The sequence below is a fragment of the Carya illinoinensis genome, chromosome 15 (genome assembly GCF_018687715.1).
Source record: "Carya illinoinensis cultivar Pawnee chromosome 15, C.illinoinensisPawnee_v1, whole genome shotgun sequence".
Lineage (NCBI taxonomy): Eukaryota > Viridiplantae > Streptophyta > Magnoliopsida > Fagales > Juglandaceae > Carya > Carya illinoinensis.
This window is the reverse complement of record NC_056766.1, coordinates 1,064,437-1,136,525: the sequence shown is the minus strand read 5'-3', so window position 1 is coordinate 1,136,525 and position 72,089 is coordinate 1,064,437. Positions and strand designations below refer to the sequence as shown.

At 37.5% G+C, this 72,089-nt stretch overlaps 3 protein-coding genes across 11 annotated transcripts; 1 reads left to right on the top strand and 2 right to left on the bottom strand.

Moving 5' to 3' along the window:
- Positions 1-28,084: 28,084 nt before the first annotated feature.
- On the bottom strand, positions 28,085-32,505 carry LOC122297671 (putative laccase-9). Of its 3 annotated transcripts, none has more exons than XM_043107811.1 (7): positions 32,336-32,505; positions 30,871-31,022; positions 30,148-30,392; positions 29,869-29,994; positions 29,147-29,735; positions 28,509-28,861; positions 28,085-28,350 (listed from the first exon to the last, which is right to left on the bottom strand). In XM_043107811.1, exons 2-7 carry the CDS (start codon positions 30,978-30,980, stop codon positions 28,214-28,216), a joined length of 1,560 nt encoding a protein of 519 aa, XP_042963745.1. In that variant the 5' UTR covers positions 30,981-31,022; positions 32,336-32,505; the 3' UTR covers positions 28,085-28,213. The 3 variants fall into 3 exon arrangements, with proteins under 3 accessions (XP_042963745.1, XP_042963743.1, XP_042963744.1); XM_043107809.1 differs by lacking the exon at positions 32,336-32,505 and adding an exon at positions 31,322-31,519; XM_043107810.1 differs by lacking the exon at positions 32,336-32,505 and adding an exon at positions 31,168-31,188.
- Positions 32,506-35,763: 3,258 nt separating this feature from the next.
- On the bottom strand, positions 35,764-39,264 carry LOC122297548 (putative laccase-9). The gene is made up of 7 exons (XM_043107655.1): positions 39,080-39,264; positions 38,667-38,818; positions 38,004-38,245; positions 37,680-37,805; positions 37,003-37,585; positions 36,518-36,876; positions 35,764-36,121 (listed from the first exon to the last, which is right to left on the bottom strand). Exons 1-7 carry the CDS (start codon positions 39,179-39,181, stop codon positions 35,985-35,987), a joined length of 1,701 nt encoding a protein of 566 aa, XP_042963589.1. The 5' UTR covers positions 39,182-39,264; the 3' UTR covers positions 35,764-35,984.
- A 3,205-nt stretch (positions 39,265-42,469) lies between these two features.
- On the top strand, positions 42,470-66,412 carry LOC122296236 (exocyst complex component SEC6-like). 7 transcript variants are annotated; one of them, XM_043105780.1, is made up of 26 exons: positions 42,470-42,548; positions 42,665-42,803; positions 45,694-45,732; positions 45,881-45,969; positions 46,096-46,186; positions 46,532-46,621; positions 46,707-46,786; positions 48,668-48,760; positions 49,967-49,993; positions 51,060-51,167; positions 51,355-51,493; positions 51,582-51,626; positions 53,660-53,715; positions 55,457-55,565; positions 56,221-56,361; positions 56,474-56,653; positions 57,818-57,901; positions 58,033-58,119; positions 61,388-61,432; positions 62,698-62,776; positions 63,067-63,136; positions 64,290-64,377; positions 64,509-64,598; positions 64,750-64,866; positions 65,103-65,165; positions 65,574-65,849. In XM_043105780.1, the coding sequence occupies exons 2-26, from the start codon at positions 42,675-42,677 to the stop codon at positions 65,703-65,705; spliced, it is 2,271 nt and encodes a 756-aa protein (XP_042961714.1). In that variant the 5' UTR covers positions 42,470-42,548; positions 42,665-42,674; the 3' UTR covers positions 65,706-65,849. The 7 variants fall into 7 exon arrangements, 5 of the variants coding, with proteins under 5 accessions (XP_042961714.1, XP_042961712.1, XP_042961715.1 ...); XR_006238433.1 differs by adding an exon at positions 66,173-66,412 and having other exon boundaries at positions 42,507-42,803; positions 65,574-65,756; XR_006238432.1 differs by adding an exon at positions 66,173-66,412 and having other exon boundaries at positions 42,507-42,803; positions 65,574-65,766.
- Positions 66,413-72,089: the final 5,677 nt, after the last annotated feature.

The window sequence follows — 72,089 nt, the reverse complement described above, 5'->3', positions numbered from 1 at the left end:
CATTGGAAGACCCGTCAATGATATTGATAAGGTTCACTGGTTCCTCCGAGGATTGGATTCAGAGTTCACCAGTTTCTCCACCGCCCAAATGGCCCAAACATCCCTATCTTCCTTCACCAATTTGGTCTCCAAGGCTGAAAGCTTTGAGCTCTCCCAGAAGTCTCTTGAATCTTCTGGTTCACCACCTGTCGCCTTCACAGCCACCATTCGCGACCCACCTTGAACTTCAAGGAACTCAAATCGGCATCAACAGAGCCGAAATCACTCTTCCAACCACGACAATGGTTGTTCTAACTATGGCCAGGGACGCCGTCCACCACGCTGCCAAATCTGTCGGCAGGAAGGGCATTATGCCAACAAGTGCAACCAAAGGTATGCATGGGGAGGAGATGTTGTCGGCATCATATCCCATCTTGCTAAGGCTTTTAACGTTTCTTGTTCTCTTAATGGGCCAGTGTCTAGTAATTGGTACCTAGACACAGGGGCTTCAGCTCACATGACACTAGACCTCTTCCACTTGGATCAAGCAAGTGATTATACAGGTGAGGAATATGTAATTGTAGGGAATGGTGCTTCCCAACCCATTACCCACACTGGTACCATCTCTCCTACTCCAACACTTGATTTATTGGATGTATTAATTGTTCCTCGCCTAACCAAAAATCTCATGTCAATTAGTAAATTAACATTTGATTGTCCTCTCTCTGTTACATTTACCAATAACATTTTCTCTATCCAGAATCGTCAAACGGGAAGGGTGGTGACAACCGGTAATTAAGATGGCGGCTTATATGTGCTGAAGCGTGGAAATTTCACTTTTATTATTCTTAAAAATAAATCTCTTCATGCCTCATGTGACTTATGGCATGCTTGTCTTGGCCATGTGAACCATTATGTTATTTCATTTTTAAATAAAATTGGTCATCTCTATCTTACCTCATTATTGCCTTCTCCCACATTATGTGACACATGTCAAATTGTAAAAAATCGATGCTTGCCTTATTCTCGTAATGAATCTTGCTCATCTGATGTGTTGGATCTTATTTATTGCGATATTTGGGATCCTTCCCCAGTCAAGTCAAATTTGGGATTTATCTATTATGTGCTATGCATTGATGATTATTTCCGTTTCACTTGGCTTTATCCTTTGAAATTAAAATTTGACTTTTACGATATGTTTGTTCACTTTAAAAAACTTGTGGAAAATCAACATTCTACCTTCGTCAAAATTTTTCAAAATGATGATGGTTCTGAGTTTACAATAAATCGCTTCAAAGCGCACCTTAGTACCTTACGTATTCACCATCAACTCTCTTGCCCTTATACAGTTGCTCAAAATGGCCGCGTAGAAAGAAAATACTGACATGTGACCGAAACAGGCCTGACACTCCTTTTCCATTCTTACCTCTCTCTTCGTTGCCTCTAGCACTATAGCCTACATCATCAACCGTTTGCCCACGCTACTTCTTGGAGGTATGTCTCCCTTTGAGCTTCTCTATGATTCCTCACCGAATTATGAGAATTTTAATCCTTTTGATTGTCATGTCTATCCTTGTTTGCATGATTATATGTCTTACAAATTTTCTCCTCGCAGCATCCTTAGCATTTTTCTAGGATACAGTTGTTTCCATAAAGGCTTTCGCTATCATGATTCCACTACCTCGAGGCTTTATATCACCCGCCATGCCCAATTTGATGAAAACCACTTTCCCTCTAGAGCTAGCTCTCACACTCAACCCCCTTCATCTCCACTTTTCAAATTTTCTCGAACCAAGTATACCCCATACCGACCCACCTCCAGTATCCCTTTTGCACCATTCTCTGCATATTATGAAATCCCAATCTAACCCATGTGTTATTTGTACTGACCCAGTGGACGAGTCTTTGCAAGTTACTGACTCTCTTGCAATTCCCTCCTCATCGTCTTAGGAGCCTCCCCCACCTCCTGTTGACCCTAATGTTGCTCCGCTTCTCACTGATCCCACTCTTGCTCCAACTCCTCAGTTGGGTTCTCATCCCATGCTCACACAAGCTAAAGTTAGGATTTTCAAGGCTCGTCATCCTGCAAATCTCAGTGTTTAGTGATCCTCTAGACTTCTCTCTGCTCTTCTTGCCTCCATTGAGCCTAAAGGATTTTAGTCTGCTACTAAGAATTATGTATGGCTTGCTACCATGGATGAAGAAGTTCAAGCTTTGCAACGTAACCACACCTGGGTTTTGGTCCCTAGACCTGCCAACACCAATATTATTGGTTCCGAATGGGTGTTTTGTGATCCTTTGAACTTCTCTCTGCTCTTCTTGCCTCCACTGAGCCTAAAGGATTTAAGTCTGCTACTAAGAATCATGTATGGCTTGCTGCCATGGATGAAGAAGTTCAAGCTTTGCAATGTAACCACACCTGGGTTTTGGTCCCTAGACTTGCCAACACCAATATTATTGATCCTCGGTATCTAAATCATGTCTATCAATTGAAGAAAGCTCTCTATGGTCTCAAACAAGCTTCTCGTGCCTGGTTTTAGCACTTCAGTTGTTTTCTTCTCACCCTTGGGTTTTCTTGCAGCCGTGCAAACACCTCTCTCTTTGTCTTTTATCAGCAGTCTGATACTATCTATCTACTTTTGTATGATGATGATACTATCTATCTACTTTTATCAGCAGTCTGATACAGCTTGGCTTGCAAGCTCAATTCTGAGTTTGCCACCAAGGATTTGGGCTCTCTCAACTACTTTCTCGGTCTAGAAGCTACTTTCACTACTGATGGTCTCTTTATCAGTCAACTGAAATATGCTTGGGATATTTTGACTCGAGCACAGTTACTTGACAATAAGTCTATTCACACTCCTATGGTTGTCTCTCAGCATCTGACGATGGTCCTGCTTTCTCTGACCCCACTCTATACCGATCTCTAGTTGGTGCACTTCAGTACTTAACCATCACTCACCTTGACATTACTCATGTCGTTAACTCTATTAGTCAGTTTCTGCATGCTCCTATTACAGATCACTTTCTTGCTGTCAAGCACATCTTACGTTATGTCAAGGGCACACTTCTCTTTGGTCTTATTTTTCACCCTTCTGCTGCTTCTAGTGCCCTAGTTGCTTACTCGACGTTAATTGTGCTGGTTGTCCCAATACTTGTCGTTCCACCTCTATCTATTCTATTTATCTTGGTGATAATCTGATTTTTTGGAGTGCTAAGAAGCAACCTACTGTTTCTCATTCCAGTTGTAAATCTAAGTATCGCGCCCTTGCAACTACTGTAGCTGAACTCATTTGGCTCACCCATCTACTTCATGATCTCAAGGTTCCCATTTCACAGAAGCCTATTTTCTTATATGAATAAAAAAGTGCAATCTTCTTAAGCTCCAATCCCATTTCCCAAAAACGGGTCGAGTATATTGAATTAGATTATCGTTTTTTTCGGGAACTTGTTGTTGTTGGCAAACATCACACTTAATATGTGTCTTCTCATCTACAAGTTGCTGACCTCTTCACCAAAAGAGTTTCTTGAATTCTCTTTGAATTCTTTCGTACCAAGCTTCGTGTATGTTCAAATCTGACGCTCAGCTTGCAGGGAGTGTCAAGGATACATTACCTTAATACTCTGCTTGACATATTGACCTTAATCTTAGGTAATTCATTTGTACAGCTTAATTCTTTCTTTCCATATTTATTGTAATTAGTCTTTATCACATTGATTTGTAATTATTCTTATACAGTTGTAATTGACAATATATACAAGAAAAGAAATAGGAGGTGCGGCGTGAAAAAAAGAAAGAAAGAAGAAAAGAAATGAAAGCCCTAAGGGCTAAAGACAAAACGCACCGTTCAATGCTCTAAGTGGCTAGGCTGAAATGCAATGAGCGGCTGGGATTCACAAAACCCAAACGAGCTGGGCCCAAAACGGGGAAAGAAACCCGCTAAATCAAGCCCAAACTAAAAATTAAAGGTCTAATAAAATTTTTTTTAAAAAAAGGTATAATAAAATAGATAAAAAAAATTAATAAAAACACTACAACTAAATATTAGTAAATTAAAATAATTAAAGCTCAACGATAAAATAAATTAAAGCGAAGAGTAATTTAAATGAAAAACAATAATTAATATCAAGAAAGTAAATTAAAATAAATTTCACAACTTAAAAATTATAAAATAATCTAATGATTAACACTTTAAATTTAAAGCAAGAGAACTATTATTTATAATAATCTAAATAATCATTCAATAAAAATACACGTAAAAAGGGTATATCACAATTTATTTAATCATTTTTTAAACATCCTCAACCATTAATAAAAAATTAAAAAAAATAAAAATTCACTAATAATTAATTCTTTAACCATTAATAAAATAAAAAATATAAAAATATATGAATATATATTTATTTAGTAGACATTTTTTATAGTTATACTATCATTTTCCATAAAGTAATACTTTTTTGCACATACGATAAGAAGAATTAATATTTAATTGACTATTACTCCCCGGCTAGAACAATAAGTCTCCACTCCTTTTCTCTCTAGGAAAAGGAGGTGGTGTGTGGGGTCCACTCAAGATTCTAACAGAATCGGGTAGTGGGAAGGAGGGTGCGCAGTAGAGCGGGGTGGTTTGGTATGCAAATAACGGTTGCTGAGGGAGGGAAAAGGTTTTTGTAGGGACAAACCAGAGTGGTCTACGGTGGTTCTGGGAGGAAAAATGAACAAGATAAAGGAGAGATGGGGTAGACTAAGGCTTACAGAAGAAGAAGCAAGTGACATTGTGATAGGAGAAGAAGTATCTGAGGATTTGCAGAGAAAAGCTGAGTGCAGTGTGGTTGGTAAAATCTGGCTGGATAGAAGAGTGAGTGCAGCGGTTGTGGAGAACACAATGGGAAAGGTATGGCGTATCAGTCGAAGAGCAAAATTTCAAGAAGTAGGAGCTAACATCTTTGCTATCCAGTTTGCTAATGAAGCTGATAAGATGAGGGTAATGGATGGTAGACCATGGCTGTTTGACAGCTACATGTTGTAATATTGCCATTTAATGGATTCATTCCACCTCAAAGAATGGATTTCTCGAAAGAAAGAATGTGGATCCAAATGCTAGAGATGCCGTTAGCATGCATGAATGAAGAGAAAGGCAAGAGGATTGGCAATACCATTGGTGAAGTTATTGAGGTTGAGACACAGGTTGATGGAGGTGGCTGGGGTAGTGTATTGAGTGTATTATTGCTAATGGACTTGACAAAACCGTTAGCAAGAGGAAGAACTATTTCAGTTAAGGGCATCAAGTATTGGATCCCTTTAAGGTATGAAAAACTCCCTCATCTGTGTTTTGTGTGTGGTTGTATTGTTCATAAGAATGGGAACTGTGGGGAAAAAACAGGAGTAGAGGGGGTTCAGTTTGGGGCCTGGTTGAGAGCTGGTGTAAGGGGAGAAGGCTCAAAGATCAGGAGTAAGACAAAGCAGGAATTTAGTCAGCATATGGAGACAAATGGGATAGAATCAGACAATATAAATTCTAAAGAGAGGGAGGAAAGGGGAGAGTCTGGTGATAATTTCCAGTTAGAAGCAGAGAAGTCCAATGAAATAGAAACTATAGAAGGACAAAAGGAGCAAGATGAGGGATTAACTGAGGTTATAGTTGAAGAGGCTGAAGAGATAGCTCGAGCAGAACATAGAAAAGAGGAGGGGGAAGTACAAGTTATTGCAGTTGAGGAAAATATGCAAGGGATCGGAATGGGAAGTGGAAAAGAAAAGCTAGGGGAATGGCAGAAGGAGCAGAAGCTGGTGAGTTTGTTGGTATATAGGAAAGAAAAAGAAAATGTAAAAAAGAGAAGGGGGGTAGAAAGAAAAAACAGAGAAAGAATGAAGTAGAGATGGAAGGGGAGAAGATGGAAGAACTAAAAAAGAAAGAGGTGGTGGCTGTTAAGCAGTCCCACCTCCCTCAATGAAAACACTCAGCTGGAACTGCCAAGGGCTTGGGAACCCTTGGACAGTTCAAGATCTCTACCATATGGTGGAGGAGAAGAGACCCAATGTAGTTTTCTTAATGGAAACTAAGTTGACAAATAGAAAAGCTGAATTTGTTAAAAGAAGATTGAAATGTGATGGGTTCTTTGTAGTGGAACCTTTGGGAAGGAAGGGAGTCTTGATCATGCTGTGGGATAGTTCTATAATTGCTGAGGTGGCCAATTATTCACAAAGACATATAAGTCTTTGGATCTTAAATGAGAAAAAGCATGAAAAATGGTTACTAACAGGTTATTATGGAGAACCTAATGGGGGTAAGAGAGGTGTATCTTGGAGGTTTTTCTCCTCACTCAAACCAGATGAGAACATAAGCTGGGGAATAATTGGAGATTTTAATGAAATAGTAACACGTGATGAAAAAATGGGTGGTAGACCAAGAAAGGAGAGTCAAATGGCAAACTTCAGAAATGTGTTAGGGGAATGTGGATTGTTTGATTTGGGTTGGAGGGGGGATAAGTTTACATGGAGTAATAGACATGAAGATGACACCTTTACCAAAGAAAGATTAGACAGATCACTGGTCAATGCAAAATGGAAAGGTTGTTTCAAGGAAAGCTGGGTTGAGGTGTTGGCTGCTAGATGCTCAGACCACAGACCTCTGCTATGGTTTATTAACCAAGATAGTAAGGTGGGGGGTAGAAAGAGAAGGATGTTTAGATATGAAGCTAGTTGGGCATTAGAGGAGGAATGTACTGAGTTTCTGAAGCAAGTATGGAAAGATAGAGGGAATCACAACCTGCAGTCATTCTTAGAGAGAAGTAAGATATCATTAATAAGGTGGAGTAAAAATAAAGGGGTTAATTCAGAGAAGGTACTAGAAGAAAAGACAAAAGAACTGGAAAGGCTGCAAGTAGAGGAATGTAGAGAGAATATTCAAGCAATCAAGAATTTGCAGAGGGAGGTAGAAAAGCTGCTAGAACAAAAGGATTTGAAATGGAGACAACGAGCTAAGCAAAACTGGTACCAGCTAGGGGATAAAAACACCAAATTCTTCCATTGTTGTGCCTCCCAAAGAAAAAGCAAGAACAGAATCTTAAAAGTTAGTGATGAAGATGGTAGAAGCTGGTCTAGCCAAGAAGAGATAGAGGTGGCTTTCAATGATTATTTTGGGAAGCTGCCTAACTTAGAAGAGGTAGAGGAGTGCATTGCTCAGATGGATACTAAAGTCACAAACCAAATGAATGAAAGCTTGACCAAGGCATTTACTAGAGTGGAGATTGAAGAAGCCATTCATCAAATGGCACCATTCAAGTCCCCGGGACCTGATGGCTTTGGAGCTTGCTTCTTTCAAAAGCATTGGTCTATTGTTGGAGATGAAGTTAGTACAACAGTTCTTTCATGGCTGAATGGTAACTCTTTTGCCCCTTCCATTAATCATACTTTCATAGCACTCATTCCTAAAGTTATGCCCTGTAAAAGTCAGTGAATATAGACCCATCAGTCTTTGTAATGTAATATATAAGGTCATGTCAGAAGTGTTAGCTAATAGGATGAAAAAGTTCCTGAATGCTATTATTTCCCAAAACCAAAGTGCTTTCATTCCTGGGAGGCTGATAACTGACAACTTAATGATAGCATATGAGCTTTTGCATTGTATGAAAGCTAGGAAAAAAGGAAGAGTTGGAACCATGGTCATCAAGCTAGACATATCAAAAGCATATGATCGAGTAGAGTGGGGTTTTCTGGAAGCTGTCATGAAGAAATTGGGATTTGGTGCTAAATGGATCAACCTTATAATGGGCTGTGTGAGATCAGTATCATACTCAGTACTGGTCAATGGGCAGCCTGGTCCCATCTTTCATCCCTCAAGAGGATTGAGACAAGGAGATCCCTTATCTCCTTATCTATTCCTGCTGTGTGCTGAAGGACTCTCAACTATGTTCAATTTCTCAAATTTGAGAGGGGATATAAGAGGGGTGGGTGTGGGCAGGGGAGGATTTAGAATCAACCATCTGTTATTTACAGATGATTGTGTTCTATTTGGCAGAGCAACAGTGAAGGAGTGGTTCAGGATTCAAGAGCTCCTACAGGTGTATGAAAGGGCCTCTGGTCAGGTGTTGAATAAGGAAAAATCTGTCATTTTCTTCAGCTCAAACACTAAGTTGACGGTGCAGTCCCAAATAAAAGATGCTGGTGGATCAGTAATGGTGGGGTCGTATGAAAAATACCTGGGGCTTCCTGCTATAGTTGGGAGATCAAAATATCTTACTTTCAGAGGCATTAAGGAAAGGGTGTGGAGAAAAATTTCAAATTGGAAAAATGCCTTCCTCTCAGCTGCAGGGAAGGAAATCCTCATCAAAGCAGTCCTTCAAGCTGTACCTACATACACCATGAGTGTCTTTTTGTTCCCAAAAAGACTATGTTATGAGCTGAATGGTTTGCTGGCCAAGTTCTGGTGGGGCAATCAGAAAACTGATAAAGGCTTGCATTAGGCTAGATGGGACAGATTGGGGCAACCAAAAGATAAAGGGGGATTGGGATTCAGAAATGTGGAAGGATTCAATTTGGCATTGCTAGCCAAACAAGGATGGAGAATCCTTACTAACTCTACAAGTCTAGTGGCCCAGATTTTCAAGCAAAAATATTTCAGCAAGTCCTCTTTTTTGGAAGCTAAAGTGGGAAGAAGACCCTCATTCATCTGGAAAAGTATTTGTAAGGCTTCTGAACTAATAAGGGAAGGTATGAGGTGGAGAGTTGGAAATGGGAAGAGCATAAAGATATGGGAAGATGAATGGCTTAATGTTTCCACTAGTTTCAGTGTACAGTCTCCAGTATCAAAGTTACAAAGAGAGGCAAAGGTGGAAGAGTTGATCGTGGAAGGGGAAAGAATTTGGAATGAGGCCCTAATTTGAGAGATCTTTGTGGAAACTGAAGTGGAGCAAATTCTCAGCCTTCCTTTGAGTAAGATGGGTGGAGAAGATAAGATGGTGTGGGGCCCTTCACAGAAATGAATTTTCTCTGTTAGGAGTGCTTATTTTCTTGAAATGGAAAGAAGAAGAAGGAATAGAGGGAGTCTTCAACAGAAGCCAATGCAGACCAGAGATGGGGCAAAATTTGGCAACTGAATGTGCCAGAGAAAGTTAAGCTTTTCTTATGGAAAGCAGGGAACAACTATATAGCCACAAGAAGCAACCTGGTTTTTAAAAAAGTCATGGAAAGTGATCTATGTCCAGTTTGCAAAGTGCACAAGGAGTCAGTCATGCATGCCTTGTGGTAGTGTGTGGCATCCTCTGATGTGTGGACCGAATCAAATGTTAGAGTACAGAAATGGAGTATAATGGAAGAGAGCCTAATGGACTTGCTTGAGAAGATGGCATAAAACCTAACAACTGAGGAAATGGAAGAAGTAGCAGTGGTAATGAGGAGTATCTGGCTAAAAAGGAACCAGCTCGTATTTGAAAACAGATTTATGCCACCTAAGCAACTTATCAATATAGCAAGAGAGCAGCTCAGAGAATTTCAGATGGCCCAAGTTGTGGTAGAACACACAAATCCTAATAGAGTTCTTATGAGACAAGATGGATGGGTAAAACCTACTGCAGGGAGTGTGAAAGTCAACTTGGATGCAGCTCTTGATAAAAAAAAAGAAGGAAAAGTTGGGTTTGGGATTGTTATAAGGGATGAAATGGGAGAGGTCCTCACTGCATGTTGTGATCAGAGATTTCATGTCCAAATTCCAGCTATGGCTGAATGTTTAGCTCTTTGGAAAGCCTTGGAATTGTGTAGAGATCTTGGTTTCTGCCGAGTCTGGTTTGAAGGTGATGCTCAGACAATAGTCAAAGCTGTCAATGAGGAGCTGCCAGATTTCCCATTATATGGTAGCATTGTGTTGGATGTGAAGAAGTTGTCAGTGCAATAGGTGGGATGGAAGATTCAGTACATACACAGAAGTTCAAATGGAGCTGCACATAGTTTAGCTAAGGAGGCTTTAAAGCTAGACACAGAGGTTATATGGATGGAAGAAACACCAGTTTGTATAGTTGAATGCATAGAGAACGAAAAAAGTTGTAACTCTGATATGGTTACTTGATCAATACAAATACTTTTTACTTCAAAAAAAAAATATTTAATTGACTATTCTTCGCAAGCACTGCAAGTCAACATGCAGGTAGGATGGACTATGTATACATACATATATATTATCTATCTATTATAATAAGTGGCTATCCTGTATTAATTATAATAAACAGTAAATTTCTTATCCTTCCGTGTGTTATCCGTGTATATTATGTGTTTATTTTTTTATGTTTCTATTCTATTCTTTTGTATCCGTTAAGTGATGATTTATTTGTCTTTTTAGGTGTTGCGTCAGAGTACTATCACGTGGTTTGGGATTCAGCAATGGGAATGGGGTTTTTTAAGTTCTCTAGGAAAATAAATAGATGAAGAAGAAGAATTATACGACCAATAACAACAAAAACAGTAATAAAAATAAAAAGGAATTAGATCTACTCAGATCTGTAAGGATGAACACTGCGATTTTTTATTCACCTACACAGGAGAAAAAACATGAATATTCCCATCTATGAAAAGAAAAAAGAAAGTGGTAGGAAAACACAACAAAAAGAGCGAAAAAGAATACAAAAATACGGATCAACTGAAAAAAAAATAATAATAACAATCTACAAGAAATTAATAAGATTTATTGCTTACTGTACATGCAAATAATGGTATTAAAAGAGTTATACGCCCAACAGCAAAAAATATAAAATTATTATAAATGCATTCTGATCTACTGAAATCTGAATTAACAATTATAAACTAAAAAATATAGATTTACCCATGTGCATCGACAAATCTAAGGTAAAACTTCTCAGATATAAACTTAAACATCACTACAAAAAAAGATAGAATTCCCGGCGTTACCGGCAACTATCCAAAAAAAGGTCGCTAATTAATTCGTGGCATTTTTTTTCCGGCATAACCTTTCGCCGTTACTGGAGGGTCGCTATTTCCCCTGTTCTGGCGTTTATGCAAACCCCAGTATTTATAAATCTCATTAGCGGCGTTTGTATACAATTTAGCGGCATTTATTGAAACGCCACCACAGTACCTACATTAAAAGCATTTCTCGAAACACCGCCATTTTATCGTTGTCATCCCCTGGCATATACTAGCAGCATTACCTTAAATGTCGCTACTACTACCTTGCCGATGCATCATATAAATTGGCGGCGGCACATTCAATTTGTAAACAGCATTTATATGACCGTCACTACTTTTTAAAATAGCGGCATTACGATAAATGCCGCTACTAGTAAGGATTTAAAAAAAAAAATTACAAAAAAATCTATCGAAATTTGTAAGGATTTAAAAAAAAATTACAAAAAAATCTGTAAAACATGTGGATCTGAAGAAGGAAATTTGTGTAAAATTCGAGATTTCCCATGAGGCACAGCGGTGTTTTTAATAGCTAAAACCGAAAACAATTCCACAAAATGAAACTTTTTTTTGCCAAAACAAAAGGTAAAAGTTGTAGATTTGAACAATAGACAAAAAATAAATAAATTTACCCAAATACACCGACAGATCTAAAGTAAAACTTCTCAAATCTAAACTAAAATGTCTAAATTTGTTGAAGTTTGTAAAGAAAAGAAAAAAAAACTTTTACCCATACACACCGACACCCAATGGATGTCGTTATTATCGTTTTTGATTGACAAAAACACCCATGGAGGTGAAACAGGGAGCTTTTATGTGTGTGTGTGTGTGAGAGAGAGAGAGAGAGAGAGAGAGAGAGAGAGAGAGAAGGGAAAAAGAGATAAAAAAAAAGCATGGAGAAATTAGGTGAAACGAAATGCCGAGATCTTGTTGGTGTTGATGCGGTTAAGAGGAGGAGTAAATCGTTGTGTATGGCGTGATGGTGTCAATGTGAGACAAGGAGAAGAAAAGAAAGAATGGAGAAATCAAGAAAGAGATGAGAAGAAGCCTCAAGAATGTGTTTCTTAGGAGAGATAGGGAGAGAGGGAGAGAGCGAAAGAGGTGAGAATAATGAGTGTTTGCACAGAGAGAGAGAGAGAGGGCTGAGCGTTTTTGTGCTGAAAATGGTACCGTTTTCATTTTTGGGCTAGTGGGCAGGCTGGACTTCATGGTTGATTTCAGGCCTAGATGAACCTAGATGAATTAGGCCGAGTATTTTTTTGGTTTCAAATGAGGAAAAAAAAAAAAAAAAAAACACATTGTTTTGTATTTGTTGACCTAGCTACTCGCATATAGTTTTTTTAAATTTTTTCACTTAGTATATGAATTGTACATAAAATTGTATTAAGAATTTAAAATATAAAAAAAAATTACATTGTTGTAAAGTTTTATTTGTTTTAATTTATACTCTAATAATTATTCCAAATTTAATAATAATGTTTACAAAAATTTTGAATTTGCTAATGTCCTATGAGAAAATGAAAAAGAAGATACATGGGTTGGGGCTGGCCGCACGATAGGGAAAAAAAAAATCACAATTGAGCTGGGTTGGAATATAGAAGAAATTTTTTAAAAATATATTTAAAAAAAAAATTGATGGATTATTTGTTTACACGTTTCCATTATTATAGGATCGCCTGCCATATTTAGAGATTATAACATCCCAAATTTCAACCAAGAAATGGATGATATTGTTGGGCGTGCAAATTAACGAATATGAGCAATTTTTTTGCCAGAACAAACTCATTGTGGTGTCTTTGTGAATCCCATTCCAGATACCATAAGCTAAATATTTAAAATATCTATTTTAAAACTTCCCCTTCCTCTTTTAAAACTTATCGCTTTTGTAATATATACTTTAAAAACATCTATGTAGTTTTGACTTGGTTGATGGAAATGATTGTATTATAAGTATAAATGTTCTCTAGATCGTCTATACAATGTGTTATAAACTTGGAGGAAATGTTAAAAATATAGATGAAACTCTCCTTTTTTATAGCTAAAAATTTGCGACATAACTAAATGATCAACTAGGTACACATTCGTAGTTGTGGACATCATATGCGATGCAAAAGAACACCCCATCCATAAGGCAAATTAAAACCTAGAAATCCTAGGACCAAACCTAGATTCTTCATTCTAATGTTCTGTGTCTGAGCCTTGCTAGGTACAAGCAATTTGGCGCACCAAATCGAGTACCAACAAATTTTTTTATTGAAAAAAATAAAAATAAAATAAAATTGAGAGAAGAAAATGTCTTCTATTTCATAAAAATCATTTCTACCTTCAATTCACACTGTTTCATTAAATGAATGCCTTACATGTCAGCATTGGTGCGCAACTTGATACGCAAACTCGCTTGCAAGAACAATTTTCCAATCTTCAAAGACAGTAAAACCTCTCTCTCTCTCTCTCTCTCTCTCTCTCTCTCTCTCTCTCTCTCTCTCTCTCAATGTTGATTTGCTGTTAGTTTGTTCTGTGAGCATCAGCAAGAGTTCTAACTGCTATTTATAGATACATGATCGGCACTATATACATTTAAAATAATCTATAATGAATAAATTATTTACAAAACAAATACGAAGCACATGGGATAAATATAACTGTGATACTCCGTTTTTATGTGTATTTTTATTGTAAGAGTATTTTAATTTAATTAAAATATTAATTATTTTGTTTTAAATTTATCGAATTTTAATTAGATTTATTTTGTTGTGAAATTTATTTTGAGATGTTTTCTTAATATTAATTATTATTTGTGTTTGAATTGCTCTTTAACTTAACTTAGTCTATTTTTGGATTTTAAATTTTGTTGTTAGGTTTTACTAGTTATTTATTTATTTTAATTAGATACTGTGTTTAAATTATTATACTCAATTTATTACTTTTAAAATTGCTTTCGTTTGATCAGTTTCTTAACTCAAGTTGTGAGGGTTGAACTTCACTTCTTTCCTTCCCCTTTTCTTTTTTCTCTTCTTTTTTCTTTTCTTTGCCTTCTTTATTTTTCTTTCCTTCCCTTGCTTCTCTCCCCGCTCGACCCGTTTCCCCCTCCCTTTCCATTCATTTTCTTCCTCTCACCCAGCACAGCCATGAGCCACACCACCCCTCCTATTTTCTTCCCCTCCGGCCGATGAACACCCCAACCAATTTTCAGACCACCTAGCGCCACCGTTAGCTTCCGTGAACTCGTCCAAGCCGCACGGTTTTTCCTTCATTCCACCGCCGTTGTTCCACCTCCACCATCTCTTCACCACTTCTTCACCAACCCCTTACCAACCTAACCCACCCATTTTCAACTTCGATCCATCGCCGAAGCAACCACTACAAGCTCAACTTCATTTTGGTCATTTTTCACTTTCACCGCCGTTTTCGCCGCCATCCACGGCCAACCACCACTTCTACTAGTTTCACAAATACCTCTAAGTCATTCCTTATCAATCACAAGTCTTGGTTCATCCCCATTCAAAAGTAAGTATTTTATAACTCACGGCCACAATATATTTTACACTGTTACGTTACTTTTCAGCCACATTTTGCAGCCCATTGATCCCTCAAACTTCATCTAAGATTTAAATATATTTTTACTTTAACAATAAATTGTAATTGGTTGGTTATGCTAGACTGAGTCCGATGAGTTAGGGTCGGATGGATTGGAGGATAGAGTTATTTTTATGTTGGTTGATGTTGAGATTTGTTGGATATGTTTATGTCTTGTCATTTGCATTGCATAGTGCATACATGTTCATGTTTTAAAAAGGAAAATTGGGTTTTTGTGTAATTACATGCATGTTCATGTGTTGGAACTGGAAAACTGGGTTTTCAAGCAAGAAATGATTTTTGGGTATATTTGAATTATTTGATTGACTTCTTAGAGTCTCGCATGTGATTCCCGTCTACAGTACTCTGATAGTTGGTTATTGGGCCATTTTATGGAAAAATGGCGAGGCCTGGATATGTGGGCCATTTTCTAGGAAAAATGGCGAGTGTTTTAATGGATTAAGTTTTTGGACCAAAATGAGATTTTGCTATGCATTGGAAAAATGATTATTTTCGAGAAATGATGATTTTCAGGACATATGCATATGGTATTATATTCATGCATTTGGTTATTACATGAATATATTTTTATCTTGAGGTTTGTTTGGTTTGTTACTTACTTATGGTACCGTCTTTGGTACCGTGGATTTTGATGTAGAGGATGAGGAGGCTGAGCCCAAGGAGGCAGTTTCACCTAAGGAGTGATCGGGGATCACTCTTGGATTGTGGTTTATTTTCATATTTTTGATTGGTATTATATTTTTATTAGTTATTTGTAATATTTTTAGTACGCTTATTTTTAGGCGAGTTTGTATTTAAACAAAATTCTGGTACTTAGTTAAAAGAGTTTTTATTACTGCTACGTTATTTTTATATACACATGTTGCATGTATACACACTTGAAACTTGACGATGGGATGTATGACCCGTGTTGTTATCATTCTGACGCCTCAATTTCTACGTGTCCGTACGTGAGAGTTGAGGCTTCACAATTACCACATTCATGCATGTTCCTTATTGTGTGGATAGCTAAGTAATGATGATCATCAGAAAGTGTGACACCCTCAACTCCCACGTAAGGACACATGGAAATCGAGGCATCGGGATGATGACAATACGGGTCACGCATCCCATCGCTAAGTGTCAAGTGTGTGCACGTGCAACATATGTACAATAAAACCATGTAGCGGATAATAAAAGTCTTGCAACTAAGTACCAGAATTTTTTTTTAAATACAAACTTGCTTAAATTACACATAATAAAATATTACAAGTCTCAACATTATTTCAAACCCAAATTATATAACATAAAAACCAGCAGAGATAATTTTCAACATAAAACAACTTCAAGTCAATACTCTGGCGGAGCCGCCTCCTAAGGTTCAGCCTCCTCCTTCTTAACCTCTGCATCAAAATCTACGGTACCAAAATGGTGCTGCAGGTAAGTAGTAATCCAAATACCACAAGATAAAAATATATTACACTCAACAATATGCATGAAAAGATGCCGAATGCACATATCCCAAAATCTACATTTTTGCACGCATGCCAAAAGTCTCATTTGACCCAAAATATTTCTTTTAACTTTACCTCGCCATTTTCCTAGAAAATGGCCTAAAATCCAAGTCTCAAAACCATTTCCATTTTCATTAACTGAATACACAATGACCTCCCCTAAGGGTCATCCGCATGCCCTGGCTCCTTTTGTCACACCATGGGTAACGAACGTGCATGTGACTTCGTAACGAGCGATGTCCAGTTCTACTCCCCGCACGTATGTAGTTAAGTATCCTCTAACCCCCACTAGCAGAGGGGCCACGAAGTTGGTACGAGAGTGTTACCATCCCGCCCACTTCCGTTGTAGCCCAGCGACAACCCAAGGGACGTCACTCAGTATATTATACTCCCGAGTGACCAGATGAGATCCACCGAGATGATACCTCATCTCAGCTTGGGGTCGTGATACACACGCAACCAAAACTCTATTTACACATGAAAATCCAATTTTTATAGTTTAACACATGTACATGTATGCACCATGCAATGCAAATGAGAAGACACATCAAGATACAAATTAACCAACCAAACTCAACATCAACAACAAACAAACAACTCCTTCCTCAAATCCAACCGACTCCTCGAATTCAGTCCGGAATAACTAACCAGTCACAAATTTATTATAAAAGTAATAATATATTTAACTGTAAAATGAAATTTGAAAAATACTTACAGCGCTATATAATAATTTCTTAAGGATCAACGAGGTAAAAATGGCGAAGAAAAAGCAACGTAACAGTGTAAAAATACTGTGGTCGTGGGTTGTAAAATACCCACTTTTGAATGGGGACGAACCAAGGCTTGAAATTGATAGGGAATGACTTAGAGGTATTTATGAAGCTAGTGGAAGTGAGGGATAGCCGTAGGTGGCGACAAAAACTGCGATAGAAGGCCAAAAATCCTAAAACGGAAAGTGAGGTTGTGGGGGCTGCTCTGGTGATGGATCGGAGCCTGAAATTGGTGGTTTAGGACGGCAAAAGGTCGGTGATGAAGCTGTGAAGAGATAGTAGAATGGCCCAAAATCCGTACGGCTTGAAGGAGTTTGTGGGGGCAAACGGCGGCTAGGATGGAGGTGAAATTTGGTGGGGATGATCACCGGTCGGAAGGGAAGAAATCTGAGTGGGCAATGTAGGTCACGTAGCCCGCGAACGGCGGCTGAAGAAAACGGCGAGAAATGGAGGAGAGAGAGACGCGCGCACGAGGAGAGAGAAACCAGAGGAAAAAAGTAAGGAAAAAGGAAAGAAAAAACAAAAAATAAAGAGAAAGGAAAAGGAAAAGATGGGGAAAAGAAATGAGGTCCAGTCCTCACCTCTTGAGTCTAGAAATTGATCGGACGAAAACAACTTTAAAAGCTATAAAACAAAGAAAATAATTTAAACACAACATCTATCTAAAATATAATAAATAACTAGTAAATACTAACAACAAAATTTTAAATCCAAAAACAAACTAAAATAAATTAAATAGCAATTTAAACTCAAAACAATAATTAATATTAAGAAAGCTCTATAAAATAAATTTCACAACTAAATAAATTCAATTAAAATATAATAATTTAAAATAAAAGAACTAATATTTTAATTAAATTAAAATACTCATTCAATAAAAATACACGTAAAAAATTGGATATCACAGAAAGCACGTTAATTAATTTATTTGTAGCTAGTATGCACGCTTGCTTTAAAAGACTGGCCAGGCTTGTCCAACAATTTCAATTTAGGAATAGTCGTATTCTACACATGATCGATCGTCTAGTACTTCAATCTCACCCAGAATGGGGTAATGATGTTATATATGCATTTATCATGTATAAATATATCAAAATTCTTTCACTACAACAAGTTTTTATTTTTGGGATGAAATGTTTTTAAGACGGAATGAAAATCATCCCAAAATATGGTTTTTAGGGACGAAATTCAAATTTTGTTCCAAAAATTTGATGGATGTCATTCTCCTTTTGATCGAAACATTTTGTGTTCAAACAGAATATATTGGGATGAAAAGTATATTTAGAGTAGCAGTTCAAACATCATATTTAGATATTTGAACACAAAGGAGTTACCGTTCAAACATAAAAATTAAATGGTTCAAACGAGAATTCTAGCAAGTTAGATGAATAAAGGTTTGGCAACAGTAGAAAATACGTTCGAAGGCTTCTAGCTGTTTGTTTGAATAGTTGTAGAATTTTTACAAATTTTAATTGCAAAAAAATACCTTATTAATTAGTTAATGGTAAATATTTAGTTTATAGAATAGATATAGCATTTAAATAATATAAATACATAAAGGAACTCAATGACTAATTTAGAAAATCAAAAGACGATTCATATTTAAATTAACTATATAAAACACAAATAGAGAGTGTACATACAAAATACCAAAAAAATGCAAATAAAAGATATACACTACTGACCCAAATCTAATAGCACCGCCTCAACTCCACCAAGGCATGTCTCCATATCTGTCAACTGAGACATGATCTTCAAATCAGTCTCTGTGAGGGTGATCCAAACTTTCATATGCACTGCATCAATCAGCTCTATTGTCTATGCGTAAATCTCTTAACGACCGAGATCTGCAATCTCCTCAGGACTAGCAATACATGATATGCCCTGTGTAGATACCTCACCCGTTACGCCATGACCCCTTGAGTGTGCACCTCATTGAATATCGACCGCCTCTGTAGTGGGTGCAAGAATACGAGATCTTGAGTGTCCCGTGCTATGAGATAAGGTCGAGGAGTTGATCGATCCAATCAGCTCCTAAACATGCTCATACACATCTAGCTAGACCCTAGTCACTAAAACAAATCGTGCAAGCAAGACTCCAAATTGCAATATATCTGTCATAATATAAGTGGCCTCTAATCGAATTCTAGCGAAGATATATCTCGCTAGGTCGATAGGCACCCCACGAGCGACTCATATCATAAACTGTGCTCGATTTTTTACTAGCGAGGCCATCAAACTCATCATAACTAAGAGCATCTGGACCTACAACCAACTAACGAACTGTATGACTAGCGAGTCCATCAAACTCATTTACTACATCAGTATCCTCTTCTTAAAAGTCTCCCCATCGCCTGCATATGTAGACTCCTTAGCATCACTCTAAGATATGTAGTCAGTAGTCAAGGGATATAAAGACAATTGACAACTGCATCCAATTAGAATCTAACTGATACACCTTGAACAGAGAAGGTGTATGTGTCATCATCTTGGTCGGCACCACCAAGTTCTCTATAGAACTCAGATACAATATCGATATGGGCAATGATCATGTCCCTCCCCTTCATCCTTCCAATCGATGATAGGTGTCCAACCACAATCAAGAAAGACAGATGCCAAAGAACGACCCTCCCATAGAAGATCTCTAAAGTCATCGACCTTTACCTGAAGTTCCAACAAAATAGTCCTCTCCTGGACTTATTTGCTAGACAGTTGCCCTGACTTGCTTTGCTTTCTTCCCCGAGAAGTCATTGGAATGACACTGAAATTTAAGAAATAAAATTAAGAACAACGATTATAAAATATAATAAATGAAACTTATATATTACATTGTCTATTTTCCTCTATGGTAAAAATCAAAATATGATGTGCACCATTCAAATGTGTCATTACACATTCAAATGAATATTGCTATATGTTCGAAATAAAAATTTACTGTTTGAACGATATACACATTTTGGTTCGAATGGTAAAGTAAACAGATTGAACGCATCATTTACATGCGTTCAAATGGTTCATGGAGGTTCGAACAATAACTGGGTCGAGCTTAGCAATGGTTGAGTCGAAGGAATCGGTGGATTCCTTTTGTTCTTCCACTAATCACAACAATGCATGGCCGGGATAAGCATAAAGGCATCTGGCCTTTTTTTTCTAGCCACCTGCGGTGGCCAAATAGTGTTTTGAAAAAGAAATTCAAAACTTGTTTTCAACCCCATTTATATTGAAATACTAACCTATTTACATGTAAAATAACATCAAATCGAAGGCTATATGACAAACGTTCAACTCGTTTGTATATTTAAGTCATATGAGATTATTCATTTGCATATGAGAGATATTAAGGTTGAAATTGTTGATGTAACAGCTGGAAAAAATGTGAACTCATCTAAAGTATCCACAGATGAGGAGGGCGAATGGTTCATTGAAACTGATACGGATGATTGATATGTTTTGTGTTCACATGACATTTTTATGACAAATATTTTTATGTGATACATGTATCAGTATTTTGAAATTATGCCACCCAAGAGGAATGAGGTTCACATTCCATCTCCATCGATACCTAGCTCTCCGAGTGAGTCAATACTGGAGATTAACTCTCCAGACCAAGGTAAGAATTTTGTATAATATTGTTTCAATTAAAATAAATTACATATAAGCATATTAAATTCTAACTATCATTTCTTTCATGTGTACAGTTGACAATCATACTGGAGGTGAAGGAAAACCAGCGACCTGGCTTGCTTCTCATGTAGGTGCTCTTACATAAACTTACGCATATTTGACTACAAGTTCATGGCTTAAAGCTCCCCAAGATGCCCAAGAGCTTATAAAGAAGCATTGTTTGGTAATTTTTTAATTCATTTATCCAATTATTTATTGTCTAAGCAAAATATAGAAAATGTTATTAATTTGTTCGTTAGTCTTATTTTTTCAAAGATGATTTCGATCTAAATTTTGGTCAGAGGGAGGAGCGCAAGACTGTTGATGAACTTATATGTAATGTATTCCGGAAATATAATTAAAGTCAAATGTCATGAGTATTACAATAAGTTTGAGAACAAGGACAACGCACGCTAAAATCCTTTTCAGAATGTCCAACCTTCAAATTGGGAGAAATTTTGTAATATGTTTGAGTATGCATTTAAGGTAAATAAATAACTTGTTTTGCATGTCATGTTTTATAATTTCTCTTGCTAATATTTACAACTTCTATGCAGGAGCGAAATTCTATAAACAAAACAAATAAATTGAACTTGAAGATTCATCACCATGCAAGCACAAGATCTTTCCATCATTTCTCTAAGAAATTTGTATGATGCCCCTACTCCCACGTACAGACACAAGAATCGTGACGTCAAGATGACGACAACATGGGTCACGCATCCCAATGATAAGTGCTAAGTATGTATACATGCATAAATGGAACAATAAAAATGCAGCAAATAAATAAAGAAGTCATCTAAATACCAGAATTTAAATACAAAACTACCAAAATAAAAGTATTATAGAAAATTATACAGTTCTCCAACAAAAATAAAGTAAAAATTGATATTTACATAGTCAAAATGTGATACACCGTCTTTACGTGTATTTTAACTAAGTAAATTATTTTATTTATTATAATTATGGGCATTCTTGTTTCAAGTTTTATATTAATTTAGTTGTATTATTTTATTATTTCTAATTGTAGAATTTAATTTAAAGTGTTTTATTATTAATTACTTTTTATTATTTAAATTACTCTTTGTTTTAAATTATTTATTATTTTATTGTTGGATGTTATTATCATAGTTTATTTAGTTATTGTGTTTAAGTTATTTTTTTTAAATTACCGTTTTGAAATCCTTTTTTATTTGATCAGTTTTGAGACTCTGAATTGAAAACACTAGATCTCATTTTCTTTCACTTCCTTTTGCTTTTCTCCTTTTTTTTCTTTCTCCTTTTCCCTTTTTCTTTTTCTTCTTTCTTTTTCTTCTTTTCTTTCCTCTTCCTTTTTTCTCCTGCCTCATAGCCCGCACGAGCCACTCCCCCTCCCCCTGTTTCTCTCAGTGGGCCTCTTCTCCTAACTCGTTGCCACCCACTACCATCTGGCATCACCACCCACCTCAACCGCTCCCTCTTACACCGACAACCTAGCCCCACCAATCTCAGCCCCCATGCAGTCCCCGTTCTCCCTCATGCGAGCCCCACCCGAATGGGTCATTTAGTTCATTACCTCCAAAACACGGCCCCAGCGCCATCGCCAATAGCCACCCATACCTCGTCGGACAACCCTCGACCGCCTCCACGAAACCCAGCCACATTCAGGCCCCCAACACACAGCTCCCTATCATCCAGAAATGGGTTTCGCACGCACGAGTTTAACAACCCAGTGCCACCGTGTGCCACCTCAACACCACCCCCAACGACTTTCCCATCTACCAATGACCTTCCTTAGCCAATCTCATACCCCACCATGACCCATAGCCACAACACTCTCTCTCAGTCTCCAACGACTTTTCTCCACCTTTCATGGCCGATCTCCACCATGCGCCGCTTCCCAAGGCCACCAATCACCACCATCAACTCCACTGACCTTCTTAAGCCCCTCCAAGACCAACCCAAGCCTCCCGTCGCTCCCTTTCAAAATTCTCATTTTGAGACCCACGGCTGTTGCTTGGAAACCACCACCTCCAGCAGCTCCGTCACTTTTGACGTGACTTTTGATATTTCAGAATTTGCTTTAAATTGCTGTAAGTATTAGCTTTGAGATTTAAATATATTTTGCATTAACAAATATTCTGTAAAATTGGTTGGTTGTGCCGAACTGAGTTTGAGGAGTCGGAAGTCGATTGGATTGGAGAACGGAGTTGCTTGTGTGATTGGTTGAGGTTGGGATTTGTTGATTGTTGGATATTTGTATCTTGTCATACATGGCATAAGTGCAAGCATGTTCATGTTTATAAAATGAAAACTGAGTTTTCACATAATTGCATACATGTTCATGTGTTGGAAATGGAAACTAGATTTTCATGTGTAAAATAGATTTTTGGGTGCATGTGTATCACGACCCCAAGCCAAGATGAGGCATTATCTTGGTAGAGCTTATCTAGTCACTCGAGAGCGGAATATACTGAGTAACATTCCTTGAGTTGTCGCTAAGCGATAACAGGCTCGAACGATATGATAACACTGTCGTGCCAACTTCGTGGCCCATCTGCTAGTGGGGCCTATAGGATGCCTGGTCATTATACGCGCTGGGCGCGAAGCTGTGTATCGCTCGTTATGAAGGCACATGCATGGTTGTTACCTACGATGTGGCAATGAGAGCCAGAATGTGTAGATGATTCCTAGGGAAAATCATGGTGCATGCGGTAAAATGGATAATGGGCCATTTTCTGAAAAAATGGTAGATGTTTTAATAAATTAGATTTTTTGGCCAAATGGAATTTTGGCATGCATGGAAAATTATTCATTTTTGGGCAAGGATGACTTTTGGGTCTCATGCATCTGTCATCATGTGCATGCATATTGTTGTTACATGAATGTATTTTTATCTTGTGGATTGTTTGGATTATTATTTACCACGATATCGTAGATTTTGATGCAGATGATGATGAGGCTGAGCCTAGGGATACGGCTCCGCTGGAGGAATAATTTGGTGTCACATGCTTATATTGGGAATTATTTCCCCGCTTTTGGATTATGTATTTTGATTATGCAATGTGGTTGCTGGAAATTATAATATTTTTGATATGCTTGTGTTTAAGCGAACTTGTATTTAAAAAATTTTGGTACTTAATTGACTAACTTAATTGATTCGCTGTGTCTTTTATCTTACATATGTTGCATATGCACACACTTAGTACTTGTCGTTGGAATGCGTAACCATGATTTGTCATAATCCTGACACCTCAATTTCCACATGTCCTTACGCGGAAGTTGTGGGCCTCACACAAAATGTGATACACGACCCGACCCGTGATCCAAAGTGACCACATGCCACTCCTCCAGTAGAGCCAATCCTTCAGGCTCAACATCTTCCTTAGCATCAAAATCTACGGTACCATAAAACGGTACCATAGGGTATCAAATACCTTGAGATTATGAGTCTCAATAAGTAACCAACAACAACAACCAAAGAGATAAAAATACATTCATACAACCAACAAACATACGTGCATATGACGAAACATGCATGTGACCCAAAACCATTCCCCAAAAAGAACCACTCGCCACTTTTCTAGAAAATGGCCCAATCATAAGATCCACCATTTTTCCAGAAAATGGTGCTTATATCCATTTAATCATATATCACTATTTTCCCAGAAAATATCCCATTAACCAATTAGCACTGTAGGTGGAAATCGTAGGCAGGACTCTACCACCATCCTTACTTATCACCATCCCAACCGTGTGCACCATATGCGAGAATCACAGGTAGGACTACCACCATCCCTGCTTACCACCATCCATACCCGTGCACCATAGGAGGAAATCACAAGCGGTACTCTACCACTATCCCTACTTACCACCATTCCTACAATTTTTTTCCACACAAGGGGTACCTATAAGAGCACTGTAGGTGAAAATCGTAGGCGAGACTCTACCACCATCCTTACAGTCTCTGTTTCCTCTCTCTCAATCATTTCCAATCATTCATTACAAACATACCGAAAATCATCTCTCACATAAAAACTCAATTTTCATTTACAACACATGAATATGCATGCTATAATGCAATAAAATATCATGACTCCAAAACACAACATAATACACGCAAGTATCATTTATCTCAATAAACGAACCATCCTCAAATCCAACCCAACCCCCATACTCCTCGAACTCAAAGTCTGGCACAACCAACCAACAACAGAAAATTTATTACTACAAAAATATATTTTAATCTCAAGGAGTTCTTTGAAAAGTTACTTACAGTGATGAAATATAATTTTCAAATGATCAAGAAAGTGCAAGAGATGGTGGCACAACAACGTAACAGTGTATTTTGGACTATGGCCATTGGTCTCAAAATGCCAAATTTTGAACGGGGACAAATGAAGACTTGGACTAGCTATGCAAGGGCTTAGATATATTAGTAAAGCTAATGGTTGTGATGATTGGCCGTGGGTGGCAATTGGAGGCCAAAAAGCTCAAATTGAAAATGGAGTTAGAGTGGCTTCAACGGTGGTGGATCAGAGCTGAGGAATGGTGGTTTAGGTAGCTGGGAGGTTTCCAATGAGGTAGTGAGAAGATGACGGCCCAAGGTGGCACCATGGCGATGTTAGAAGACAAAAACCGCCTGGCTTAAAGCCTTGCATGAGGGCTAACGGTGACCTTGGAAGGGCTAAGAACGGAGGGGAAAAGTCGCCAGCCAGTGGAGAAGAGGATGAGAGGGGCAGTAGAGGCCACGAATGGCGCACGTCGGCATGCTGGACAAACGAAGAAACTGATGGAGAAGAGGGAAGCGGACGTTGCGCGCACAGGGGGAGGAAGCAGAGGAAAAAAGAAGAAAAAAGAAAGAAGAAAAAGTGAAAAAGAGGAGAAAAATAAAAAGGAAAAAAAGAAAAAAGAAGGAAAAAAAATAAAATCCAATCTTTTCATCTTGGGTCTCAAAACTGATCCAACAAAAAGGTTTTAGATCAATAACTTAAATTAAAAATACAGTAATGAAATAAAATAAAATAGTAAATCCAACAATAAAATAATTTAAAATAAAGAGCAATTTAAATAATAAACAATAATTAATAACAAAAAAGACACATTGAAATAAATTTTACAACTTAAAATGTCATAAAATAATATAACAAAACTCATATAATTTTAAAACAAGAAGACCAATAATAAAAATAAATGAAATAATTATTTAATTAAAATACACATAATACAAGGTATCATAATTGGTAAGTTTATTTTTTACTCAAGTTTATTGTTTGTTGTATTCTAATGACGGTATATCTATAAAATATTTATCGTCTAGCAAAACTCATATAGTAATTATGATCTAACAAAATTATATGCTGCATTGTATACTAATCGTAATGTAGAGTGGACTCATCCATATGCATGTGAAAATTATGTAAGTATTATTATATATTTTAATTAAACTTATTTATATATTTGTGGCAATAATAATTATTTCTCTTATATGTAAGAAAAAAAAATAGTTGCATTGCATGCTAAATCTGCAACTAATCAAAATTCTATAATAAGTGATGTGGAAATTTTTATAAAGGTTCTGGGTCCACATTCAGGCTATTTGAGGGCGGTTAGGACCGTTGCGTCAAGCCTTTTAGCTCGTCCTCATCATCCAGTAATGCTAAAATATTAGAGGAAGTGAGGTCAAGGATCGAGGAATTGAGCACAGACCAGCATGAGTTAGTGACCCAACGAGTTGACTTGGAGATGTGAATGTAATAACAAGAAAAGCAACAAGTGGAGTTTAGGAGAGAAATGCAACTCCAAATGCATATGCTTATGCAATCATTTAGACCTCTAAGCAATTATTAATTTAATTTATAGATTAGATTTTCAATTGTCAACTTTTGTATTACAAAAACTGTTGTTTTATTTAGAGATTTGCATTTATGAGACTACTTTATGTTTGCTAACATGTACTAATGTATTTTAAGATGTTATTTATGTGTATTTTGTTTTCTATTAATGGGTTGAAAAAAATATTATACTGTTCAAAAGCCAAAAAACCATTCAAACAGTAAATAAGTGACAACCATTCTAATGGCATAAGGAAGACATTCGAAAGTAATGCGTAAATTGTGTTTGAACAACCATCGGGCAAATCAAATAATATATAACCATTTGAACAATACACTAAGTATTCGAACAAATTTAAATAGTAAACTATTTGAACGTCAAAAATGAAGTTCGAGCTGTCAACTACATACGATGGAACATTACTATCTTTACTTTGAACATTCAAAAATATACATTTAAACAATATATGACGTTCGAATGTAAAGTTGTTCAAACTGAAGTTATTCAATTAAACAAATAATCTAACCCATTTGAACTTCTTCTTCGTTTAATCATGTAAATTTTACAGTTCGGTCAAATTTTTGGGACAAAATAAAATCGTTCAAAAATAATTCCGTCTGAACACTATCAAACGGTTTTCTCTAATTTCATCCTAAAAATCCTTCCAGGACAATGATATTGAGACGAATTTGTGACACTTTTGTTTCATGCCAAAAACACCTTTAGGATGAAACGGTATCTTTTTGAGACGAAAAATCTTCTTTCCAAAAAAGACAAATTGTTTAGTGTCTTACTTGAAGGTGCGCACCATTGTGGTCGAGATATGTATAAAAGAGAAATGTTTTAATCAAAAGAAATTTTACAAAAATCAATCTATAAATTAACGTGGTTTGATGTGGTATGTTAAATTTCAAAATTACATCAAGCACAATTATATAACAACTCAAACACAATCACTAACTTTATAAGCTTCATTCACACAATACATTCCACCTCATACAAGCCTAGACTATAAATTTAAAGACCCAACTTCATTTCTAGCTATTAAAGTGAGCTCCTATGCTTCACTTTAATCTCCAAAGCATCACTCCATAAGCCTTACAATTTAATCCCTCCTCACTATTAGATCGCCACTAAGATACATTACCCATCCTCTACATGCACACAAAGCAATCTAACATCACTCGAGTCCTCATCCATTTCCTCACCTACAAACATATTACACAACCCATCCCAAGTCATACATATACAATCCACCAAGCATACATGTGTCATACCCCCTTATCACTTAAGATCAACATATAATCTACTTGAGCACTCACTTGCTTATATAAACCGCATCCATAATCAATACATTTAATATTAACAATATGTCCATATAGCACCCAACTTCTTCATCATACCTTTTAAGCCCGCCACAGCTCCATCATTCAATCTCAACACTACAAGACACACCATGTCCGTCCACACACCATACACTCATATCCAACACCTCAAGCATCTCAATACAACTCAATTATAAACCTAGCTAGCCCAACTTACACATAATCATGCATTTAGAATTTACTCCACACAACTCAACCTTCATTACTATATTAAATTAATAAGTCTCTTAATGCATGCCACACACAAATCCCAACCATCATCCATTTAGGTATTTTTTTTGTCTGGCTTTACAACCATATTTTGGTTTCATAGTAAACTAAGTTCGTTTGAGATGAACTTTAGGTATTTTTTTAGTTTTGACTAGGAAAGATTTTGAAGATCATGAAAAGGTTAAGCCGTTAGATACGCAATTATATGTCAATAATAACTCACATCCATCCTATTAAAGGCCATTGAAGTCAAATCACATCTTAACTTGAAATGTCCTTTGATTGGAATCAAATTATTTTACACATATTTAAATTTCTACATCGATTTGTCCGATGCATTCATTACATGAATTGATTCCGTAGAGCTTGAAGTACACATTTCTTGAAAAACTAAGAACAAATAGGCAAATTATCTGGAAGTATTGGGAGGACGCTTGTTTCGTTTGTTGGCCCATTCTTCACAATGATAACAGTGGCCATACCCCAAGAAGCATGCCGCTCCAAATGACAGTGCATAAACCAAACCCCTAATCAAAAGCATCCTCGTATATGTCATAACTAATTGATAAATATATATATAATTCTATTGTATCTAAAAAAGTCAAGGAAATAATTAATTGCATCCATCGTTGAAATAAAAATAAAAAGTAAGAGCTCTAAATTAAGCTAGAGATCGAGGTCATACCAGGATTGTTGGCAATGAATCTAATTGTAGCCCATCCATTCTTAGGAACACCAATGGTGTTAACTTCCGGGGGATCCTCTAAGTTGTATGTTTCGGGGGAAGTGGTCTCGTTAAAATTGCCATAACCCGTCCCTACCAAATAGAAACTAAAACCATGAAGATGCATCGGATGATTCTCTGCATTCCCAACATTAGTCCCTTGGAACACTATTTCCACAGCGGCCCCATAATCTATTATTGTAACATTTGTCCCTTGACTCGGATATATTGTGTTGTCTCCCACATCTCCCGTGTAGTTAAAAACATAAAGTGGCTTATTGGGGAAATCCTTGGTGAACACGTCAGACAAGTTCCTGCATGCATTTATAAACTTATGTTTTAAATGTTGGTCATTCTATTTGAGAAATGCTATACATAAATATTTACAAGTTTTACTCTATAATTAAACTAGTGTGTCACATGTTAGAAGTTCAAATTAAAATTCTTAAAACTCTATTTATTATATAGTTGATGTAGTACTATCAATCACAAAAGGTTGAGTACTTAATTTATAAGATTTTCCTAATCCAAAAAATATATAAATATATACATATAAATAAAACACAATAAAATAAAAAGATAAAGAGTGATGATTTTACTTATAATACGCTTGCAGTATGTCAATCGTTGGAGTCAAGAAACTGATGTTGTTTAAGCTTGCAGACAGCCTATTACCATTTGGACCCCCACACGATCCATTAGCGCAAAGTATCTGGTTTACAGAAACTGTAATGAAAATTTGCGTGTCAATTTCTGTTGGGACATTGATGGGGTGCTCACTACTTGCCAAGGCCCTTATACGAGTTGTGAAATTGTCTGCAGCATCCTTGTCAGTGGTATTAGGAAGGGAAGGATAAGGAGGAGAGGATGGAGGAGTATAATTTCCCACATACTGGAGAATCGCCGAAGTGTTGGAATTATCGTACGGAGCATTAGAATCAAAGAAAGGAGTTGCAGTTATGTAATAATAGCTGGGGTCTTGGTCTGCTACAAGCAAGATGTCCATTGTTTGTCCTGGGGTTATCATGATGTAATCTGTGGTTATGGGCTTTATGTATGACGCATCTTGGGCAACAACAGTGAAGTTGTGTTTTGCTATTCCAAAGAACATTTCTTCATTCATCCCAGCATGAACAACACGAAGAAGATATGTCTCTCCATATTGAACTCTGAAACGAGATGTTGTTTCTGTGCAACGTGAAATATGATTGATATATATTAGACCCTAAATTAATAACTGAAATATTCTCAAGTTCTGCTCTGCCAATACATAAAAAGCATTCAAAAAATTTTGGCAAGTTTTGGCTAGGAAAGTTCGTACCATTAGAGCAATTATTTGGAAATCCTGGTTGACCATTGATAGCGTAGGCATCTGACGGGTCTGGATCAGCACCTGTTGCTGTAGCATTATCAATTAGCTCCTTGACATCTCCATTGAACCATTCCGCTGCAATACAATAACGAGGAAATAGATCAATTATGTAGACACTAAACTTGGAATTTTCACAATGGGATATTGATCATATGGCAAAAATAATCCTGATCCGTGTGAAAATATATTAAATGTACGTTCACTAACTTCCAATTAACTAATTTGTACCAAGTATAAGCACTTGTTCTGCATAGGGCTTGGGAAATGGATAAGTGGTTCCGTTTTCAGGTAAGATGACAATGGCACCATGGATTGTTGCTCGAGACCAATCACTGTGGGCATGCCACCAAAGAGTTCCTTCTTCATCTGAAAATATAACCTCATATGTAAAGTTTTTTCCTGGTTGAATAGGGCACTGTGTAATGTTCTCAGGACCATCCGACCATGGATTCCTTGGTTGCTTCACTCCGTGCCTATATATTAAAAACACAAATTATCAGTCTTGTCCTGAAATGTTTTTCTTTCCTACAAAGACTACCGATTGATCTGGTGTATAATTAACGAAGTTCCTAATTAAGGAGAAACAAAGTCAAAATAAAATACAGTAAAATTACGGACATCATCCCGCAGCATGGCCCATTTTTGCTTACGTTGGATTAAGATATCTCGTACATGCCATTAATTGACCACCATTTTAGCCCAAGTTTCTCACCTGCTTTACGAAAGGTATAAATTAAGCCACGTAGTTGGTCGGAACTTTCCCATCGATTAATTTGAACTTTATTTTTATTTTTATTTTTCTATGAATATATATAAGAAATCCTAATTTATAAATTTTAAAAATCTTAAATTTGGAATCTTCGTTTATGATCAGGGTCTAGATAGACAGATAATGCTTTTCCATTTCTTTTTTTCGGCCTGCCCAGAAATAGACAGAGAGAGACTGATTACCAGTGAATAGTGACTCCATAATTTCCGTCGTTATGAACATTTACGAATGCCGTATCGCCTTTGCGAACATGAATTGTCGGACCAGGCCATTGACCATTTACAGTGAACATACTCTTTGTTGTACACAGCCTTGTAAAATTCGTCTCCTTCAGCTGCGTGCAACCACAAAACACACGCACAAACACGCAGTTTCTACATCAATCTCTCTTCCATATGAACATGTTACATTTCTGGAGGAGAATACTCTACTAAAGTAGTGAAAACAGAGACTAACATATAATATAATACTGTACCTACATGCATACATATTTTTCTCGAAATTTAGCTAGGTTTGATGAACTGTTGCATTTTCTATATTAACTCATGTGTTAAAGCTAGCCGTGACAATAAGCTCGTGATCATCCATCGACGCCTGAATTACAAGCCTGAGATTAATATAGCAGAAACTTACAATAAAGCTGTAGTGGTGGACATTTTTGGCCGTACAAAGCAGCAGCCCATCCAGAAACAAAAAACCTAAAAACCCAAAGAGCAAGCCTATCTTGTTTAGTTCCATATCTGCAACTGATCCCCTCTCCAGACACTAGGAAATAAACTCTGTATAATTCAGTACTACTCGATCCCTTAATTCTTCTGTGACTTTCAGTTGGCATCTAAGATCTATTTATACAGAAAACTACAAGGGCTAATTGGTCATTGCATATCCCAGTACTGATCATTAGATTAGGGGAAGAATTAATGTCTCATTAACTTCAAAACATAAATGTGAAAAGCTTGAAAGGAATGCATGATCTCCTACACGTATGACTTGTTGTACTAGCTACCTTTCAAAAATTCGAGTTTATCTACATTTCCTCACCAAAATTTCTCAGTCATGCATGATTTTCGTAATAAAAGAAAACCAAAACAACTTTCACAATTTTTTTTTTTTTTGTTTTTAAATCTCACAAAAATTTTCTTTCCAAACAAACAAACAATATTTTCAGTGAAGTACCCCACTAGAATTTTCTCAAACTTCAATAAAAATATCTGTAAAAACTTTCTCAATCCAAACATATATATTTTCAGTGTACTCATGTATAGGATCAAGGATGTTCAACCATTCCTGTAGATCAGTTATTACTGAGTTTAATTTAGTGCTATCTTAGGTACTTATCGAAGCAAATATTCCATCTAAAATACTTGTTTTGACCCCTCTTTGCATGAAATGTTCAATATTGTCCTCATTTTTTAAACAACATTAAGACATACCAGAAAGACTAATGATCAAGGCCCCGGCCTGCTGGTTAGTAATGCTGTACTCTGTGTATGTGTGTGTAGATAGAAGAACCGAGAATAGTAATTAGATTCTATAGAAACTTACACCGCACTCATTATTATATATTATTATTAATTTAACTTCTTCGTTCCAGCCCTGACCAGCTCATTGATAAGATCTATTATAGAGATAATCCTAATTAATTACCTTTGGGTTGGCCTTTGATCAACAGGAGCACCTCATGATCAGGCTCAGACACACCAGATTTTGGGACACCAAACTGAAAGAGCTCGGATATTGTACATGAAACGATCGAATGAGATGAGTTAGACACCAAATTAAAACACATGCAATGGATCGGCTCTATTTAATTAAGAGGATTGAAGAAATTTGAGGGAAGATGGATCGATCATCATTGGGAGTTTTCACGGTTTTTTATAGCATATCAGATTTTTGTAGTACAAAAACTAAAGTACAGAAGAAGATGTACGTAGTACTACTGCTCCAAACCGTTGCATCTTATGCCTTAACATTGTTGTCTACTAACATCTCATGTTTTTTTCTAAAAAAATGTGATTTTCGAACTATATTTTTAATTTTTATACACCACTCTCATGCGGCTTGCATTAGACATTTGGCTAACTTTTCTGTCATTGTTGTAATGACAGAAAAGTAAAAGTAAGTACGAAATTAATAGACAATCAATCACACATAAAATTTACGTAATTTGAAAACTTGTTTATGTCCACAGAACTTTTCAAACGGACATATTGTTCATAAGATATATATATATGTATGGTTGTAAAGTGAAAATCTTAATTTTATTATTATTTTAGTTATTTACTCGAGCGACCTCGATATTTGATGGAGTTACATGTGGCACGAACATCGAGCAAATTTTCTATATAACAATTCTTGAGTCTAAAACAATGCCAAAAATTTTATAAACCCAAACCAAAGCGAATATAGCCTAAACCTCGTTAAAAATCCACCCAAAATCATAATAAACCTTTATCAAATCGTGTTATCAAACTAGACTGTCATAATAATTAATAAACCACGCTCCACGAACCCCACACATATACTGTTGATCTATATCGGCTAGAACGTCGTGACTTTATCATTGCTAGCTGATAATACCGATCCAAAAGAATGACAAGTTGTTTGGCAAGAGAGTCAGTCCAGTTTTTCGCAGTCTTGAGTTGTCTGGAAGATGGGATGATTTTAATCTTCCTCGATCACATGGTTGGTCCCAGTAGCAATTAATTGTCGTTGTCATGAGGCCATGCATGATGTTTCCTTGCATTAAGTCCCAGCTTTAATTCATTATTGATGTGTCATCGTCAAACACATAAAATACGAACGTGGAAAACCTGTTCGGAACATAAAAGATTCCCTCGATGGTATAAACACTTCCATCATTTACTGACACAGAAGCAGCTTTGATTACGCGCTTTGCAAAAAAAGAAAAGAAAAAAAGAAATCGAACTTTGACATGCCATAGGCATCGTCGTTATTTTTGCATTAGCAACGACATCATGTTTAGTCATTATGCATCATAAAACATTAATTATAGGCATGCAAGAGATCGATGTGAAACAGAGTTTAAAAAAATAAAATCTAGTATTTTGAACGATCGATGTGGCATATATTGCCACGCATGATATCGGCCGTCTCATTAATTATTCTCTGATTTGTTTAAATTAATTTGGAACCGTCACCTAATTACGCCTTCACATAATTACGCATGATATATATATATATACACACACATAATATAGAGAGAGAGAGAGAGAGAGAGAGAGAGAGAGAGAGAGAGAGAGCAGAAAGTCCAAATAATTGAGACATGCATAGAGACGCGGTCCTAGCAATAACAACAGTACACAATCGTTTAGTGGTTACAATTCATCTTTTGATAACAGAGTACATACCCATGGCGAGAAAAAAAATATATATAGAGCGAATATACCAAGTCACTTTTGACCGAAACATGTTCAATAAAAAATTTATTGGATGTAAATCAAATCTATGATAAAATATAGGTCAGACGGCTCAGGACTGGTACTATGTTGGTTGAAACATATTATCCGTTACGTTGAAACATCCTAAACCTTTCTTTAAATATCTTTGTTGAGATCTATACACCCCAGAAATTAATCGGGATGATCGATATTTCTAACATTGAATACTAATAAAAAATAAAAGAAAAATAATATTTATAATTATAGTTGTGCAAGTACCGCACAGTCTTTTTAAAAAAATGAATTAATACGAAATCTATTTGAAAAAAAATTAACTTTTTAATTGTGGACCCTATTCTTTTTCAAAACGATTACGCGACGTTTGCATATTCTACGACTGTACGTAAAATTACTCAAAATAAAAATAGCTAACTAGTAATTAGTAATATTCCGTACGTCGATCTGTAATTGCATGCATGCTCCCATCGGGTTCAAAAATTCTGATCTTTCTCAAATACCAAAATAAGATTTTAAAATAAAAAATATATTTTAATTACAAAACATACTTGCACAAAGGCATGCAAACTGAAATTTGATGAACATCAGCTGAAGGGCAGTCCCCATGCCCAGCCAAGCATTTTGGGCTCAAGTTACCTACAAACAGCCCAAAGTATGGGCTTCAATTACGTACAAAAGTCCATCACGGCAAGGTGGAGTGCCCTTATCGTAGGCGCGCATCTAATTTTACAAAAGCTATTTAATTACCTATGAAAATCTTGGTTGATGCCTTAATTATGCATGGCCATTCGATGCCACCTCATCATATATATTCATGGATGAAATTTCTTCGATTATGTACATTTGAATTCTAAAACCTAGATTATAAGAGACGTGATATATATAGTAAATAATATATTATTTATTAAAATTTAGATAGTAAGATGAAATGAGATGAGTTCAGATGGTTTGTAAATAGCATTGAGATTGTTGAATTGAGTTGAGATGAGATGATTTTTAAAAATTTTGTGTTTAAATTAAGAAGTGAAATGAGACGAGAAGATTTTGGATTAAGAAGTAATTTTAAAATAAGTTTTTAGATAAAAAAGTGTCTTTCCATATGAATTGAAACATCTCATCTCTGAAACCAAAGATCACTCATCACACGAGCCATAACATAAAATATTATAGGCTGGCCACTATTTAACTTTGTCCCACTTTCGGAGCTAAAATCTTAGTAAAAATTTTAAACAATTCCAATTGAATAGCATTATATCTATCATATAGATTTATATATATTTATAGGATCAATTTCATGTATATATCTATATAATTTTTCTTATACGTACGTAGGGTGGGGGTTCGAACCTGTTCTTCCGTTAGACCAGGCCGTCTTATACCAAATGGTCTAAAGGATCTTGACATATATTTTTATCTAGTTATTTTAGATCCTAAAATTTGAACAAAAATGGTAAGAAAAGTTTTATTTGAAATTATCAAACATTCACCAAGCAAAAATTAGGGCGAAGACCTTGGCATTAATTAGTTTTTTTTTTTTCCTTTTAATTATTTGTTTACCTTTTCTAGCTAGTGATCGACGGATGATGTGAGAGACAGAGAGAGAGAGAGAGAGAGAGAGAGAGAGAGGGGTTATTTCGAAATGAAAATCACCATCACAACAGCTTGAGAATTAAGACATGAACAATTGAAATTAAGCTTCTTCATGGAGAAAATTAAGAAAAAAATATTTAGAAAAAAAGAAGAAGAAGAAGAAAGAAAAGAAAAGCTTCTTCGTACGTGAAAGACACTTCAAGTCATCACTTTCCATGCATGCATTGATCTACATGATGAAGTCACTTAAGAGAGATTGCAACCAGACATGTCCGTAGGTGCAACGTCTATGCAGAACACTCAGGCAAACCAGTTGGACGCGGTAGCATCTTTTCATCGGCGTTTTCCCCTTCCGTCACAATGAGGGCAGTGGCCATGCCCAAGGTGACATGCCTTTCAAAATGACAGTGCATAAACCACACCCCTATAAAAATATATGTAGTTTAATTAATACTACTTCTACACTACTCATACACAAACATATATATATATATATATATATATATATAATTACTGTTGGGAAATAAAATTGGTGCGTTGTGTAGATGTAGAAAAAAATGAAGTTGCTTCAAGGCGTTACATTAATTAATGTTCTCTTAAAGCGCAATAACTATATATATAGTAAATGTCTTCTATCTTTAAAGTGTTCATATATGTACGTCTTTCTCACTTGGGATTTTGATCTATTTCCCAAATAATTCACACAACTTTAAAGGATAATACAACATATATATATATATAGATCCCAAGATAATGATAATAAAAAAAAAATAGCAAATAACTTTTTCGACATTAAACTTTACGACAATTGCGTACTAACCTGGATTATCAGCAACAAATCTAATGGCAATCCAACCGTTTTTAGGAACTCCGATGGTGTTAACCTTTGGCGGGTTTTCCAAATTTAGATGTTTTTGGTAAGCCTCTTCTGTAAAGTTTCCAGAAGCCGTCCCAACCACATAGAAGCTATAACCATGAAGATGCAATGGATGGTTCTCCGGGTTCCCAATACTGGTTCCTTGGTACACTATTTCAATAGATTTACCAAAATCTATTGTCAATATCTTCGTCGCTTGGCTGGGAAATATATAACTTGGAGCGTCGCTCGGACTGATATCTGTCCAGTTAGTGCCAGGATATGGAGGATCATGTGGTAACTCTCCATAAATAGACATGCCACTGCAAAGTGCAAAAAAGTTCCTAAATCTGATGTTGACTGATAGTTTATATATACTTGGTCACAATTAATGATATGCGCGCGCGCAACAATATTAATGTAATAGTATGGGAGTACTATGTATTTACCTGGTGTATGCCTGCAGAATATCAACACTTGTTGACACATAACTTACGTTGTTTAAGCTTGTAGATAGCCTATTACCCCGTGGACCATCACATTCGTCTAGATCACAAGGCAACTGGTTTGCAGAAACTGTAATAATGATTCTTTCATCAAACTTTGCGTCGAGATTAATGGTGTCCGCGTTATTTATTTGGCTTGTGAAGCTGATTGCAGCATTTGAATCATTGGGTAAAGGAAGGTGCGGAAAGGGAGTAATACTGGCGGATGGAGTAGTACTAGTATCGTACACGACAAGTGCTGAAGTGTTGGCTTGATCGAACGGGGCATCGGAGTCAGAAAATGGAAAAGCAGCCATGTAATAATTATTACCAAGAGACTTGTCTGCTGTGAACAAGACATCCATTGTTTGCCCTGGGGTTATCATTATGTAACTAGTGTTAAACTTGCTTACATATGCACCATCTTGTCCAATAACTGTGAGGTTGTGTTCTGCGATCCCAAAGAACATCTCTGTATTCATCACTGCACTTACAATGCGGAGAAGATACGTATTGCCCTCTTGGACTGTTAGAGCATACGTTGTTTCTGCAAATTAAATGATCGAGATTCCTGTGAAAAACAAAGTTCTCGTTTCGGGTATAAATTGATGTGATTGAAATTATCATGTATATTTCCATACCGTTGGAGCAATTGTTTGGAAATCCTGGTTGGCCATTGATAGTGTAAGAATCGGATGGAACTGGATCAACGCCGACTGATGCGGCATAATCAACTAACGCTGTCAAGTTTTCCTTATACCAGTCTCCTGCAACATATATGTAAGACGAAGATTTAGATGCATATATAATATTGAGCGCTACAGCAATGGCAACATCATGTGATCAGTTTAGTTAGTTAATATTCCAGCTATAAATATGATGCTTGATTTTTGCAGTTCTTGATCAATATGTAATTCTGCTAGTTGTTATTGGACCCTAAATTTCCTTTAAGCTAGGAAAGTTACCAAGTATAATGACTTCTTCCGCATCATATGTATAATTGGGCATTACTCCCACATCAGGGTAAATAACAATGGCTCCATGGACTGTGGCACGTGTCCAGTCGCTATGGGCATGCCACCACAGTGTTCCTTCTTCATCAGAAAAGATGACCTCGTAGGTGAAGTTTTTCCCGGGTTTGATGGGGCATTGTGTGATGTATTCTGGACCATCTGACCATGGATTTCTTGGTTGTTTTACTCCATGCCTGTAATTAAAGATAACAACAACAACAACAAAAAAAACCATTAACATAATCACTCTCATAGCTTTGGCGTGTTGATCATTATACGTTAAACGCCTTGTCATGGATATGATCTGTGGCATGCAGGAAACAAAATGCAAAATACATCATGATCATTATTAAGTTGCGACTAACATGATGAAGTAGCTTTAATTTCAAATATTAATTGGAGCATTCCAATATTCATGAAATAGAAACTTTTGATTTGTGCAGCATTTGAGTCTCGGTCTCTATTACAAAATAAGCAGAAACCAAGTAGCAAGCATGCATGCATGGAAGTCGGTTCGTCCTGATCTTTGATTAAAAAGAAAATAGTTGCATGTCTAGCTCCAAGGTGTTGCAAATTTGTGAGAATGAGGTGAAACGAGGGTTCATGGTTCATTACCAGTGAATAGTGACACCATAATCTGCATGATTGTGAACATTAACATATGCCCTATCGCCTTTGCGGACATGAATTGTTGGGCCAGGGAAAATGCCATTTACAGTAAGAATAGGCTTCTCTACGCACAGCCTTGTGAAATTTTTCTCCTCCAACTGCAACCAGATCATTGTACGTATACTCAGTTTCAAATGGGAAGAAAGAAGAATTAATAAAGAAAAAAGAGATTTCATCCATATCTTTCAGCGCTGAATTTACCATTTGATCAATTGTGCCGGCATATATAGGTAGTTTGACGTAAAAATTAGGGATAAAGCAGAGACTTTTTACCCTCATTTGCATGCAATTGATGCAGGATTGTCTATATATATGTTTTTGGCAAGAAATTACAAGCGTGCATGGTAGAAAGTACTTACAATGAAGCTGTAGTGGTGGACATTATAGGCCATGCAAAAGAACACCCCATCTAGAAGCAAACAACTTAGAAAGGCTAGGATATAACGTCCTAGATTCTTCATAATTCCCAAGTACTCTCCGCCGCGCACTTCCTAAACCAGACAAAGAAATTAGAGATAGTACTCTTTCTTTATACTGATCTTGCCTTTGCTGTTAATTTGTTCTGTGAGCATCAGCAAGGGTTCAAAGGGCTATTTATAATAGATGGTCGGCAATAAATACATTTAAAAAATCTAGAATGAATAAATTAAACAAATACAAAAAACATGGGATAAATACAACAATGTCGAATGGGAAAATGGGAAAAGACCGCGCGGCGACTTAATCAATGATCATCACAATTAAAAGCACGTTATAAATGCTTTCTTTAGTTGATTATTGTTTGGCGTATTCATTTGGCCGGCTACGAGAGACGAAGCTGTATATTAATTAGTGATCTTGAGTATTAATTAATTTCTCTGAAAGCTGTATATATATATAATTAAGTTAGTGATCTTGAGTATTAATCCAAATTAAAGAAGCGATATATTATACATCTTCCGGGGTAATTTTATCCATTTGACAAATAATAAGACAACTAATCACATCCCGACAATTAATGTCGCCTTCAATTAAAAGAAATGCCATATTGAAACATGTATATATATATATAACCGCGGATATATCCCACTAGTTCTGATATTTGGAGTGTTTGTATTTTGTAATCAATTGAGTCGATCCGTATACAAAATATCGTGCCTTAATTTATTGTTTTTATAACTCTCACGCAAGCCACCTCGATCGATCCTACCGGGCACCTTCCTTAAAGATTCTAGCTTTCGATTTGTATCAGTACCCCCCTTTATAAAATAACAAATGGCATTATGCAGACATACATACATATACACACACACCCCCATACATATACATACATATATATATATGTATGTATATGTATGGGGGTGTGTGTGTGCCAGTGTGTATGGAAACCAAGAATTCATTTTTCTATTCATGAAACACCGAGGTGAAGTTTTTAAAGTCCATCCCAAAAGAATAATAAATGGGTAAGGCGCCCGTGGGGGCTGGCATGCAAGCATGATGCATGTCAGTCACATATCTCTTGATAATTCAAATTAATTAAGCACGTGCTATATAATCAACTACGTGTTCTATCAACATTATTAATTTAAATGACAATTAACTGTTAATTTTTATCCTGTTTGAAGCAGAAGCTAGGTACTGCATGGGATGACCTAATATTAATGGTTTTTTTCCGACATTGAATTAATTACTTGCCTAGAAGAAATTTTGTGGTCCTGAATAATCTTTAAACGGACATGAATTAAGAGACTGGTCAATGCAAATTGCTGTAAACTTTCTGAACTCTCTCTCTTTGTTGTGTAGGTACCAGCGGAAACTGTTTTCGTTTTCATGCCCCGGACGGTACTCTTGATTAATTTAATTTACTAATAATATTTATTTCTATACATCCATGATCGATATATATGTGTGGTATCGATTTTCTCAGTTTTCGTTAGGTAATTGGTTTGTCCTCACTAAAACTAAAGGAGAATCAGATTGTAAGAATATGTGTGTGTGTGTGAGAGAGAGATATGTGTCATGTGCGCGGCACGTATGTTTATGCTAACTGATATATTGAAACTCGTGAAAACGACGGGTTCTGAAAATGTTTTGTCCCTAGCTAGCTAGCTGTCTTGTTTGACTGCATGAATATTCATGCGAAAAAGCGAAACCTTGTGAGGAATTATGCTTTTAAGGACCTTTATCTGATTACAGAAAGATACGATAAGCATTGCGCAATAGAATCCAACAACCTTTGAGACGAAAGTTTGAGTTTATCTAAGGATATAGGAGGTTTTGGAGGCTCTGCTGAAATAATTACTCTAGCGTGGGAAGTGGGAATTAGCCAGAGAGTAGTCATGGTGCTTGGCGCGAGAGAGAGAGAGAGAGAGAGAGAGAGAGAGAGTATTCAAATAAATTAAAAATCCCGTTTAGATCCATTATATAATATAATAACAAAGGAGAGTTGGGTTAGTCATGAGAACATAGATCCAGTATACATACATGATAGAACATACAAACATGACATGATACACACAAGCAGCAACGCTGCCTTTTGGATAAACAAAGTAAAGTTACAAAATTTATTAGAAAGTACAGTACCAACGTGCATGGAATTTAAGAGTATGAGCATATATGTATTGCCTTTCAGTGTCGAAATAGAAAAAGGAAAGAAGCACGCATGCATGCATGCATGCATTGTAGAAAACTGAAAAAATAAAATAGACAAAATTGAATGTAAAATTGACAAAATTGTAATACTCCTGTAAGAATATTTGTCACACAAGTTAGTGATGGACAAAATGAATTAAGTGAGTTAAATTGTGCACCAATATTGACCTCTAGCTATTTCTAGACCATTATGCACCGGTTGGCAAATAATATAACTATTGATAACTAAATGGTTGGCAAAAGACACAACCTTAAAAAGTGACACAACATTTTGACTAAATCAAAAAGATGCGTCTTAACATTTCATTTGTCACATGACCCATAATATTGTGCGTCTTGAAACTTCCTTAAACATCACCTCTTATGGGAATCATCATCGTAGAGAGGGCATCATTCCAAAGAGTACACAGTTTGATGATCACACCTTTTAGAATTACATCTCCCAATTGATTACACAAAACTGTGATGATCCAGTTGAGTAAAACTACAATTACCTTGGTACCAATATGAGCTTTCCACTACTCAACTCTCATCTGCATACTCTTACAGATTTGTGTTAGAATATGACAAGCTTTTACGTGCACACATTTTTGTCATTACTTTATATAGCCGCACCCTTCACTATATGTGCTCCTACTGACCACATATAACGAGTGACTTCAATTCACTAAAAAAATTTACTGAACGTTATCAATTCTCCGTGACTTGATCAATAATCAATATCCTTATCATAATTGACGACTTTAGCCAAATACATAACACATGTATCAACCTGCATTAAATTTTTATTAAATATTTTCTCTAGAGGCTATTCCTAAGATTTTTCCTAATCACATTTCAACGACTTTGCAAATGATTAACCGTTTACTTGGATAATCAAATCACATTTCACTAAAACTTTAGTGAGTGACACTTAACAGGCTGGGCTCTGTCAAGGGCCCTTTCAGATGATGAGCTGGAATGATGAGGCTGACTTAACGGGCTGGGCGGTGGGCCTCTGGGTCAATAATATTGTGTTGGGCCTTTGATTAATGGTCTAAGTTTTATATGTTTTCCATTAAGCCCATGCCATCATATGTCAAGGGCAGGATAGTCAATTCCTGTAATTTCTGTTTTGCCGAATGCTCTGTGTTGTAATGTAAGGAAGACGTGGGAAACCACTATGTGAACTGAGTTAAGGCTTCTGCCGAATTGGAGGTGCTGATTTCCTTAAAAAATCAGTGTGTTCTTATTTTCATGTACATTTCCAGTTTTAATCAATTTGGGCCCGTAACTTCGACATTTTTTTAAAACTTAATCGAGATACTGTGTAGTTGAGCGAAAATGATGGTGGAAGATCTCGCTGTTGAGGCCAAGGAATCGGCGGTGCGCGAGGTCGCAAAGCTATTGCCGCTTCCGGATCTGCTGCAGTCTATAGCATCGATCATGGCCGATTACATTACGCGTCAACAGGTGCCAACTCCATGCAATTTGCCCATGTATCTGTTCGAACATGCCTTCTTTTGGTTTCCCAGTTTCTGAGCTGCTTTTGGTAAGAATTTGTCGTGGGATTAATACTGGTGGATGAGGTTAAAAGTGGTTGTGTTTATTTCATTTAGTTAACTGTTACCTTTAAAAAAAAAAGCAGCTTTCGTTTTTATAATCGATAACTTAGGCTGACTACTTTCTAATGATTGGAGGTGTGATTATCGTTGTGTAAATGTCCAGAAATTCGGGAAAATGGGGCCTTGGCTCAGGTGGCAAAGGGTTACGATTGGATATGGACCTCGGCTTCCAAGTTTTATAATAACAAATAAAAAAAATGACAGAAAAAAAAAAAAAAAGTGCATAAATTATATTGCACTCTGTTATGGGTCCTGTATGATTCTTTTACATTGATGCTGTATATCATGATCTTGGTGGTTTTGGGGCTGGAGTGAATCTGGGGCATTCTAGTACCTGTTATTCCGACCATCTAGATTACTAAACTATTTACGTTTAGAGTTACGATGATTCACTATAACCCTTGTGACTCGTGATCAGGGGTTGCCACTCATACATTCTAGTACATGGACAACACAGAAGTGCTTTTTCCCTATCTATTTCTTTCTTGTCAATCCCTTTATAAAGAAACAACATAAGTTGATTTGAACATTTTGTGTGTTTTAGTTAAAATGATTTAATTATAGAACTTCTAATTTACAACTACCTTATTGCATTCTAACTTCTAGTGAAGTAATTTAGATATGAAAAAGTTAATTAATTAATTTAGATATGATGTGAATAAGCCTATCTCCAGGACTCGTTCTTCCTTCATCTTGGGGTAAGTGGCATATCACATTACTTCTAGTGCATGTTATTTTGACTCATATTCCAGTCCACGTAACAAACCTGACCGAAGATTCCTACAACCAAGTTCTGTGAAGTTAAGTGGAAATCCGTTATTATTATTTGTTTTTATAATTAGGTAGAAGACCTTTATTATTGACAACTATGATTTCATGTAAGGTTTGTTATGTTTAGCAGATTGTAGATTCTAGTATTTATGGATATTTAGATACATAAAAAATATATGAAATTGACATATGCGTCAATATAGCATATAGACCTTGTATAGTTGATTTGTAGAACTAAGTTCTTAGAAGTTGGGTGGAAATGTGTATATGCTTGTTAATTATGGGTATAGCATCTATGGCTTTGTATAGTAAATTGCACATGATTAGTTCTGGCATTTCTAGACAATTTATGTTGATAATAATCTGTTACTCAGGTTTTAGAAATTAAGAAATGTTCACCATCAAAGTCTGAAAGTTGATTACCTCTAGGGGTCTACTAGCGTTTTGCTTGTTCAGAAATGGGAGGAGTTGGAAAATCTGATTCGACAAGATGAAACAATTGAATGTGAACTTTTATTGTAAGCCTAACATTAAAACATGGCGTGATGGATGAGTCATAATAATTAGTGCAGTTGTTTGAGGGCATGATGACTTACAGCAGGTTCTGCCCACAGTTAAATACCTGTGCATCTGTCTGGATCATTTGTGACGAGGCAATTAATTTTGGTGCTGTTAGATGTTTCAATTAATCCATATGTCTTTTTATAATGATCTAAAATATTTCACTATAGTATCATAATATTTTTTTTTGAAGAATCTCTATAGAAATGTTTAGATTGTCATACTCGGGCGTAACTTGGGAAATATGAGGAACTTTAATCAGGCGTTACTTGAAAAATGGTTGTGGAGATATAATAAGGAACCCGAAGCCTTGTGGAATGTGGTGATTGAGCATAAATATGGAGGCATCTGGGGGGGATGGAGTACGAAAGAAGTTAGAGGAGCTTATGGAGTGGGGTTGTGGAAACACATTAGGAGGGGATTTGTTGTTTTTTGGGGGAGGGGGGGGGGGGGGGGGGGGGGTTTACTAGATTTTAGTTGGGGGAGGGCTCCAGGATTAAATTCTGGAAGGATATTTGGTGTGGGGATACCTCCCTACAAGTTTCATTTCCGCCACTTTTCCAACTTGGTAGTGATAAAGATGTTGCAGGGGAGGATGTCATGGGGTTATCGGGTGGATAGATCCACTGGGACATTAGTTTTAGTAGAGCAGCACAAGATTGGGAGATGAGCAGCTTTGATGATTTTTACAGCCTCTGTATTCCGTTAAACTGAGCAATTAACAAGAGATGGTTTGTGGTGGTCACCCACTGGGAAAGGTGCATTTTCAGTTCGCTCCTTTTATAAGGTTCTCGCTCAAGAGCCTAACGCTAATTTTCCTTGGAAAAGACTTTGGAGACACAAGGCACCCTCCAAAGCTGCTTTTTCCATGTCGACAGCATCATTGGGCAAAATTCTCACAACTGATAATGAGGAAAAGGAGGGTTATCATAGCATATTGGTGTTGCATGTGTAGGGGAGGGGGAGAGTCGGTGGAATGAGGTGATCAGTCGAGTAGAGCTGACTTGGGTTATGCCGGAGACTGTAGTGGCCGTGCTGTCCAGCTGGAAAAATATAGGAGGCATGCAGCAGATCAAAGCGGTCTGAAAGATGATCCCTATTTGCATCATGTGGTGCTTGTGGCAGGAGCGCAATGCGAGGACATTTGAAGACAAAGAGAGATCATTAGAGGAACTTAAAGCTTTATTTTACACTACTCTATGTACATGGGCCATTGCTGTTGATTTCAATGGCATGGACCTACATGACTTTCTTATTTCTTAGGCGCCTTCTTAATTAGGGCACACGGTGTTTCTTGTATTGTTTTCGGGCTTTGCCTTATTCTTTGATTAATAAAGTTTCGTTTACCTATCAAAAAAAGAAAAAAGATTGTCATGCTCAATGTTGCTGTTGTTATTTAATGTCAGGCAAATGATGCACAACTTAGCACAATGGTTGCGGAGCAGGTATATGCACATATTCTAATCCTTTTTCACAGGGAATGCTGCTATGTTGAAATTTCGCTCGCTCTACTTTTTGATACATTTATGGAGATGCAAACGTCTGTCAAGTCTTATATTTTAATGTGCTTACACAATAATTGTTTGCCTGCAGGTTGAACAGGCAGAAGCTGGACTGGAATCTCTTTCCTCATCACAGAACACAATAAACCATCTCCAGGAAAACTTCCTTTCTATTGAGAAGTATGTTGACAGTAAAACTTAGTGTGTGTTGTAACTTTTTGGGGAGCAGAGGTGGTTTTTTTCAGACTTTTATAACAATATGGATGTATCTGGCTTTGTGGCTAATATGGTTGCCTTGTGCATCAGGCTTTGTCAGGAATGCCAAACATTAATTGAAAACCACGATCAAATAAAGCTCTTTAGCAATGCAAGAAACAACTTGAATAGAACATTGAAGGTCCGTGTGTATGAGCTGAGTTACATAATCTTTTTATAATAATTATTTTGTGTCTGTGTTAATGTACTTACATTTTGTACACTCTGGAAAATGAGTTGTAGTGTTTTGTTTTCAACCTTTTCCCCTCTATCTGATTAAAGGCCCAGTGCAGATGCAGCCTTACTACCATGCTACATGTGACTATTACATATCAAGTTGGTTTGGAATAGCCTGACGAGATTCTATCTTGCAAAAGAGGGAATGGGAAAGAAAAAACTCTAGAGGCATAGCTTTAGGACCTACTTCTTTGTTGTTTTACTTACTCTGCTGTGTAGTTGCTCTCTAGTTGATGACTTAATTTTTTAGGATGTTGAGGGCATGATGTCCATTTCTGTTGAAGCAGCTGAAGCTCGTGATTCTTTGAGCAATGATAAAGAACTTGTTAATACTTATGAGGTAATAATAGTTGTTATGTATTGTTACCTTGAACAAGACTTACAAATGACGGTATCTTCATATTCTGGATTTTTCTTATTCATAGAGGTTAGCAGCTCTTGATGGGAAGCGGAGGTTTGCATTAGCAGCTGCAGGATCTCACAAAAAAGAGGTTGGCAGACTAAGGTCTGTATCATCTTGTAAATTTCTTTGTCACAGAGTTGGGTGCTTCTAGAAGCCAACCTAACAGAATTAAAAGTTTCAAATCAGGGTGACTTGATTTCATTGGTATTTTCTACACTAGTCAATATTGGCAAATCCAACGGTGGGAGATTATATGCCAAGCCTACATCATTCAATTCGAGATAAAGAATAATTGCTCAACATTTCTTTTAACATTAGTCAGAGCAAAACTTGCTACCCTATGATGGATAAAATCAAAGACATTAAAATTTCTAAAATAAAAAAGGATAAGAAGAAGAAATATGCTCTAGTATTAAGAATTTATTACATTAAAAAATTTTCTGAGCAAGGAATAAGTTCTAACTTCTCCCCCAGACAAATTTATAATTTTTAGAATGAGCCCAATACAAGTAACAATTACATATATAACAAAAGCAGCACAATAGTCATTAGATACTTGTAAAAAAGTAGTCATTATGTATAAAAGCTCAAGAATGAAGCCAGGTTTGATGTCTAGAGGTGACCAAACAAGACTAAATTCTTTTGGAGGGTTAGGGCACTATTAATAAAATATTTAAAAATTTCTATTTTTAAAATTTAGAGTGAGATCCCTAGGGGGTTGGCTCAAGTGGTAAGTAAAGGCCTTAGGCTTGGGGGTATGCTTCTCCTAGGTCTAAGGTTTAAAACCCCTTGGGTACAAACAATCTCTAGGGGCCATCGTACTTGAGGGTTTTCACCTTGAATTACCCGACATGTACTTGTGGGAAACTCCTTGCCAAGAGCTAATTAGTCGGGATGCTATTCCTGGACACCGGGTGCCAATAAAAAAAAATAAAAAATTATAGTGAAACTAAACTAGCATGCATAGGCGACACTCTTATATATGTCTTGTATACTTGGACCTTTGTCTATTTCATGCTCAACAAAATTTTTTGTTTATTGATCAAAAAAATTTACAGTGAACAATGACCAAAAAGACCCCTCAAAATTTTCCCCCTCCTTTTCTTGTGTTGGGGGTTTGGGGCAAGGGGAAATCCCCCATAGACTTGTCATTGTGTAAGCCGTCAAGACTTTCCAGTTTCACAACAAACTTTTGTGAGTTGGTAGGAGCTTATAGTCAGCAATAGTTAGCACTTTTGGACTTGGGTGGTTCATACCCCAAAGGATGGTAGATTTGTTGGCATGCTGGTGGAATCCCTGTGGTGGTCTTAGAAACTCAGATATTTGAATGCTGGACCCTCTGTGCTTAATGTTGTGCATTTGGCGATAACATAATGTCTGGACTTATGAAGACCGTGAGGGGACAGTGATAAAATTAAAAGCCATAATATCCATCAGTCTCTTTGCTTGAATGACTTCTCGCAACAAATCCGCCAGCGTATTAGAATTTTAAGGAATTTCATGCCTTTTATTCTTCTTGCTAGTTGGGTATATCTTTTTGTATACTACCTGTGTACTTGGGTTGCGCCCCTCTGCACTTATACTAAACTTTGCATTACTTATGAAGAAAAGACCATTTATAAGGATTGGGAAAAGACTTGTTCTAGCAACCACCGTGTCTAAAATTTTTATGATTGTACTAGTGAGCTTGACATCAATGATGCAGTTGTGTGGCTAGTTCAGTGTAGTTATACCTTTATTTGCCAAGTAATGTTTTAATGCTTGGTTCAACCCAGCATTTGCGGTTTCTTAAATTGACACTTGAATTTGACCTTCAATTACTTGGGTAAAACATGATCTGTCTTGCTGCAAGAACAACCTTTTATATTGTTAAAGTAGAAACAGTATGGACAATGATAATATTTATTTAATTTATATTACACTTTCAGGCAATGGAACTTATAGCTTAATGACCTCTCTCTCTTAATTTGGAATGTGACCCAGAGAATATTTTGAAGATGTTGATCAGACTTGGGAGACTTTTGAGAATACATTATGGGGTCATGTTTCCAACTTCTATAAACTTTCTAAAGAAAGGTAATATTCTTTTTAATCTGGAAAAACTTGAAAAATGGTGATCATTCCTTCTTTTTTATTTTTGGCATATGACAGTGAATTTATCTCTTTCAATCAACTGCATTTAGGTTCCTTTTGTTTAACTTATATAAAAAAAAAAAGGTTCCTTTTGTTTAAGCTGTTATTACTTGAGATATGATGTAGTGTTTCATATTTGGTTCTTTCAAGTGGTCTGAGATTTGTGCCTTTGTTCCACTTCTCAAAAAATGTTAGAAGATTTTCGTGTATTCCGATTTGGTTTACTTGCAAATACCATTAAGTAAAAGTGCTGAGAAATCAGTTTGATAGGTTGCTAAAATAATCTCTGGATTTCTTGAGATGTCAAGAAGACATTTATTATCTTTCCCCCTCTCTTCCCTTCTACCTCCATCAACCCAAAGGAGGAAGTTAAGAGAAGGAGATGCATGTGGGTCAACCTGTTTTCTTTTCCCACATGAAGGTGTCATATCTGATATACAGGCAATTACTTTTTAGGCGAGACCTAGAGAACCATAAATTGCATTGATGCATAAAATTCAGCCTAGCTTTGTGAGAGATCTCTCACAAAGTAGCTGAATAATAAAGCCTCTTTAATTGAAGCTTTAAAGGGTAATTTTGGGCTTTGTTTTGGTGAGCACTGATTTTTCTCCATTTTGTTGTTGGCTTCATGATTGTTTATGAGTCCACATTTATTTAGTAGTTTGAGGAGGCTTGTTTAGGCTAGAATTTCAAAACAGCAGGATGTTAATACTGAATAGCTCAGATGAGTTGCTTATTTGTCAAGAAGTTAGGGTTAGCAGGAAAACTTGGGACGGGGAGAGACTTAAGTTTAATAATGGTCCAGTGGCATCTCTTTCATGAACAAGAGGTGAAAAGTCATATCACAGGTTTAATCTCACTCGGGTTATATCACAGGTTTAATCTCACCCGGGTTTACAAGTTTGATGTTACTATCAAAGAGATTCCATTGTGACAAAAAGTTTTTCTCTTTGTGGTGTTTCAACAAAAACCTGCTGCCTTCTAATATTTTTTTTTCAGTGATGTTCAAATTGCATCCCTTAGTTATAGATTTATCTTCCTTCCTTTCAGATACATATTCTTTAAAGTCCTTATTTCTTAAATTACTCGTTATTTTGTGATCCTTCTAATGGTCATTTTATTTTTATGTATGCTTATTCTTTTTTGCAGCCCACAAACTTTGGTTCGTGCTTTAAGGTATGCCTATGATGAGCGTTTTTGTTCTTTATTTTCTTGTTGAATAGGCTTCTGATACTCTTTCTGAATTTTTTTGATCTCTCTCTCTCTCTCTCTCTCTCTCTCTCTCTCTCTCTCTCCAAACCAGTTTCATGGCATAGGTTTGGTGTCAATTTTTTTCAATCAAAACACTAATTGATATGCAGTGATACACACATGGGCTCAAGAATATTGTGAAAAATGTTGAAGTGTATTTGCTGCGTAAGACGTATGACTTTTTTGGGGAGTCGGAGTGGGCAAAATAATGGAATTGACCAACATCATTGCTAAAACTCTTGGACTTGTATTCTTTTTTGGGGGAGTAGGTGAACATACTATTGACAGAAATTATGTTTTACATGGAAATGAAAGAATTGGAGTAATAGAATGGCATTCATAGCTATGTATTTATGTTGATACTTGGGGATGTGCATTGAATGCCATATCTCCTTTTTTCTTATAGGTAGTTGAATGTTGTAGTTCTTCACAAACCAAAAGCATGAGAGCAATACTAGGTGGGCCATTATAATTTAAAACATAAGGGGGAGTTGATATAAGCATTATTTGTTTTATTTGGAATATATAAACACTTAAAAAGGGCAACCCCTATGGGTTGGCTCAAGTGGTAAAGGCCCTTGGTCTTGGTGGTGTGCTCCCTCTAGGTCTAAGGTTCGAATCCTTTTGGGTGCAAACAATTTCTAACAACCATCAGACTTGGGGAACTTCCACTTGAATTACCCGATATGTAATTGCAGGAAACTCCTTGCTAAGTGCCTGTGCACCCCCGATAATAGTTGAGACTTTGTTCTCGAACACCTGGTGCCAAATAATTTTTAGGGTTGGTTGTGGAAACATTTTCTCTTTCCTGTTATGATTCTGGTTAAATCAGAGGTTATTCTGTCTTTTTATCACAAACCTTTCTTGTGTTTTTATGAGCTTGCCAATATATGGGTTTTGTTTTATGATGGCTCTTCCAGTTGATTCACTCTTGTGCTATTTTTATTATGTATAATCATCTTCCATTTCTACTTTTACTTTTCTGGTCCAGGGTTGTTGAAATGCAAGAAATACTTGATCAACAACTTGCTGAGGAAGCAGCTGAGGCTGAGGGGGTTGGTGCAATGGCATCAATTGCTAATCCTCGTAGAAATTCCAAGTATTTTGGATCAGTTTTCCATTTTATGCATTAGCTTTCTCCTTGATTTGGTTTGCCATTTATAGTTACTGATTATTCTATTTGTGATGTTTGTATCTACCCCAGAAGTTTTTTTTCTATTTTTTTTTCCTCTTTTAAAAAAGTGAACCATAGATCAGAGCCTTATCAGTCATAATTTGTCCACCAGGAAGGCTACCACTGTAGCAGCTTCTTCAAGAAATCTGATGCGGCAAAAACTGAAGGTTCAGGGAAAAGGCTATAAGGATAAATGCTATGAGCAAATAAGGAAGATTGTTGAGGAACAATTTAACACACTTCTAATGGAGGTATTCTTTTTATAGGTACTCAATTAGCGAGTAAATACATTATATTCTTGTTAACTATATCTTATTATGCCTGTAATTTGTTCATCAGCTTGTTTTTGAGGACCTTAGAGCAGCATTGGAAGAAGCTCGAATGGTAAGTACAACTGGTCCTTACAAAATTTTAGATATTTGTATTTTCATAGTGGCAATAGAACAAGTCATAATAGATTGAGCATGTGCTATAGCTCATTGTCACCTTTTGAGATCTCCATGTGGGCTTCTGCTTGACCAAGTATCCCTAAGATTCACCCCCAGTTAGAGTTCGATCTCTTCCAACTTTCACAATTTATGTTGTCATGAAGCCATGGACTATTTTCCAATGTTTTGAATACCGTACCGGTCAAAGCACTGGAACGAAATATTTCTGTACCGGTACCGTTTCGTGTACCGTTTCGGGATAGTCGATATATGATATTTTAATTATATTCCAAAATAATAATCTATATATGAATAAATTATACATAAATACATATATATAAATTATAAATAGTCTAGTCTGAATTGGGGGTCAAAAAATGAGCTTGTAGTTTGAAGAAATGAAAAAAAGAAGAAGAAGAAGAAGTAAAGGCCGAAAGGTATGTAGGCCGGTACATTCCGAAATATCAGCCAGTACGACCAGTACCGGCCGGTATTTGGACCGGTACGAAACAGGTACAATTTCTGTACCAGACCAATGATCGGTATGGTACGAAATTTAAAACACTGCTATTTTCACCTCTAGTAATTATTGATGCAATCAGAAGTGTTATAAAACATCAACGTACTTCAATATTCCAGTAAATCAGCCGCTGAAGCCTCTACACGTGCAATACCATATACCTCTAGGAAAGCATGCTCGAGAGCCCTGTGTCACCATACTGCAAGTCATGCCAAAATCTTGTTCTAAAGCTACCACCCGCCTGAAGTCTTGTATGACTTGAAAAAACTTGTTATCCTTTCCTGATATTTTTCCATAACCCGCACCATGCAGTCCATGTACATCATTATAACACTAATTCCAACTACAACCAAATTTAGAATCCACTACGGCTGTCCATAGGGCCTCCCTCTCTTGTTTGTAATGCCAATATGCTAGCCAGACTATCCACATTAGAAACATTACCCCCAGGGACCATCTCTGGCTACACCAAATTCACTCTCAACTCAGAAATAACTCTGGCATAAAAAGGGACCCTCAAAGAGTGGAGGTAGCCCGGGTTTGCCCCACAAAATATCAAGGTATCATTTGAAAACAATACATTGGAAATGCAAAGCACTCCAAGATTACTAATAGAAATGTGAGAGATAGAACCTCCATCAATAGTAGCTTATAATATTTTGCTAAGAGCCTCCATGACAAAAAATAAAAAATAAAAAAGAAGAAGAAGTAATGGAGATAACAGATCACTCTATCTCAAACTAGTGGGAGTGTCATTTGTCAATACAGGAGCACATAAAAGATGGTGCATTACCCAAGATCACCATGTCTCCCCAAAACTGCATCTCCCAAGCAAAGAATAAAGAATCTCCCTTTTAAGATGATCGTAAGCCTTTAATCTCCAATTTGCAAGCACCCTATACTCACTGGAGTTGAGCCAACCATTTAGGCATTCATTAGTAATAAGCACAGAGTCTAAAAATTTTCTACATCTGTGTCTTCAATATAATCTTCTTGACAACCCTATCAACTGATTAGCAAGGACTTTAGCAATTGTTTTGTACAGTCCATTCAAAGGCTAATGGGTGCTAGTCTTTAAAATCCACTGCAACAGTTGTTTTTAGGAATGAGTGCTATGAAGGTGACATTAATGCTTTTTGCAAACTTACTATTGTTGGTGTGGAAGTCTAGGATTACCCTGATAATGTCTTCGCTAATCGCATCTAAGCAAGCTTAAAAGAAAGCTTTAAATAATTGTAATGATATTGCCAAGTATAGGATTAGGGAAGGTTTGAACATCGCTTTTATTGTCTGCTACAGTATTGTCCGTTTTCTAGTAACACTCTCTCTCTCTCTCTCTCTCTCTCTCTCTCATATAATATAAATATATGCAGTATCATGACTTTCTGTCTTCATGCTCATATATTAAAAATCATTATTTCTAATACTACCTGTTTAGATTCGTTCATAGTGTTGATAGTTTCTTTCAGATTGGAGAAGAGCTTGGAGATATTTATGATTATGTTGCCCCTTGTTTTCCTCCAAGGTGTGGATTGCCAAATCGACCTCTTTTTTTCCCTAATCTTCTCTTGTTTTAAGCAAGATTTTGGCTAATGTTTTATTATGCCGCTTGATTTGATGTTTGTCATTGATATTAGCTTTCTTAACCTAGTACTTGATGAATCAGTACTCCCAATCTGATTCTAGTCCAGTAGAAAGTCTTCAGAAAGACCTTTTGGGTTTATTTGAGCTTCCCTCTGTTGCTGAACTGAATTCCAAATGCAAGCAAACTGGGGGGATGAAGAAAAGAAAAACAAGGAACAGAAGCTACTGTGTGCTGCCACCCAAATATAAAGACAGTTTAATGATGGCCCTTAAATCTAAAACTTTCCTCTTGCAATCTTTGAAGGTCGGAGCATTTCATTCCCTCCAAATACAGCACATTAAACTCAAACATAACGAGGTCGTCCTCCAAAGCTGTAAGTTGTTGCAGCTTCTGAGGGGACTTCCAACACTCCATCAAATCCACCACCCGTTGGGGCATGATCCACACTAGCCCAAAAGTATGAAATACGATTGCCCATAGATCTCATGCCACCTTCCAGTGAAGCAGAAGATGATCAATACTTTCTCTGCCTTGCTTACACATACACTGCCAATCCATTACTGCTACATTCCTCTTTCTCAAGTTATCAACCGTTAAAAGTTTCCCTAATTTTGCCAGCAAACAAAGAAGCTACCTTCGATGTCGTCTTATTTATCTAAATATTCAAAAAAAATTGGGGTCATCTTGGGGGAAGAAAGTGTGGTAGAAAGACTTGGGAATCCAACATATTTTATCAGCGCCCCCACTTATCAGCCTGAGAGAGTACAGACATTTAAACTTTAAAGAACAAAGAGATCACCCCCAACTCCCAATCATGCACATTTAAAATGAAAGTAACGTTCCATTGGGTTCTATTTTGAGAGATTTGTAACATTTCTGCTACCAATGCCTCTTTACAGTGGGAAATGCTAAATTATGTCGAGAAAGCTGTCTTTAATGGTTGATCCTCATGCTACAATTTGTGCCTGTGCACACCACCATCCCAAAAGACCCCACTAATCTCATTTGTACGTCATCCTCCCCACATACTATCATATTTAGCTTCTACGGCCAATTTGTACATTGTCCCCCTCTCTGTGGCAGAACACCATAACCATTTGCCCAATAGAGTTTTATCGAACTGTAACAAGTTTTTGACGCAAACCTCTCGTAGAAACCAGAGTGCAAATCCTTGCCCAAATAACAAGGTGGTACTTGACTTCATCACCAACCATGCCCCACAAGAAATCTAGTTGAAGTTTCTCAAGGCAGTGGGCTATACTGATAGGAATGTGGAAGAGAGATAAGTAGTAAGTGGACAAATTGGAGAGTACTCTTAATCAAAGTTATCCTCCTGTCCCATGTACTTGGGCTATGCCTATCAATATCATCAATAAGATTCTTCTTTACTGATCCAAAAAAAAGATCAAAGTGATCCTCTGGCCTTGGATAAATACAACCACTTCCACCCAGCTAAATGACATTCATTTCACTATACCATTGGCCGCATATTTCTTCCTAGCTTTAGCTTCTAGGATTTTCACGATCTTGTCTCTCTCATTAGGTGTAATTAAAGTGTACTTGTGTACCTTGATAATGTCTTTCTTCTTCCTGATATTAATAAGTCTCATCTTACTTAACAATAAGAAAATCTTCCATGCTAAACTTGTATTTGGACTGATTCAGTCTTCAATGCTGGCAGATATGAAATATTCCAACTCATGGTAAATCTGTATACTGAGAGGTTTATTCAGATGCTCAGATTGCTCAGTGACAGGGCAAATGAATTAACAAATATTGAGATTTTGAAGGTACTTTTCCCATTCCTTACTATTTTTAAACAAATCTTATTTTCTGAAGGGAGCCTTTGTAGAAGTAAACCGACCATGAAAGTGACTGGTACTGAGATTTTTACTTGTACTTTGGATTTAAAATGCATCTATTTTGGACATATACAGATTTACCATTGTACCTTTTTTATTATTATAGAAATAGCAGGTTTTTTTTTCACTTCCATTCTTTGTCAAGTGAAAAATGGACACCTAATTTCATAATGCTGCTGGTTGAATTGATTATATGCTCCACCCTGCCCTTCTGATGCTGCTGACCGATGAAGTTATTGGCCTCCAGAGGTCATTCATGGTGCTCTACATCCAAGTTATTACATCATTAGAGTAGTGCCCAACTCCCTAATAATTACATGAGACGTGACACTTTTAATAGGAGCAACTACAATTAAAATGCATGGGTGTATAAAATGTGGGGGTTCTGTAAAAGAAAAGTACAAGGGGTTGGAAAATGGTTTCACTTTGTTTCTTTGTACCACTGTTTTCGTTGATACAAGATTTATACTGTTACTAAGCACGTTTCATTTCTGATTTTTATAGCTAGGTATAATGCATTCTGTATTACCTTACGAATTTCTTATTACCAACTATATTTCTCTTTCTCATTTCGTACAACTAGGTAACTGGTTGGGTTGTTGAATACCAAGATAATCTGATTGGGCTTGGTGTTGATGAGTCTTTGGCTCAAGTTTGTTCTGAGAGTGGTGCCATGGATCCCCTCATGAATTCATATGTAGAGAGAATGCAAGCTACAACAAGGGTAATTATATGCCTACCTTGTAAATTTCTTCCACTCATGTTTGTTATATTATGATACCGCTCAAATAACTTCTCTCATCTAACTGTTGTTTTCTACTGGTTTTGTTTTCTAGAAATGGTACTTGAATATCTTGGAGGCTGATAAGGTACAAGCACCAAAGAAAACAGAAGATGGGAAGCTGTATACACCAGCTGCTGTTGATTTATTCAGGATTCTTGGAGAGCAAGTGCAAATTGTTCGGGATAATAGCACTGATGTCATGCTATACAGAATTGCTTTGGCAATCATTCAGGTAAGTAAGCTGAACTTTCATTTGACACAGTTGATACACTTCAATAACTGGGAGAATTATATTCCATCTCCTAAAGTAAAACATAACTTCTGATACCTTCAACAAAGAGAAAGAAATGTAAATCGTGGATGGAACAAGTTTTTATTCAATTTTCTACATGGTTGTGGTCGTCGCAACTGGGAGTAGGCTGGATAAAACACACCCTTTTTGGAAGCTATAGGCAACCAACAAAAGAAATGACGAGAGAAACTACCAGCAGCTAGCATAGATATCTCCAAATCCTATTTTGAAGACTATCCAGAAAAATCGAACTTTAGATTATTGGTTGCTTGAGGATTTGTTTCTTTTCTTTTTTTTAATTTTATGGTAGCTATGTGTTGAAAATCTTCTGGGGATAGTTCCCTAGATTTATGCAATTGAGGACCAAGTTGTTGAGGATGAAAGTACTTCATTATGAAGTTATTTTGAGTTGAATGGCCGGGCTTTAGCTGGAAGTATACTGTCTTTGAATTAACTTATGAGTCATTATTTTTTCATAAAATTTATTAGGATGTAGTCATCAAAGTTATACACTATGGAAGATGATTCTGTCTTGCTTTATAAGGTGTATGTAGCGAGAAAGAAATTATCGAGATTTTAAAGACTGAGTTTTCATACTTATAGATTTCATGGATTTCTTGATCTTTTTTCTTGTACCAGTTAGGTGTATCTCTTGTATGCTACTTATGTACTTGGGTAGCATCCTTTCTGTGTTTGAATGAAGTTCGATTACTCACAAATTCCTACAAATTCAGATCTTTTCCCCTTTATGTATACATTGTAAATTTTACCCACTTGATTTTGACTGCATTCCTAGTGAGACAACCCCTTGGCCTCATGAAAGACGTATGATTGCTTCATTTGAGAGTGAAATGTGCAAATGATGTCTTATCTTTCTCTTGATGGTATCACAAGTATTTTGTTTTGCATCCTATTTAACTATTATTGACAGAATTCATTTTTTTATCAGTGAACAAAGAGTTTTATAAATGATAGAGGTAAGCATAGCCCAAGTACACTTGACATATACAAGAGCAAGAAATCATGGTTGAAGAATTAGGAGCTTGACATGAAATTCTTTTAGTCTCCCCCATTGTTGGACTTACACAGTTTGTTTTGCTTCAGGTGATGAATGACTTTCAATCCGCTGAGAGGAAGAGACTTGAAGAACCTGCTTCTGACATTGGTCTGGAACCTTTGTGTGCAATGGTTTGTGAATCATCTGATCATGTAGCCTGAGATGTTCTTTGGCACTTTCTTGGAAACAGAATTATTTTATGTTTCTGCTGTAGACAATGTACATACAAATTAGAATGTTAGCTATTTGGCTTTGTGTGCAGATTAACAACAATCTGCGTTGCTATGATCTTGCAATGGAGCTAAGTAATAGCACCATGGAATCCCTTCCACAAAACTATGCCGAACAGGTGATATTATTATCAATTTAAGTTATCTCTTCTGATTCTTCTAATATTTTTAAGTTATCTCTTCTGATTCTTCTAATATTTTAGAGCTTAAACAAGTCATTACTCTGCTATATTTCATCTATCAATTAGATCCTTTTATCTTACAGCCATCAAATGTATTTCCTGAACTGTTATTCATATTATGTTTTTCAATTTCATAGTCTTGTTTGAAGCATGCCATGAATTTGTTTAAACTTGTGATTTTTGCTCCTTTTATTTTTTTTCCTTAATTGATTTTACGTGTTAGGAAACTCTGCTTCTTTTACTACAAGTCGCAATGCAATGCTTGCCAGACCATCTGAAGTTACTAATCATTGTTCCCTTTGTTCACTAAGGGACATGAAAGAACAGTGTCTGTCATCTTTTTAGTCAGAATCTATTCCCGTATGATTATGCAATTAGTCTGGTATTTTGTTAATTACAAACCATTCAAGTCATTGCACACTTTTGTCTATTCTATTAGCCAATTGAGATTTATTGTCTGAACAGAATCACATGTTTAATTATATATTCGTCTTTATTCCTTTCTTTATGATACGGCTACAAAATGGAGTGAACCCCTCTTGCTTTCCAAATTATTCCCCCTCCTGGTTTGAGTACAAAATGGAGGGTAAATTGTTTTTGTCTCTTCTATTTGTAGTTGTTGTGAATTGCTGGGCTGAGCCTAATTTATGAGGAATTGATTGTGTGTAGCCCGTTGTTACAACAAAACTGGGTTCTCCCGTTATATTAGTTCTTGATTAGTATTGCTACCACCTTTTTGTTTCTGGTCATTGAGGCCTTTTACAATGAGCTGTTGGCAGCACTAATCGGGCAAAAATCTCCAGCATTCCTAGCCCTCATCTTTTCTGATGCGAAAATGATAAACAGGGACTCAAAAGTTACTCAAACATTCAAGCCTCATAAAATCTGTAGAAAAAATCATAAAACTCCTTCCACAAACCTCCACCAATGTTGGAAAAATGTCATCCACGGATCTGGTACAGGCCCCTTATTTCCACTCAAATTCTTTAATGCCTTCAACACCTCTTCCTCAAATGGATTTTACTTCCAACCCAAATCAACAATCCCGAATTGAAAATTCAAGCAATCCCCCTTAGCCTCCAATCCTCCACACTCAGGTACTCAGAATGCGAGCATTCTGGAGAGACCCTTCGATGAAGATGAGATGTACAAGGTCATTGTTGGTATGACTAAGGATAAAGTGCCAAGGCCGGATGGTTTTTCTATGGGGTTCTTTCAAACTTGTTGGGACATTGTCAAAGGGGATGTTCTGCAAGTCTTTAGCGAATTTCATTCTCTTCAAAAGTTTGAAAAATCCCTTAATGCAACTTTCATTGCACTCATTCCTAAAAGACACGGAGCTTCGATTATTGAGGACATTCGTCCTATAAGCTTGATCAGTAGAGCGTATAAGATTATCTCAAAGGTTCTTGCTAACCGGCTAAGCACGGTATTGGAACATATTATTTCCAAGCCTCAAAACGCATTTATTCGTGGAAGACAAATTATTGACTCGGTACTCATTGTAAATGAATGCTTGGACCATAGATTGAGGGAGGGAGGCTCAGGCATTTTATGCAAGCTTGACATGGAGAAGGCATATGATCATATGAATTGGGAATTCCTCTTATACCTGCTCAGGAGGTGTGGTTTAGTGATAGGTGGATTGCCTAGATGAGTCATTGCATTTCGACTGCCCGGTTCTTAGTTCTAGTTAATGGTACACCTGCTGAATTTTTCGATAGTTTTCGGGGTTTGCGACAAGGAAATCCCCTATCTCCCCTTTTGTTTGTCATAGTTATGGAAGCTCTTAGCCGGATGGTGTAGGCCGCAGTTGGTGGAGGTATCCTATCTGGTTTTCAAGTGGGTAATGGTACTGGTGGCTTGATTACTATCTCTCATCTTTTATTTGCAGACGATACTTTACTTTTCTGTGAAGCAGATAAAAACCAGATTCAAACTCTACGTGCACTGTTACTTTGCTTTGAAGTAGTGTCGGGACTCGAGGTGAATTTTGGTAAGTCTGAGATGGTTTCGGTGGGTGTGGTCTCAAATATACGTAGTCTAGCAAACTTATTGGATTGTCAGGTGTCCTCTTTGCCTTTGAAATATCTGGGACTTCCATTGGGTGCAACTTTTAAGGCTAGAACTATATGGGATGGGGTGGTGGAGAAGATAGAGAAAAGGTTGGTTGGTTCGAAACGAGTTTATTTATCAAAAGGGGGCCGTCTTACTCTTATTAAGAGTACCCTTTCAAATCTTCTCACATATTTCTTATCATTGTTTCCTTTACCAACAGGGGTGGGGAACAGGATTGAGAAGACCATAAGGGCATTCTTATGGGGGGGCTTGGGGGAGGAGAAGAAATTCCATTTAGTTAGTTGGAAGACAGTTTGTGCTCCAGTTACACAAGGGGGTTTGGGAGTGTGCGACTTGAGAACTTTTAATAAAGCCCTATTGGGGAAGTGGTTATGGAGATATCATTTAGAGGGTGAGTCTTTGTGGAAAGAAATTATTGATGCAAGATATGGAGCTGCTTGGGGTGGTTGGTGCTTCAACGAAGTGAGAGGGGGGTATGGTGTGATGCCCCCAACTCCCACGTACGGACACGTGGAAACCGAGGCGTTGGAATGATGACAACACGGTATCCCTTCTCTTATATGCTTCGGAATTGGGAATTGCCTTCTATCTTTTTATTCTTTCTTTACAAAACCAAATGGTATCCCTTCTCTTATATGCTTTGGAACCCAAAGACTTGGAGTTTCAGAGATAGTTTTCCAAAATCAGACCCAATACTCTTCGAATGGCCACTCACAGCAAATTTGTTCAACCGGCTTTCTCAAAGAAATGGATTCTGTTGCCTTTATTTCCTATTTTCTTACACCATGGTATATTCAACAAACCCTAAAGGTTTGCGCAGCACAATTAACCTATAATCATAGCTCTTCCTATCTTGAAGCCGACCACAAAGCACATGTAGTTAGATTCTTTAATAAACTACATGTTGTAGCTTTTGTTAATGTGTAGATCATGTGTATATTTCTGTCATGCTGTTATTTTTGTATTTTGATTCTAGCTCCTGTTGGTGTGATCTTTATCATCCCATTTGCTATCTTTTTCTCCTTTCTTATCATTTCGTATAGGCTCAAAGTTTATATTATGGAATTTTTTAAATATATGCCTATCCTTTTTCTTTCTTAAAATTTTTCTACTATTTCAATTATAGGTTAATTTTGAAGATACTTGCAAGGGCTTCCTAGAGGTTGCAAAGGTATGATCAAATTTGAAGGTTTTCATGAAATACATGCTGTTCACTATTCTATTATGACATGATCCAGTCACATTCCCTATTTAATTAAAGCTTCCGTGTGGATTGTACTTGGTGGCTTGCATTCTGTCATGGAATCCTATCATTTTTTAGTGTTATCACACAACCATTGGGACATCATCTTCACTTCACCCATTTTCTCAAGTTGCTTGGTTGCCCGAGGGACCTCATCTTAAATTTGTGAAGTTCATCCATAACCCACCAATTGAAATATCTTTGATGTTATGCTATTGTAATTGGGAAGTCAGCTTGACAGTACATATTTTTGATGAATTTAATATACTTCTAAGAACCTCCATATAAGGTTGCATCTTTAAATTACACTATGTTCATAGTGTAGCTGAAATGAGAATGTTAAGATATATGAGTGGAAATACTGGAAAAGATAACAACAAAAGGCGCTCAAGTAAAATTCAGCATAGCCCATATTGAGGAAAACATGGAGTCATTCAAGATGGTTTCATCATGTACAACAGAAATCAATATATGTTTTAGAAAGATTGATTTGATGCAAGTTGAATTACTGGAGAAATGTAGATAGGAGTGTAAAATCATGGGTAAGGTGGTAAAGAGGGTATGGTAGGAAAGAGGGTTAGCTAGGGTTAAGAAAAAGTATGATTCTATATAGGGTAAGATGATGCCTGTTTCAGACACCCATTATCTGAAAAAGGATCCGTAAAATATATTCTACATAATTGGGTTAAAGGTTTGCTGAGTTTATTTATTTCATAGGTGGCAATGAGCCGATCTGCAGAGTAGGCCTCCCCTGCCTATAAATTTAACTAGGTCCCTGTCAGAACCCTATAGAGACTACTAGCAGGCTGGCTTACATTTTTGTGAAAAATAGATCTAGCCACTATAAATATTTCTGTATTTGTTTGATTATTGATACAAAATACACGAGTAAATCTTTAATTATTCTTCTTGTACTTGGCCTTTGCCTTATGATGATAGAAGAATAATTATTTGTTTTTTTATTCTTTTTTAATACATAACACTAGTCATTGAAGGAATTTTGATAGGCTTAGAACAATCCACGACATTGATATTGATTGAATTGAAATGAGAAGATGGGTTCTTGATTGTTGTGTTATGAGAAGATTGCTTACATCGATTTATACTGTTTTATCATACATAATAAATATTGATGGATAGAACATGTTTGAATTAAATCAAATTATCGTGTTTATATTCTACACTGATAGTAGGAATCTGTGCATCAAACTGTTCGTGTGATATTTGGAGACCCAGGAGTGCAGGAGTTACTCGTAAAGCTATATCAGAAAGGTAAGCGATTGTTATTTATATAATTTCTTTATTTGCTACGTTTTCAATAGCTTGAAAATTTTTGAGGCTGTAGCTGCAAAAGATCCCTGGACTAACTTGATGCAAATTGCTTGAAATCTAATCTACTAGGGATATGGAATCATGCAGTCATGACATTCTGATGCAATATTTTTTCACTTGTTAATAATGAATGTGTTTTAGTTGGAGAACGGCTTACTCAATATTATTACTATCTCTTGAAACGCCTCTTTTTGCATCTGAGTTGGGTTTTCTCCTTTTGTAAAGTCCAGAGTGGTGTGAAGGACAGGTTACTGAGTCCCTGGTTGTAACATTCGGTGATTATTTTACAGATTTGAAGATGTGAGCTTTCTTTTTCTTTGACCCCAGAGACCTTTTTTTTTACCAGTCCTAATGTTTCAGCACAACATGCTTTTGTTGGGTCAATGCATAAAAGAAGGATATGACTTGAACCATCAATGGTTTACCTTTATTTTTTTCCTATTAAAAGTATTGTATTGGCATGGACATGATTTACAGCCTTTAGTGTGGCCCTTCCACCTTACAACCATCTGATATCCTTGATTTTATGATTTTATCTGAGTTTGTATTGATAGTTTTTTTCTATACCTTAAATCTAGAGCATGATTTATGTACCATTACGGGACTTGCTCAGATTAGTTGGATACATGATTGGATTTTCTACTTTTAAGGATATACCTTATTTTGGGAGTCAAAAAGAAGGTGAAAGCATAGGATGATATGCAAAACTTGAGGACTGGCTATCTAAAACATAGGATGACATGTCTCCCAATTCTCGATTTGATCCAGTATGTCGGTCGAATATTTATTCACATAAATTCTCTGATTGTAGGCCACTATCCCCCATCCTGTTTATCAGTTTGGGGAAAATATTAATCCCTCCACCCCCTGCCCTACTGCCCCACAACCTCCTATTGTACTTACTTCTTCCCTGTTTTCCTGTCTGAATTTTGAATAGTGGCAGTTCACATTTTACGAGGGGATAGCCCCCCGTACACTTGGGCTCTTGCCTATTCTTATGATCAAGAAAATGTTGTTTACCGATCAAGAAAGAAAAACAAGGGTATAGCCCTTATGGTTGGTGCATGTCCTGATCTTCTCCTCTGCCCTTTAATTTAACACTAACACATGTTGCAATTAAATTCAAGAGATTCATAAGGACTGGTTCTGTTCCTTGCACTTCCAAGATATAACTTCTAGTACATGTTAATTCCACATGCTTGCTATCGAGCTTCCTTCTAAATGATCCTTTCGTTTCAGTTTATGCCAAAAACTATTCATTAATTTGAACTAAGACTTGTTTAGTTGTCACTAATTTTGGGGCACTGCCTTACTTAGAGCAAAACTTGGTGTTGAAAAACACTCGATTCTCTCTCTCTGAGCTTTATACTTTGGTACAATGATGCTTCTGTTACTACTTTGTCTCTTAAAAGTTAGAATAGTTATGATTGGATTGTTATTTTCTGACTTTAAGGTACATTGAAGAAAGATCTTTTAGGCGATTTGTTGAAGCTTGCCTGGAGGAAACAGTAATTGTTTATGTTGATCATCTTCTATCACAGGTTTTTATTCTGCATTAAAGCTAACTATGATATTTTTGGGAAGTTCAATTGAATGTATTCTCCTGTATTTATATTGTTATTTTTATTGCCATGACATGATGGTCCTTAATGATTGATGTTTGTGACTGTAGAGGAACTACATCAAGGAAGAGACCATAGAGCGGATGAGGCTAGACGAAGAGGTTCTCATGGACTTTTTTAGGGAATATATAAGTGTTTCTGTGAGTGCTGTTTATATTTCGTACAATGTCTTTTTTTTCCACAAGAAGTATTTCATTTAAATGAAATCCCTATCATTGAGATGTTAACCATTTTATCATTGGTTTGTTGTATCTATCAATTTTTATCACCATCTTCCTGATTCGATTGCAGAAAGTGGAAAACAGAGTCAGGATATTGAGTGATTTAAGAGACCTTGCTTCAGCAGAGAGTCTGGATACCTTCACGCTCATATACACCAATATTCTCGAGCATCAGCCTGACTGCCCGGTAATTTCTTCTATCAATGAAATTCTTGAGCTAGTTTGCACCACAATTTTGCTTCTTAAACTTTCAAACAAACATTGTTTCAAGAGTAGCATTAAGTCGGCATTCAAAACGCTTTGTTTTTTATTTATGCTACTTCTTCCATGGAATTTAATGTAGTAGAAATCTGGCCCTAAAGTATCTGAAGGTTTCTGCTTTGGGTTTTTCTGTTAAAAAGTCTTGATCTTTTCCTCATACAGCCTGAGGTTGTTGAGAAGCTTGTTGGATTACGAGAAGGCATAACAAGGAAGGATGCAAAGGAGGTAACTTATAATTATTTTCCTCGGCTCAGAGATGTACTATTTATTGGACACTAAAATATGAATAGGCTCGAATTTCCTTGGGGTGTATAATGATGTCAATGTGAAATAATCACTTGAGAGTGCTTTACAGAAGGGGTTTAAAAGTATTAAATGTTGCAATTGACTAGCTAATGAAATGTGTAGCTGCTCTTGTTGTGAGGACAAAGTTGGCTTATTTATGTGTAGACTGTCGCGGAATGCTTTCCGTGTTTTATCTAATTTTAGCATAGGACCAAAACATTTTCTTATTTTGCAAGACGAGAAACAAAATAAGAAAGACATTGCTGTGTGTGATGGCATTGCTTGGGAGGAAGAGGCTTGGAATCTGTCTTCTGCAGGTTTGATATATCTGCTTTATGTGCCAAACAGGTTGTGCAAGAGTGCAAAGAGATATACGAGAATTCTCTTGTTGATGTTAACCCCGCAACGGCAGGTTTTGTTTTCCCGAAGGTGAAGTGCTTATCAGCCTCCAAGGGATCTATTTGGCGAAAGCTGACTTAATGGTGCAACTTCAATACCTGTGTTAAGATCAGAAAGACAACGCTATCAGTTGTATAGACCTGTAATCTTTTTTATTTTTTCGATGGAGTATTTCCCATTTATATTAATTTTGATTAGAAATGAAGAGCCTGCGTTTCTTGTACATTCTATTCTTTCTATTTCTCTGGAAATGAATTCGAGTTTTATAAAGTTAATTGATTTTAACATCTTAACTTTAATTCCCCTTTGGAAAATGACACACATACAATTATTTTTTCAATCCTTTATGCAATCCTGTTTCATAATTATGGGCATTTTTGTAAAATAAATTATAGAAGTATCAACATTTTATAGAAATAATCTCAATTTAAAATTTGATTGTAAAAACGGTTGTATGTGTATCATTCCTTATTACATTAGTGTATCATTCCTCGTTACATTACCTTACGCTACCAATAAAAATTTACGGGACATGATGCTCCTTGTAGGTGATCCCTTCGAGCCTGAGTTGCTAGAAAGGGGTCAAATATGTGTCTCACATGAAGCCTCGGCAAGTTTTCATCGACGACTTCTCCTGTCGGGCTAAAGGGGGAGTAGGGGCGCATTTCATTACTGACGAAAGTCCCTATGTGATCAACAACCCACGCTCCTATTGGCTTTGAGACTTCCAAGGGAACAAACCACCACACCCCCAAAATGTCGAATGCTTGCAGAAGTTTTATTAATAAATGTTTTATGATTTGTAATTTACATTCTAATTTACATTCCTATATCAACAGTATAAACTCTATTAATAAAGGTGTGACTTTTCACAAATAAAACATGCAAACTACTTATTGCCATCAACGTAATCTCCACTAATGTAAATCTCCATTAGCGAAATCTCTAACAATTACTTACCTCTATGCGGGGTACCAAAGGGATTAGTCATGCCTAAATGCTGATTTATCTCTCCCATGGTGAAGTGCGGACCAATCCTCAACTGCTCGATAACTTACCTTCTTCGTGAATGTCAACAGGTGGGTGTGCCTCTAGTCTCTTCGATACTTGACAATTTACTTCGACTTTCGTCACAATAAAGAGTGGGATCAAAGCCAATCTGACCCAACATTTACCTTCCCTGTGATGTCACGGGTGAGGGTGGCTCTACTCCCAAACTACCCAAACAACTTACATCCCTGTGAGGGAAGGCAGGTCTAGCCCCTGCGGCAATCCGACCTCTCTCATGGAGGAGAGTGGGTACAGCCTCTCGGTTGCCCAAACAACTTATCTCACCTGCATCACGGTGAAGTGCAAACTGGCTGCTCAACTGTTTGGCATTTACTTCCCCTGCAGGGTACCAAAGGGATGACTGTAATACCTAAGATTACTTTATCCCTCCTGCGGTGAAGTGTGGACCAGCTCTCGACAGCCCGATATTTACCTTCCTCTTGAGCATCAACAAGCTAGAGTAGGTCTAATCCCAAACTGTCAGGTAACTTACCTCTCCGTGGGCGGCGATGGGCAGGCCAAACACTTGCGGTGGCTCAGCCTCCCTTAAGAAGGAGAGTGGGTGTAGCCCCTCAGCTACCCGACAACCTCCCCCGACCTACACCATGATAAAGAGTGGGATCAACGCCAGTTTAACCCAACACTTACCTTTCCTATGGTATCAACGAGTGGGAGCGGTCTAGTCATAAACTATCCGATCCTTACCTCCTATCAGGGTTGATAAGTGGGCAAGCTGCTCAACCTCCTCACGTGGAAGAGTGAGTCCAACTTCTCTACTGCCCAAACAACTTACCTCACCCCCATTGGCGAAGTGTATACCAACTTCTCAGACATCCGCAAATTACCTCCCCAGAGGGACCGGAGGAGTGGGCTTAGCTTAAAACATCTATATCTTTCCCTCGGTGGAGTGTGGGTTTAGTCCTTCAACTACCTAACACTACTCTAAAACGCCATCTCTTGCAACAAAACACCAAAAGAATAACGCCTTAGACTTTCGTCACACTTCAGCAGGGCAGTTCAGGTTTGTGAATTTTAGAGATTATTTACATTAACTGGTTTGACTTTTGCAGCATAGACAAACATCTCCTACTTACCTTCTTGTTGACGATCAATAGGTCGATCCAGACTTAAGGCGGCCTAACCTGCCTCAGGGCAAAGTGCAGGTTTGGTCTCTCAACTGCCTGAAGCTACTCCAGTGATAGCATCTTCTCCAACAAACGCTAATCTCCTCTAAAGACTTAGGGAAAGTCCAGCCTTAATGGGCTGCTCGGCCCCCCTTACTAAGTGTAAGGACCAACAAGGTGAGTCTAACCTGAATACGCTGCTCAACCTCCTCTAAAGGTTTAGGACAAGCCCAACCTTAACGCACTGCTTGGCCCCCATTGCTAAACGTAAGGGCCAACGAGGCGAATCTAGCCTCAACGCGCTGCTTGACCTCCTCTTAAGGCTTAGGGCGAGTCAAGTCTTAATGCCCTGCTCGGCCCCTCTTGCCAAACACAAGGGCCAACAAGGCGAGTCCAGTCTTAATGCGCTACTCAGCCTCTTCTAAAGACCAAGGGCGAGTCCAGCCTTACTGCGCTACTCGGCCTCCCTTGCCAAGCACAAGGGCCAATGAGGCGAATCCAGCACGAATGTGCTGCTTGACCGCCCTTGCCAAGCGCATGGGCTAACAAGATGAGTCCACCCTAAATGCGCTGCTCGACCTCCTCTGAACGCTTAGGGCAAGTCCAACCTTAATGCGCTGTCCGACCCCCTTACCAAACGTAAGGGCCAACGAGGGCAAGTCCAGCCTGGATGCACTACTCGACCTCTTCTAAAGACTTAGGGCAAATCCAGCCTTAGCGCGCTGCTCGACCCCCCCTTGCCAAGCGCAAGGGCCAAAAAGGCGAGTCCTGCCTAAATACGATGCTCGACCTCCTCTGAAGACATAAGCGGAACTGCTCGACTTCCATCACACTAAAGAAGCAGGTCCAGTCTTTCAACTGCCTGGCTTGCCACCGTTTTTATAATAAGTCAACAGGTGGGAAAGGTCAAGGACTGCCCAACCTTTCAGGTGTCTAAATAGGCAGGCAAGTCACTTTCCTGCCTGACCACTTTTGTACATACTCTATACGGTCGAGTCCACATCCACCTAACTCCAACAAAGAGGAGGGATGCGTGACAACTCGGCTGCTTAAAAACTTGTCTCTACCCTAGGGAGATCAAAAAGGAGGGATTGGTCCTAGGCATCCCAGTCTCTCTCCCCGCAGAATGGGGGCCAATTTCTCCAAGATGTGGCTCAATTCTCTAAAAGCTCCATCAAGTCGTCCCTCACTCGATACACTCTCCCAAAACACGCAAAAAATATATATACAGAGTACAAACAAAGGAAAGCGAATGAGGCAAACTCAAAAAAGGAAAAGAGAAAAGAAGAGGAAAAATTAAATGCCTTAACCCTCGTCTTCATGGACTTGGGCGACGAGAAGATCAGGGAGCCAAGTACCATGCCTTCACAGACTTTCCTCAACCATTGTCCCCACAGACTACGACAACGAGGAGATTAGAGGAGTCAAGCACCATGTATCCACAGGGTCAACTTATCCCCCCAATTAGATCCATCACGCCGACTAGTAACAAAGCAAAGGAAAAAGTAGTGTGTAAATTAATGTGTGCAACAAGGACCATGGAGGAAAAAATGAGTGTTTATTCATGATTGAAGTCTTTACAAATAAAAGCAATTACATCTTTTCAAGGAACTTTACAATGTGAAAAACATAAACAAAAACTAAGGCAACGGGGTGTCGAGATCTGGCTCAGGAGTATCAGGGTCTACCTCAGGCACGTCGAGGTCTAGCGCGGAAGCATCAGGGTCTGCCTCGAGCACCTCAGGATCAGGCTCGGGAGTATCAAAGTCAGGAATAAGGGCATCGGGAATCATGTCTCAACCTAGGTTGCAGCCATGCTCAAGGGCATCAAGGTTTGAAGGGAGATCGTGAAGCTGGAGGGCTCTTAAGTGTGCTTTAAGCGCCCTCAAATCCGCCTAAGGGTTCTTTAGAACGTGGTCTCGCATACTTTTGAGGCCTTCAATGAATCCATACGACCAAGCCTGTTTACAAACAAATACGACTGACCTCAACTGCCTCTCTAAGCAAGGAATGACCTCTTGGACTTGGGACAAGTCACTCCGTAGATCCTTAATGACTAGGTTTATGGTGGCTATCCTTTGTTGAGCTTTTTCCAACTCCTTAGATGCCTATTTAGGCCTCCTCTTCTCCTGGCCGATAACAGCCTGAGCAGTTGACAATGAGTCTTCTCATCCCTTTAGAGCATTTGAGAGGGACTGGCGTTCTTCCTCTAGCAACTTGAGTTGTTGAGCAGCAGAGTCTTGGCGACCCCTCAACGCAGCGTTCTCTCCTTACAATTGGCTCAATGACTCTTCAAGGGCCATCACATTGGCAGCCAGTTTATCAACTGACTCCACGGAGGAGCTTGTCGTTGCCGAAGTCGTTAAGATGTCATTGAGAGCCAACTTGGCATACTCCTTCACAGAGGCTAGCTCAATCGTCAAGGCCTTTCATCGCTGGCAAAGATGTTCAATCCGCTCCTGGCTTTTTATATGAGCGAGCTAGGCCTTCACCAGCTCAATCTAAGGGCTTGCCGCGCTAGGGAGCAAAGGGCTAAGTTCTCCCCTTTGACTACTTCTTAGTCGTCCACTATAACGGTGGCCAATTGAGTTGCTCCCTATCACCAGCAAAAGCAAACACCAATAGGGTCAGAACGGGAAAATAAAAGATAGGAAAAAGAAACAAGTCGATGAGTGTAAAAGACCTTGGAGCAGAAATCCATCAGGCATTTAGTCACCAACTCCAAGGATGTACAGTGGTCTCCACCCTTTTAACTGCACTTGTGACTCTCTCTACAAGGTCGATGGTAATCTAGGAATGAGAGGGGCCCTCAGTGGCAGAAGAATATTTCCCCTTGATACTTAAATACTCCCTCCTCTCGCTAGGGGGTGAACGGATTTCTTTCCTTGGTCATTTTCTCCACAACCACCTCCATTTGGGCAGTTGGCAATGGGTAGAGGGGAGATAGGGTGACTGTTTCTCAACAGCAGGGTCAGGGAGTGTGGCCAATTTTGACTTTGCTTCCTCCCCCCAAGGGATCTCTCAACCAACTTCTCAACCGAAGTTGCCATAAGCTCAACAGCGGCAAGAATAGAAGCCTTCTGAAGGTCAGGCGCAAGGGGGCTCTAGTGAAGGCGCCCTCTTCACATTTGAGATGGGACCTTTTGCATGATCTTTAACAACGCCCTTGAAGATTTGACCCTCGATTGTGGATTGCGTGATATAAGGAGAAGAGAGAATCATCTCCACGTTCACCTCGAGAGGAGGCTTTACCAAGGTCGATAGGCAAGGAGCTTGCTTCAGGAGGGCCCCATAAAAATGCGTTGAGAGTATATTGACTCCCCGGGACAACCTGCGCCGGCCTATCAAAGTGGTTGGTGCCATGGGGACGATAATAGTTGTAGGCTTCGTGGCTACAATGACAACAAACGGAAGAGCAACTGGCTCTTCAGGAATGGCCGGGTTCTTTCCCACCCACCTCTATGGAGGATTCAAAGGATGAACGAAGGGAGCTGTTATCAGGGTAGGCAACACTGGTGGTGCCCAGCGCACCTCGATCACCTTTAATGACTACCCTGGAGGAAATCGAAGAGGGGTCATTGGGCTACTATTTGTCCTAGCCACCTCCCTGCGGGATTTCTTCCCCTTGCCTACGGGAGGAGGGCTAGGGGAACGCTTCTTTGCCAGGGTGGCTTGCGACCATGTAGGGATGGTGTGGTCGCTGAAGAAGGTGTGATTAAGGGGAGGTAGATATGCCCTTATATTCTCCTCCCCAAGAAAAGCTTCTGAAAGGACATCATTTAGGTGATTCTTCACCCACTTCTTAACGAGGGCGATATAGAGTAACTACTCGAAGAAGCTATTAGTCGTATTGCTTTATCATCAGGGACAACCTCCTATATGGCCCTAACGGGAAACTCCTCACGAGTTACTTGCCCAATTGGAAATTCTCATCCTCGGCCTAACACGAAAAAAAAATTGTTGGTCCAATCTTTAACCTTGCGATAGCGCGGTTCCAGTGCAACGAGAGCATCCATCGTCCTAAAACTGCAAAGGTTCCTCTCACGTTTTATGAGATTGTGGGTCAGAAGAAGTTCACAGTCAATAAGGTCAGTGTGCTCCAAGTCTAACTTCAACAAGGCGCGCCACCATAGAACGCAACAGCACATCAAGATCCTCCAAACATTTGGGTGAAGCTAAGAGGGGTCTAATCTGAGATGATCCAACATGTCAAGAACAGGGCGAGGAAAGGGTAACATTAACCCACAAGAGAACATGTTAGGAAAAAGAGCAACCTTCGAGGCATAACCCT

What these genes read in the sequence shown, in the direction of transcription:
- LOC122297671 (XM_043107809.1), bottom strand. Translation starts at nt 31,426, where the DNA reads ATGGAACTAAACAAGATAGGCTTGCTCTTTGGGTTTTTAGGTTTTTTG. An exon ending in TCCAAATAATTGCTCTAATG is followed by an intron (nt 29,736 to 29,868) that starts GTACGAACTTTC and finishes CACGTTGCACAG; the next exon opens with AAACAACATCTCGTTTCAGA. An exon ending in ATTCATTGCCAACAATCCTG is followed by an intron (nt 28,351 to 28,508) that starts GTATGACCTCGA and finishes GCTTTTGATTAG; the next exon opens with GGGTTTGGTTTATGCACTGT.
- LOC122297548 (XM_043107655.1), bottom strand. Translation starts at nt 39,181, where the DNA reads ATGAAGAATCTAGGACGTTATATCCTAGCCTTTCTAAGTTGTTTGCTT. An exon ending in TCCACCACTACAGCTTCATT is followed by an intron (nt 38,819 to 39,079) that starts GTAAGTACTTTC and finishes ATCTGGTTGCAG; the next exon opens with TTGGAGGAGAAAAATTTCAC. An exon ending in TATGGTGTCACTATTCACTG is followed by an intron (nt 38,246 to 38,666) that starts GTAATGAACCAT and finishes CTTTAATTACAG; the next exon opens with GCATGGAGTAAAACAACCAA.
- LOC122296236 (XM_043105780.1), top strand. Translation starts at nt 42,675, where the DNA reads ATGATGGTGGAAGATCTCGCTGTTGAGGCCAAGGAATCGGCGGTGCGC. An exon ending in TATAAACTTTCTAAAGAAAG is followed by an intron (nt 48,761 to 49,966) that starts GTAATATTCTTT and finishes TCTTTTTTGCAG; the next exon opens with CCCACAAACTTTGGTTCGTG. An exon ending in AATCCTCGTAGAAATTCCAA is followed by an intron (nt 51,168 to 51,354) that starts GTATTTTGGATC and finishes TTTGTCCACCAG; the next exon opens with GAAGGCTACCACTGTAGCAG.